Source organism: Rattus norvegicus, chromosome 3, assembly GCF_036323735.1.
Source record: "Rattus norvegicus strain BN/NHsdMcwi chromosome 3, GRCr8, whole genome shotgun sequence".
NCBI lineage: Eukaryota > Metazoa > Chordata > Mammalia > Rodentia > Muridae > Rattus > Rattus norvegicus.
In genome coordinates this window covers 139,598,701-139,669,723 of record NC_086021.1, presented here as the reverse complement: position 1 = coordinate 139,669,723, position 71,023 = coordinate 139,598,701, and the positions used below count along the sequence as shown (strand labels likewise).

Here is a 71,023-nt window from a genome sequence, read left to right as displayed (position 1 = left end):
AACTAGCAACCGGCAATCCTTGTGAAGAAGCATCTAGAAACCACAAACACATCCGCCCTGAAGCTGCTGTCTGGGAGGTGAGTGATGAATTTCCCTACAATCTGATTTCTGAGCCTTTGTCTAGTGTCACGTCTACTTTAGTTTGACTTCTGTTATATTGTAGTGTCGGGCAAGGTGTCGTGTCAAGGTGCTCAGGGCTTCCCACTTACTTCAGAGTGTGACTTCCACATTTCACTCCACATTCAGGACTGCACTTGGACCTGAGTCTTGAAGGGACCAGGAGGCAGCTCTACACAGCCTCTTGTGTAGCTCTAGGCTACCCAGAGCAGAAAACCTGAGGGAAGATAGACCAGGGGAACCCCAGCTCTGCTATTTTCTAACTGTCCTGGAGGGGGACTCCAGCAATGTGAGCCTCAGTTTCCTGGAGTTGGAAAATCAGGTGGAGTGCCCAGGACAATTCTTTCATACTTTGACTGGTTTATCACCTAGTGTAGCTGTAAAGGCAGGAACAAGCTAGGTCCCACAGGGGTGGGGCATGGGGGCACTGTAACACCTTATCAAACACAGGGAGCAGAGGGAGTACTCGGGAGGGACTTTGGAAGTTGCCGAGAATCGCTACACACTGTACTTTCAGGACACTCGGGGGCTAGAGAGTGAGAACTGGGCTACCTCTGTTCACCTTTGCCCACCAGCTCACCTCTGTGGCTGCCAGTTTCATTGCTGTTTACTTCACAATAAACCAAATGAAACCCAGCAGGCAGACCATCGCCTGTTGGTCCACGGTGATTCGCAGCGCGGCTCCCCTTTCCAGCCAGAAATCGCAGTGCTTGGTGGAACAGATCTCTTTGATCAGCCGCCACAGGACTCGCTGGTGGAGCTTGCTATCCTGCTTCTCCCGGGAGAACTCAGCCTGATTGGCCGCCTGGGTGGCGTTGACGCAGCGGGTCACCAGCACCTCCTTGGTCACGTTGGCTTCAGAGCAGCCTTCGTAGTAGATCCCATCAGGGAACTGCCAGTAGTTGGCCGCATAGTACTTGTTGCCCTCTGCTCCAAAGTCGATGTCCAGCTTTCGGCCTTGCTTGATGAAGGCTCCTGGGCGGTTCTCAGCCACCTGGGCTTCGGTAATCTGGCCGCTGCTGGGCAGGACCTTCCGGTTCCACTTGAACCTATGCTTTATGCCCCTGGCCTTAACCGTGGAGAGGTGGCTAGCAAGCAGCAGGCAGAGGATGGCCAGCCCCCATGTACCCACACGGTTCTTCATGGTGGGAGAATCTGTAAGGGAAAGGCTGAGCTGTCACTCTCTCTCCTCAGATGTCCTCCCGCCCTCCAACAGGTGACAGATTTTAAAGGAATCCTCATTACATAATGACGTCTCATGCACAGGCTGCCCAGGGTCAACCAGATGCCAGCTTTCTTTCTTTGTTTTGGCCAGGGTTACTCCTCTCGCTGTGATCTTGGCTGTTTGGGGCAGAGCTATTGACCAGGCATAGGAACACAGATATATAATGAAGACTGCTTTCTCTTGTGTTCCCCAGCCTTTCAAGTTAATGATCCCTGGGAGTTAAGAGTTGGAATCAAAGGACCTGACTTAGTCTTACTTTCCAGTGCCCCGAGTTGGCACCGTTCCAGACCTGTTCTGCTGTCTCCTCCCAGAAACTGGCTGCTGATTCTCAGAAGACCAGCGAGAGAAGTAGGCAAAGTTGGAGGAGAAAAGGAGAGTGGACACGTAGTCACCATCAAAATGTGCTGCCGGGAACTTTCCCAGTCTCACTCAGGGATGGTGTGTCCTCTGCTCATCCTAATAGCTTTTAATTACAAGCTTATTAAATGTCTGCCCTTATGCCAACTATGTCAAGTCCGTTTGTGGTATGATCTAATTCTCACAAGGAGAAAGTACTTTTCTCCAATCTTTATAAACTATTCTGGGATTCAGAGATGTCAAGTAATTTGCCCTAAGCTGCATGTACTAGGTGGCCAACTCGAGTTCAGCATTGATTCTGAGAGCACACACCCATAGCTGAGTCCCACTGCCTGTGAGGAATTCAGGGGCAGGTGCTGCTAATGGTTTGTGTTACTAGGGGTTACTAAGGGCGTGATGGCTCCTAGGCCAACAGAAATCAGGGCTGTTGAGGGATTTCGAGAGAAGCTAGAGCAGTGGTTCTCAACCTGTGGGTCATGGCCTCTTTGGGGGTCATGTATCAGAGGTACAATTCATGACAGTAGCAAAATTACAGCTATGACAGAACAAAGACATCATTTTATAGTTGGGTCATCACAGCATGGAAGGTCACCGTATCAGGAAGATGGAGAAGCATTGTGTGATTGCAAAGGGATATTAACAAGACTTGGGAGACTGCCAAGGCTACCTATCCCGGGGTCCAAAGAGCTGTTGATCTCAGGGAATCTGCCCTCCCTCCCCTTCACCGCCAGTTCTAGCAGTTGTGACATCTTGCTCCTGAAGCTACAGTGGCCACTGTGGAAATCCACCCTGAAGGCCAGCATCAGAGTTTTCCAGCACCAGGGTCTTTGTCTGTGTTGACCAGGGACATAGAGAGATTCCTACAGCATAATGTATCAGGGCTGTCACCTAGATGAAGATTTACCATGGACCGCTGGAGTGCCAGAGCAGGCATCTATCACTCACAGTAGGGTCCCCAGAAAGGCTCAATGATTCTGTTAGACCATTTGTCTCTGGGAGCAACACTTACAAAAACACAAAAGAAGACCCAAGCCTCTCCCAGCCTAAGAGCATACCCTGTCATCTACAGAGGATGCAAAGGGGCTTCACTGCACCATCCCTGTGGGCCCTGCCTGTCTCAGTCCTTCAGTGGGTAAAGCCTCTAACACCTCCCACTCCAAACACCCAGTGAACTCAAACCAACTTTTCCCCAACACAGAGTAAATATCCATTGGTCTTCCAATGAGGACTGTGATGTCGGACTCTACCTTGTGATAGTAGAAACCTTAAATAAAAGTAATAACATAAAAGACATTTAAGAGTGAGCCCTGCCCACCAAAACCAATTTTTTTTTTTATGAAAGCGCAGATTTCTTGAGATAAGACTTAGTTTTTACAGACAAGGGCTTAAAAGCAGCCACGAATTTCCCACCAGTCAGTCCTACAAGTACCTACCATTTCCCAGTAGCATCAGAGCACAGGAATGCAGAGGCAGCTAGGAATGAATGAGATGGCTTACAGCATCCCTCCCTGCCTGGGACAGGAGGGGGTGTTGGGTGGAAGGGAAGTCACAAGTCACCGCTGGGTCTGGGAAACCCCCGCCACATACCTTTGTTCTCTGCTACTCTGGCCTCTGAAGCTTGGAGCCCTCACTTCTCTGGAACAGTGTCTGTAAGCCACCACTCAGCTATATAGGCACTGCAGGGGGAGGGGGACCTCTCCACCGAGCTCCAGCCCTCCAAATAGGGCAGCCCTTCCCTTTACAACAGGGCCAATCAAGGGCTCCTGTGTCACTCCTCCTCCCTGGAAGGTTGGAGCTTCTTGTTACTCTTCACCGATAAAACCACGTGAAGATCCTGATGTTAAGAAAGGCCTGGGAAGAAGATTCAGGACTACAGCTTGAACAACTTCCAATGCCCATAGCCAAGAGGACTTAGAGAAATCTTTCGGGACACAGCTCTTGTCCTGCCCCTCAAGACCAACCTCCAGTGGCAAGGGGGCCTCTTTCAGGCAACCTCATGGGAAGGGACAATTAAGAAGGACTGCCATTTATCTGCACCCCCCTCCCATGCCATGTTGCTGGAGCTCACAAAAGTGGAAGAGTCATCACTTTCTCCTAGGTGGGTGGGAGAAGTGGGACTAATGAGCGAGTGGGGAGACGAACTTGAGAAGTTTCCAGGACTTTGGGCTGTTGGGGTCTCTATGGATACTTGAGGGTCAAGGTTAGCCCTTAGGCCAGTAGGTTACAGGTCTGTGAGAACTGGAGAAGTAGAGCTAGAAGGGCGGAAACCGGCTATACACAGATGATGGCAGTAAACGTTTATTCCTTCCTTACTGCTCAGGTGCGGTGAGGAGGAGATCCAGAATCACGACCCTGCCCCATGGCAGGAGGCTCACAGGTACCCGTGACTGTCCCAAGGCCTTAAACACACGGGATTTCTGGAGTGTCCCTGTTGTGATCACTACTGAAAGACAAAATTAAAAGTGAGTTCAGGAGGTAAGGATAGGTAAGATTGCCTGTAAACAGAATACAGCCTTTGTCTTCAACGGTGTCCCACTGCAAACTAAGTCAAGCTGCCTTTCCTATAATGGTCAGCAGATGGCGCCAGAAGACTCGACAAAGATTTTTCAGCCCGGAGGCAGACTCACTAGCTACCCACAACAGAATTAAGAACTTTTATAATTGGATTGAGGACGACTAGCTGTGCCCCAGCCTCACCTCCGCCTTTTTGCCTTTGTTTGTTTGTTTTACTTTAAAGGTTGTTTCATTTTCTTTCTTAAAAAGATGTTTGTATTTCTTTGTAGACTTACAGACTTTCTGTGCATGGGAACACACATCTCCCAAACACGGCCACTGTGATCTTTGTGTATATTATTTGCACAGGATTACTTGTGTAGACTATTTGTATTATTATATGCAGAGAAACAAAAACACCCCCCCCCCAAATTTCTAACATTTACTACCCGAAGACAATCATCTGGATTTTTGTTGGTTATATACATGCTTAAGGGCATAATTACGGTTTGCTGCATGCAGAACTGGAAAGGACTCAGAATCTTCTAGTTCAGCAACTCCGTACTAACCGCGTCACAGGCTCAGACAGGTTCAAGACCATTTAACCTGGAGGCAATGCGTTCTGGGCCCTCATCCCTCCATACTGCCTCTGTGAACCACCCCTGCTGCTGCCTGTCTCCCTCAGCTTTCTAGTCCTTTTCTGAGGAGGGCTTTGCCAGAGGGTGGTAGGAAGCAGGGCCAAAACTGAAGAGATTTCAGATTCCTCTTGAATGAACAAAGTGCCGTCCTCAAAGGCACCAGGCTGGAGGACAGAACACGCTGGAGAATAAGGAGGAATTCTAGAAGCTAAGTGGCCAGCAAGACAAACTAAAGTGTGAGTCAGATGCAGTTTGTACATCGGATCCTGCTCACACGTGGCCTTCCTGCCCCACCTCACACGGTGAGGAAGAGGGAGGCTTCTTTACAGGAGCAGAGAGACCAGATTCAAGGGCATTGTCTTCTCTCCCAGACAATGATTGGAAGGCCACCAGGATGGTTTGTATATGTGTGGCCCAGAAAGTGGCACTATTAGAAGGTGTGGCCTTGTTGGAGTGGGTGTGTCTCTGTGGGCATGGGCTTAAGACCCTCACCCTAGCTACCTGGAAGTCAGTCTTCCACTAGCAGCCTTCAGATGAAGATGTTGAGCTCTCAGCTCTGTTTGCACCATGCCTGCCTGGATGCTGCCATGTTCCTGCCTTGAAGATAAAGGACTGAACCTCTGAACCTGTAAGCAAGCCAGCCTCGATTAAGTGTTGTCCTTATAAGACTTGCTTTGGTCATCACAGCAGTAAAACACTAAGACAGCTACCTAGGTGTGATGAACTGGCCTTGGGATGTGACTGTTCCAGGACTCCAGGGGCTATGGCACATATCTTGTGATTGAACGAATATTAGAAATTCAAGTGTGTTGAAAAGAAGTTACAGGAAAAAGGGATAACTCCAATATGCACAAATGGGTCTATATTTGATAAAGTCTTCAATTTGATTAGATCTTGGGTTAGTTAAGAACTCAAAAATAAATACAGTGACCGTCAAGATCCAACCTCCGACATGAAATACTCTTTTTTGAAAGCCTCCTGTGGGAGATCACTCCCTGCATTTTGTGCCAGGAGGAGAAGAGAATGGCATAGCTCCTCCTCTCATCCCCTCTTGGGTTCAATTAATGAATCGTAGTTCCATGATGCTCTCAGTCATTCAGACCTCCAAGCTTCTCCGACATCATAAGGATCACATGCCACCATGGATCTCAGCAAAGACACTGAGGTCCAGGTCCCTGCTGAGTCCGCCCCTCTCCTCACTCTCCTGCGACTCTAGCCCTGTGTAGCTTGGTGAACAGAGCATCAACCACCAGCCTCCCGTACTCAAGCCCTCAATAATGCCTGTTCCTCCTGACCCCGTTGGGCCAAAGTTAAGTGTCCTGGTGGCTCAGAGGAGCCAGTCCACTGGATCCTGGCTTCCCATGTATTGCTTCAGGCCATGCCGCCTTTCTCTGGAGGACAGCTGGGCAGCCATGTTAGCCAGTGTCTCTGTTTCCACAGCACTCGACGCATCCCATCTGCCTCCTTGCCTCACAAACCAGACTGTGATGCTATTGGTGCTTCTTTAAAAGTCTTTCCAGCCCAGTGGCTTGGGTGCTGAGCAGCCTGATTGTGAGGTGTCCGGTACTGGGTGGTTATCACAGTCCCACCACAGGCTGGATGGTGGATTTTCCCCTTCCTTTATATGAAAGGTCAGTCCCCAAGGGCATCCATTATCTTCTTCACCTCACTCTTCTCCTCCTTGTTATCCAAATCTTCTCATAGGCTCCCCGGCTTTGGATCTGAGGAAGGACTCTCAGCATGCAGCTAATTTGCCTTTTTTTGCCAGTGCACTCAGCTAGGCGTAAGAAACAGCAAGCCAGGCCTCCATCTCCCCTTCTTCCTTTGCAAGTTAGAGGTGAACATGGAGGCTACCCTCACATGCATACCTTTCCCCCATTGTAAACCCTCGCCCCTTAGTACAGGCAAGTTCTCTCTGGGAAAACAGCTCAGACTAATTTACACATCTCCTTCCCCACAGCCCGAGCCATACAGCTGATACCACAGCTTGCTTTCAATATAGGTAGTTCACCAGAGGCTCGAGGGGCAGCCCATAATCACACAGGAGCTCATCAAGAGAGCACAGACTCCGTATCACATAGAAGAAGGTGACCACCCTAATGCTCCCCCCAAGGGCTCTGACATCTCAGACCTGGCTGCATGCCCCGTGCAACCAGCGTGTAGCCAGCACTGCCTCAAGGAGGGGGCCAAGAACAGCTTCACTGTTCTCTCAGAAGGTCAACAAAATAAATCCTCCCCCCTTATCGATGTCAGGTACATGGTCAGAGCGACAAAAAAGTCACTAATACATTCCCACCCACATCCTATGACAAACGAACCTGCGTTGTTTATAAGAAACCGTGTGAGGTGCAGCAAGGAGAACCAAAGGCGGCTCCTTACCTCGTGCACTTAACCGTTTGCCCCAGGTTTCTTTGGAACCTAACATGTGTTGTCCCTAAACCAGCAGGTAAAGGTCCAAAAGGACGTTCCTGAGGATGAAATCACTTGGAACAGACAAGCGGGGACAGGCAGTCACTGTCATAGTCCCGGGTGGTCTTTTCTCTCAGGGAAGTCCTTAGGTGCTGGGCATGAGCTCTGCCCCCAGACACTGGGGTTATCACACCAGAGGAGAGCAGAGAACCCTTTGCCTTAGACAGACAATGCTGTGTCTCCTGGGCATCTCTGGGGGAGGTGACAGTTGGTTCCCACATCCCTTCATAAGGTGCCATCGTCATAGCTGCTACAAGGAAGGGTTATCAGACGCTGCTGGCTACATACACTCGGGAGGACAGCGTTCCTTACACTCTTCCCCTGGAGCAGTAGAGAGCATTGTAAGTGTGCAGAGGCTGGTCTGGATGCACACGGGCACGCGCTGACATGTTAATTAGCGGCCTACCAGAAGCACTCACAAAGCCTTTAGGGCTGTAAAGGCAATGGACAAGGAATAGAGAGGTTGGTGCCAGAGACTGTGTCTGTGATAACCTTGGTCTCAAATCAAAGCTTTCTGTGCAGGGTAGCTTTGGTAGAGAAATCAATGGCCAAGCTGCAGAGGAGACAGGAGAACGCCAAGGTCACTTCTTGGAACTAGATCTGGCAAGAGTGGGAATTAGGGACTTGAGTGCTCTTACTGAAGTATAACATACAGAAAAAAAAAAGACACAATTTATTAACTAAAAAAAACCCAAACTTTGTGCCTCTATCCATGTATGTAATAGATTATTCCAGAGAGTAATGGTACCCGATGTCTTGGCTTCTAGTATCAGGCTGGACCCCCTTGTCTTTTGTATGGAACATAGATGAAATCACGCGATAGCTTCTCCTTTACGGCTGGCTTCTTTTGTTGAGCATTGTGTGTGTGAGATTCACCAACATGGTTTCTTCAGAGATAGGATCTTTGATTCTCGCTGCTGGTACGTAAAAACAGACCACAGTCTACTTCCATTCGTCTCTTGCGAATGAATCTACTGCTATGGAAATTCTTGCGTAGGTGTGTTGGTGAGCATGGTCTCTATTTCTGTTCAGCAAATACGTAGGACTGGGGTTTTGGTCATTGATGAGACGTCTGGAGTACCCTTACGGTGACATCCACTTCCAACATGGATATCCTCAATTTAAAGGATTGGCTAAGTCTTCATTTCACTTTAACTGACATATGGGAAGAAAAATCAGATTTTGCATCTGGATACGAACCAACAGTCAATGGAAGAGACAAGCAGTGTGAAGTGCATATAGGAGAGGAGGTCCAGGTACAAAAGGAAGTCACCACAGAAAAGACCAAAGAATCCCAGACAACGCAGACAGGGTGACCCATTCTTAAGGATTTAGCAAGGCCCAGAGAAGGAATGCAGCGTGGGCTCTGGGAAGCTGAGCCCCAGGCGAAGCCTCCTTTTGCAATACCTGGAATTCACATAGCCCAGGCTTGCCAAACATCTTAATCATGTGACGAGGGTGTGCCCTCCCTCACCTGCATAATTTCCTTGTGAGGTAGGGAAGGGACATCTGGACAGAATGAGAAGGTAGGAGGAAGAAGACCACCAGGTATGTGAAGCAACCTCCAAGGCAGACAACATTCACTCCTTTACGATCCAGAGCTTGTCCTCCAGAAAAATCTTAGCTTGATTCTGAGTTAACTTTCAGTCTGTGCACATTCAAGAAGTAGGAAGTACGACTTCATTATTCAAAGTTTAGTAAGCTGGAGTGTAGAGAAAGAGTTTTCAGGCAGGATTGTGAGAAAAGAATAGTGCTTGTGGTCCTCCCTGTCATTGAGTGTTATGATCCATAAGTCCACTAGGGAAGGCCAGGGATGGTGACACACAGCAGAGAGGGCCTGGAGGCTGCGGAATCTTCCACGTGTTTTTTTTTTTTTTCCTTCATTGCTGAAGTTGGGCCCTTGGAAAGCAAAACTTTATTATGAAGCTGAGTGGATGCCTCCCGCATGTAAGGACTCATCCCTTGTCTGAGTGGTGTTGGTAATGTGGTAGGCAAGCCCACAGGATGGGCTTCACATCATGAAGGCAGAGGACCTTGCCAGTTTTCCATAATCCCACTGAATCACAGCCAACGCTCACTGCCTCATGTTAACTCATAATTAGCCTAGCTTTATGCCAGGACTCTTTGCCACATTATCTGTGTGGGAGGGGACATTATCTGCTTTAGAGTTTTTGTATCTTCACAGACATCAGCCAAACTAAACAAAATTTGGTTGAACATGAAACTTTTCCCTTGGTGCCAGACGTCATGGTGCGGTGGCTGAGCTATATAGAGAGCAGGAACATCTCTGTCTGCGCTGCAGTGGGCACTGGCAGGTGGCATCCTTGGCAATCCTAAAGCAAGTGCTGGGTAGTGGCTTCCATCTGTGCAAGGGCACAGAGCATATCAGACAGCAGTAGCTTCAGGAGAGACTTGGGGGAGAACCCAGAAGGTCCACACAGTCCTGAGGACGTCTTCAGACTCGTGCAGAACAACAGGCACACTACTAGGATGCTTACAAAGAGACGGCGTCGAGAACTGAATGGTGCCCTCACACATGTATAGGGAGAGATTCTAACTCCTAGTACCTCAGAATGTGGCTGTATTTGGAGATCAGGGCTGTGAAGGAGAGATTAAGTGATTAGGATGAGGTCATATGTGTGAACCATAATCCAAACAAAGCCGACGTCCTTATATGGAGAGGTGACTATGACACAGACATGCGCAGAGGGAAGCCCATTGCAGGAAGAAGGTGACCTCTGTGCCAGATTCCTGAGTTCTACAGTAAACCAATGACAAAGCATTTCCATAGTATATTTCTGGGAGAACTAATGGTGTGCCTTTGGACACGTGACAGATGAGTCCATCATCTGTCAGGTTTTTAAACTGGAGACCTTTGTGAGGACCTAATAAGGCCAGATGTGACAAGGGCGTGGCACAGAGACAAGACTGAATCAGTGCTAAAGACAGGATCCCTGAAGGCAGTGGGCCAAGATAAGGTTTCCTCTTTGGGGATTAGAACAGTTGCTAATCTTCTCTCTACAGAAGTATTATTTGTTCATTGTGAAAGATAGATCTGAGAAACAGAGCCCAAAGTATCACAACTTATGGGAGTGTGTGTGTGTGTGTGTGTGTGTGTGTGTCTGTGTGTGTCTGTGTGTGTTTGTGTCTGTGTGTGTGTGTGTTCATGTGAGAGATCCATTATGAGAAACTGGCTCATATAATAAAGGAGCTATGACATTCCATGATCTGCTCTCTTCTAACTGAAGAGCCGGGAAAGCCAGGGTTTCTAGTCCAAAGGTCCAGGAACCAACAGCATTGGTGTAAACCCCCGCTGTAGGACTGAGGAAGTGGACACTCAGATGATGCAGGGAGGGAGGAAGCAAAGTGGGCAAATTCCTCCTCCTCCCCCTTTTGTTTTAGTCCAAGCCTCAAGGGCTTGAAAGCTGACCATACACAGTGGTGGGAACACTCTCACACAGCCATTGAGCTAAATGCTAATTTCACCTACAAACACTCCCATAGACACGCTCAGATTAATGTTTAATCTGGGAACCCCTTGACACATGAAAGCAGCCACCACAGTATATTGTTTAGAAATATGAAAAATTACAAAAAGAAATAAAGATCACACCATCTTGTGGTAACTACCACCGACAAATTTATTCCTGCTACTTTCCTGTGTTCTTAAAAATACATATCTATATATGTGTATTTATACATTTGTACTCTGAGTTTCATAATGTAATATACATAATCTAATTTAATTTTTATACTTTACATTATATTATGTATTATGTACAGTTCCTTGAGTAATGAGCATTTTTGAAGCACAATTTTTTCTTCCATTTTTATTAACTTGTGTATTTCTTATTTACATTTCAAATGTTGTTCCCTTTCCTGGTTTCCTGTCCATCAGCCCCCTAGCCCTTCCCCCTCCCCTTCCTTATGGGTGTTCCCCTCCCCATCCTCCCCCCATTGCCGCCCTCCCGCCAACAGTCTAGTTCACTGGGGGTTCAGTCTTGGCAGAACCCAGGGCTTCCCCTTCCACTGGTGCTCTTACTAGGATATTCATTGCTACCTTTGAGGTCAGAGTCCAGGGTCAGTCCATGTATAGTCTTTAGGTAGTGGCTTAGTCCCTGGAAGCTCTGGTTGCTTGGCATTGTTGTTCATATGGGTTCTCGAGCCCCTTCAGCTATTGAGGTACAATGTTTAGTTGCCGTGTAACGTTCTATTGCACGAGAATACTATATATTTTTTTTAACTTTAAAATATGCTTTAGTGCAACGTTAAAATCATATTGGCTCCGAGGTCAGAGTTCAGAGTCAGTGTCAGCAAGTTCCCCTTGGGAGTGCACGTGCTCTGGCTGGGGCCAGTGGCATCCTCACGGTCTAAGGTAGGTTGTCAGGGTTTAGACATGGAGTATTCCTCGAAAGGCTCCTGTGTCGAGGGGGCAGCTCCTGTCTTGTGGATATAATCACTGAGAGATGACCGAATCATGCCAACACCAACCTCGTCAATGGGTTAACATGTCACACAGAATGGGAGGCCTGTCAGGAGGAGAGGGTTGGTCCCCGGGGGTGAGTCTGGGGAGGGGCTTACTCCTGGCCTGCTCCTGCCTGCCTCTCTTTCTGCTTCCTGACCAGGAGGTGAGTGAGCGTCCTTCCCACGTGACCTTTGCACAACAATGGGTCCAAGTGGCCATGAACTGAAACTTCAGAAACTGAATCAAAGCAAACATTTCCTCCATTCAACTATCTTTCAGACATTGATGACAGCGATGGGAAGTATAACATGTAGTCTGTAAGAAATTTCTGTAGCACTGGCCACCATCTAGAAGGTCACCAAGAATGTCCCTGGGAAGGTAAGGAGTGACTGTCGAGGGTGGTTGGATTGGCTCGAAGGTACCAGTGTGAAAACCCACTTATGTCTAGGTTTGAGAGGTACGCTGGGTTCGCAACACAACCAGTTCATCCTAAAGGAGAACATAAAATAATTTTCATGATTTGGGGCCTTTGTAAGAAGTAATAATTTTATTGTCAAAACCTGTGTTATTTGCAGGACTGAGAGAGAATTTTTAAGGAAGGCCCCTAGTCTGTGCCCATCCCTCCTCTCCCTATCTTATTGCATCCTGTAGAAGGGTCTTGAGCTCACAGATGTGAACACTTTAAGCTCACACACCTAAGCTTTCTCCGAGTCTCTTTGTCCCTCACAACCAAACTTTGGCCATCTGTAGGACACAGAGTCAAATCTTCATGAGGTGAAGTCCACCAGGAAAGAACAGACAGATAAGAGGTGTAAGAGGTCTTTGGGCAGAGATTTCCAGCATCCTTGATACCTGGAGAAAAGACGAGATCAGAGAAGCCTGCAGGGGACCTTTCAAGCACTCAGTGTATGCCAAGGCTCAGAGTTGGATCCTAGAATATTTTGGAGAAGCCAGTATCTCAGAAAAAGTGTGATCTGTGGCCCTGTGGGATAGCCTCCAAGGCCCAATTCCCAAGTACCATGAAGTGTTGGACTCAGAAGCAGCAGCTGCAGAATCAGTCCTGGCTTCATGGGATAAGAGTCAGGGCCCCCTCCACTGGATGTTGACTTTGAGGCAGCTACCCCTGGAAGTCCTTAGAAGCTATAATGCTGAACAGGAAATTACTCTCTGTCACACATATATCTCTTGAATCCACGAGGCCCATATCCATCTTAGAGAAACCACATGGCCCCGGATGTCACCGTCCTTGTTCCCTTGCAGGACCTGTGGGCAACTTACACAGAGAAAGTGAGTCTCCTGAGGGTCCAAGAGACCGAATGTACAAGAGAGTCTGGGTCTTCCTTTGAGAGCTCATCAGTGAAGTTGGTTGATGAAGTCAGTTCTGAAATCCATGCCAGGAGGACACTAATTCTGTTGACTGTGAGAAACTCCTTAGAAGTAATAGAGGGTAGGTGGGCCTGAGAGGTAGGAGGATTTCCATGAGTCAGTCAGGGCTACGTAAGATCCTATCTGCCTTAGTTAGGGTTTTATTGCTGTGAACAGACACCATGACCAATGTAAGTTTTATAAAGGACAACATTTAATTAGGGCTGGCTTACAGGTTCAGAGGTTCAGTCCTTTATCATCAAGGCAAGAACATGGCAGCATCCAGGCAGGCACGGTGCAGGAGGAGCTGAGAGTTCTACATCTTCATCTGAAGGAAGCCAGGAACTGACTGAGTATCCTCAGGCAGCTAGGAGGAGGGTCTCCAAGCCCACCCCCACAGTGACACACTTCCTCCAACAAGGCCACACCTCCTAATAGTGCCACTCCCTGGGTCAAGCATATGCAAACCGTCACACTATCATAAACCACGCCCACAAACAAAAGAAACAAGAGAGCCTAAGACATGTTTGCCAGGTTCTGCACCCTCCCTCATTGACTTCACCAATGCTTGTCCAAGGCTTGAGGAGTATCGGTGACTCCAACCTTGGTTTTCAGCTTCTGGTCTTCAGATCAGCAGTCATTTATCACCTGGGAACTTGCAGACCTCACAGACTCTGGGAAGTATAGAGCTCATCTCAGGTCTGCAGTCTCCTTGCGTATAACTAGCCTTGGTGAGAGTTCGAGAAGCCTGCATTGGTGGGATGGTTCCCACCCTGATTAACTAAAATTTCTCACTAATGGCGAACCTCAGGACTAGGGCTGAGCTTCATGGCCTTCACACTGTAGAACTTACCCTCTCTCCTGCTTGGTGGAGTTGCCCCCTGTGAGCTCTCTTACACGGCCCATGACTATCAGGACTGCTTTAATTCTCCTAGTGGGATTTTCCCCAGCAGGGCTGGGTGACCTTCACAGGCCTGCAGGTGGCGCTATCACAGCTGGAGCATCTGTGGGATGGAACATTGTGGTTTCCATCACCACTTCAGGTTTTATGCATTTGTACATGGCAGCTGCTCAGGAAAATTCCTACCCGGTGAGCAATCACATGGCTGCACTGGTGCCTCCCCACAACGGACACCTGAACAGTGAGCCAGGGCCTTTCCTTGCAATAGACACAGGTATTCAGAGTGAATTGCAAGTGTGGCCTTTTGGGCCAAAAGGTTAAACCTGAAATTGCAAAGCCTGAGTTATGAGGGCTTAAACCAGACACTTCGGAGCTTAAGTTTTTATTTTAATCGAGAAAATCTATTTCTAAGATGTGCACACCTGTAATCCCAGCACTCAGGAAGCAGAGGCAGGCAGATCTCTGTGAGTTCGAGGCCAGCCTGTTTGACATAGTGAGTTCCGGGACAGCCAGGGCTCTGTAGAGATAGATATTCCTGTCTCAAAAGAAAAAGTACATTTATGTCTAAGCCGGGCATGGGAGTTCACCTTTATAACCCCAACACAAGGGAGACTGGGGCAGGAGAACTGCTTTGAGTTCAAGTCCAGAGAAAAACTAACGTGATTTCAAAATTACAGATTGAGGTGTAGCTCAGTATGTCTGAGGGCCTGGGCTCAATCACCACACCATGGACCAAACAAATGGGGAGGGAGGGAGGGAGGGAGGAGGAAGGGAGGGAAGGAGGAGAAAGGGAGGGAGGGAGGAGAGAGAAAATGAATCTGAATTCAGAATAAACAAACTCCCTGGAGCTGAAGCAGTAGCTCAGTGGTTAAGGCCAGTGGCTGTTCTTTCAGAGTACCTGGTTCAAGTCCCAAACCCCACAGTGGCTCACAACCATTCATAACTTCAGTTCCAGGGGATCTTTTGAACAGTCATATATGTAGGCAAAACCACTGATTCACAGTGAAAAAAACAAAAAACAGAAAAACCTCTTCTGGAGTGGGGGAGCCCTACTCCCCAGTCTTCCCTCCCTCCCCAGGGAGTACTACTGTGTTTCTGCAGGACTCAGTACAACTTAAGGGAAAATGCAAAGTCAGTGGAAATGAGAAGACTCCTTATCAGAGGCCCATCAGGGACAGGGTGTGAAATGAGCCACTCCCAGGCTCAGATGAGCCCAAGCCACCCTTGTGACAAACACAGGGCCAGGAGCATTGAAGGAGAAAAACCCCACACGTGCTCATCATAGCTTCTATTTAATGTCAGTCAGATAGCAAACATTTATAAACTTTTTATATGACAAAACAAATACATGCGAAGTTACAAATATAGAAAACGTGAAGTACATGCAGATTCGAAGACCAGCTAGGGCTCTACTTTGGAATCATACGGAACCGAGTGCACATTGAAAGCCCAAGGGTCACACTTAGTACTGCACAGAACGGCCAGTGCGTTCCACACTTCAGATGCTTTAAAATAGAAGGCCTAAGCTTGAAGTTATATTTATATATTCTACACAGAACACCCGCGGTGCAGGCTGAACCGATCACAGGGTTGTGATGTCTGCTGGGGGAAATACAAAGCGATTTAAGGAAAAGTTAGCCTTACTTAGACAATGCTAGCAGAATTTCTCTTTCCACTTTGGAATGGAGCCTATTTCTCTCCTCTGCAGCCCAAGAGAATTTGTAGATTGTCTCTTTGTTGTCCAGTTCAAATACGAGTACAGAAACTTAGGGCACGACCTAATTCTAGCTCTTGATAATTATGAGACAGAAATGAAGAAACGCAGGGGTCTTGCCTTTGTCCCTTCACCATCTCTCCCATCACAGGAGACCATGCTTTTGTACTGCTGGTTCTCCTCAGAGTCAAAATCTCCTGGTTTAATCCAAGGCTAAAAATCATTCCAGCGCCTAGGGAATGAACACAGTTTGCTTTCAATGTCAGTAGGATAATTTGATTCTTTTTCTTGTTGCCTTCAATCAGCTATGGTTTATGTTAGAAAAGAAAGAATTCCACATGTGGATGCTCTAGATATCCCAGGCGGGAGGCTGTTTTCCAGGGTGCCATGCCCACACAGTGGCTTCTTTGGCTATAGAACCCTTTGCCTATACTAAGTTATGTGTGTCTCTGTCACCATGTCCTCTGGGTACAATTCAGGGGTTACACAGTATTTACTCAGTAGACCAAAACAAAGCCCTGACTAGCCAGCAGTTATTTGGTGTTATATTCTTACTGGCCTGGTGTTAACCCTGGCCCATGATGGACTCAATCAAAGGACGCTGAAGCGAATAGCATCTGGTCTACTGTACATTTCCCCAGACCCATCACTGCCAAGGGTATTAGCCTATGGGGGACAAAGAGAAGCAAGAATGAGACACCACCTCAATTGAAAGAGCTACAGGTGGGTAACCCCTCCCCCAGCCTAGACCACGAGAATGAGAAGGAACAAGCAGGAAGGCCTCCTCATCCCACGATCAGGAAGATGAGGAAGGAGATGAGGAGGATCACAGGAGGGGAGGAGAAAAGCACGGCGCTAGATCTTCTCCCGTCGTAATAGGCCTGGGACTCCTTCTGATACTGGGTGACGCACATCTGCTCCACCACACGCTCCATCATCTTCACGTCGGTCTCCGTGAAGTTCTCCCCCTTGGTGGTGGTGGTGACTGTATGCTGCTTGATGGTGATATTGACACAGTCGTGCACGAAGTTGTTCTGGTTGCTGTACTGATCCACCGGCCTGTAGTACACTTGGTTAGGGTAACGGTACATGTTTTCTCGGTAGTAGCGGTCCTCCCAGTCGTTGCCAAAATGGAGCATGGGCCTGCTCATGGCACTCCCCAACATGTAGCCACCAAGGCCCCCCACTACTGCCCCAGCTGCGGCAGCCCCTGCCACATGCTTGAGGTTGGTTTTTGGCTTGCTGGGCTTGTTCCACTGATTATGGGTACCCCCTCCTTGACTCCAGCCCCCGCCATGGGGCTGACCCCAGCCACCACCATGAGGTTGTCCCCAGCCACCACCATGAGGTTGTCCCCAGCCACCACCATGGGGCTGCCCCCAGGTACCACCACTCTGAGGTGGGTAACGGTTGCCTCCAGGGCTTCCCTGCCCAGGGTACCGGCTTCCACCAGTGTTCCACCCTCCAGGCTTTGGCCGCTTTTTGCAGAGGCCAACATCAGTACATGTAGTCACAAAGAGGGCCAGCAGCCAGTAGCCAAGGTTCGCCATGATGGCTGATCTGTGAAATGAAGAACAAGGCATCAGTGTCCGGCACTCAGGCTGAAGCTCCTAGACATCTTCAGAACAAATGTGTGAAGTCAGACCCCTGTGGCTTCTCCTTTAGGAGAAAAGTAAGTCAGACGTACACAGCTCATTCCCATCCTCTTAGGACAGATTTGACAATGTTTCACTCTGTTCCCTGAAAACAAGAATTACCCCAATTGGTAAACTACATCTGGTCTGGGAAATACCACATTGGAGTTAATGCCATGGCTTTGAGCTTCGACAATGCGGTGGCATTTGGAACTGGACATGGTCTTGTGGGGTCTTGAGCCATACTCAGAAGGCTGCTCTAATGGAGCCAGGGTCCTGTGGGGCCTGAGCCATACATGGAGGAGAACCTTTATCCACAGATGTAGACCTCATTCACCAGAATTCAAAAAGTCACCTGCGGGGCAGCTGTGTGGATCTGTGAACACACCCGTCCTGAGTAACACACCACACCACACCACACCACACCACACCACACCACACCACACCACAAGGGCCTGAGTCAGGGTCTAGTCAGGAAGACTCCTGAGTGGCTGCATCAGGAGCAAAGACTTGAAGATAGCTGACTCAGTAAGCCCTGGAGCGAGGACTAACTCTCTCGAAAGCCAGGCACAAGGAAGTGACTTTGGTGCCCTCAGCACTTGGGAGGTAGAGGCTGAAGGAGGAGGTGTGAGTTCTACAAAGTCTGGGTTTTAGAGCTCATGTCTCAAAATCCAAACCAAAGCAAGAATCTCTGTTTCGTTCCATTTTATGGACAAGGTTAGTGCCTGGCACAGAGGAGTACGCAATGGATAGCTGTCAAGTGAAGGAGTTAACGTCCCCTGAGTGTACTAAAGTCAAGGATCTCCTTGAAGGAATTTCCAGCCTAGGTTTATCAGAGACAGGAAATACCGAGGGTTTGGAAGGCTCACTTGAGAATTCCTTACCCTCTCCATAGACAAGAGAGACAGACACACTGGGTTGCCAAGATAAATCTAGTTGCATTCTCAAGAAGTGTGGTGGTCTCACGTGTGTAAGTCTGAGTTTAGCATGAATGCCTTTTTTCGGGGGGGGGGAATGGGGGTAGGGCTTCGCTCTGAAGCTTGGGTTTGCTTTGAACTCATGGCAATCCTCCTGCCTCAGCCTCTTCAGTACTCAGATCACAGACATGTACCATTGTTTTCTTCTGATTTTTGGTACAGAATGGGCAGTACAGTTTAGAAAACAACAAACACACTGAACAGCCTCACCTACAAGTTACAAGTGTGCCTTCATCAAATATAGCCTTCTTTCAGCTTAGTGATCTCATTCACCCTGGGTACTGAGCCAGGATCCAAGGGCAGAGGCTAAAGAAAACAGAGACTACTGAGCAACATTACCATACCCCAGGTCAATACATACATCCCCAAAATGCCAGTTAGCCATAAAACCTAAAAGGCGACACAGTCACACTCTGGTGAGTCCTGCTTCCAGCACTGACATGTCTTCACATTGAAAAAGATTAGAAAATTACTTTTCTTTTTAAGATTTACTTATTATATATAAATAACTGAGTAAACTGTCGCTGTCTTCAGACACACCAGAAGAGGGCATCGGATCCAATTACAGATGGTTGTGAGTCACCATGTGGTTGCTGGGATTTGAACTCAGGACCTCTGGAAGAGCAGTGCTCTTAACCACTGAGCCATCTCTCCAGCCCCTGAAAATTACTTTTCAGTTAAATTGTATGATGTACATGAGAAAAACTAGTAAAGAAATCACTAACGGTCTGTTCCTATTTCTGCTTAAATCACTGAAAAGCAAGAGCTGTAGGAAGTGAATCAAAACTGATTTAGAAAACACAAGCCAGAATAAAGGACTGAGACCAGACCAGACCAGACAAGCTGGGAATCTGGAAGTTTCTTCTAGTGAAGGTCAGGGGTCAGACTGGAGGCCAGGGGGCATATACGCTCCCACAGTTCCAGCCTGGAGCCTTTCAGTTCTGTTCCCTGGTCCCCATTTTCTCATAGCCCAGCTCTTGGCCTCCATGTGACTGTCCCCTCACTTTCGGTCTCAGTCTATCCTGGACTTCATGGTAAACCCATTTAATCCCAGTACATGGTAGGCTGAGACAGGAGGATTGAAAGTTCAGTATAAGTGTTGGGGAAGGAATCAGTGATAGAGCACCTGCTTAGCTTATGTGAGGCCCTGGGTTCAATCCCCAGAACCCCAATCAATCAATCAATCAATCAATCAATCAACCTCTCAGTCTAAAGGATGTTTATGTAAACCACTTTTCCATTCATGCTACTGAGCCAAACCTAGCTGTAAGTTCTAGAGTTTCTCTTTGTCTCAGCATACATGAAACTATTAGCAAACCCTTTCAGTTCTATCTGTACAGCGAATCTTAAGCCCGTTGGGTTTTCACAGTCTCAACACTACTATCTTGGTTGGTGCTTCCACTACTGCTCATGTGAATCCTCCCACAGCTGTCCATCTGTCCTCCCTGACTGTCCCCAACTCTGCCCAGCTCCTCTTATCTTGCGTTTTCCTGTTACCACGGTCACACTGTACTGCTTCCCCAAGGGGCAATCTACACTCAGGTTAAAATACAAAGTCCCAGCCACACTGCCTGTTTGTCACAGGATTTGGCTTCACTCCCTCTCCCCAGCCTGCTTAAACCTGTTAGAAACAAAGAATCCCCTCGGCATTACACAAAGAAACAGATGAACACAGACGCAGTGAGAGCAGTTTGGCAGGGTGGTTTCTTTTTGAAAAAAAAAAAAAAGGGCGCCCCAGAACTGAAGCAGAGCTGCAGAAAACACACGGAGCCAGAAGTTCCCTTGTGCTTTATCCTAACGCAGGTGGTGACTGTGTCTCTGCCTCATTGGCTGGGATCCTACCTCGCCATCTTTTCAGATGTGCTAGTTTTGAAAGAAATCAGCACAAAGGAAATGAAGGGGAAGGGGAAAGGGTTGGCTGCCATAGGCCATCAGGTTCTAGGAAGGAAGGAAATCGTTTGTAGGGAGCTGGGGCTTTGTGTAAAGTAAGGTTTTAACAGGTAGGGGAGATGAAAAGATCGGGGTAGAAGTGTTACAAGGTCAGGAGGTTACGGAATCTAAGCTCGGAATCTAAGCTCGCTAGGAAACAAGCATCCCTCATAAACCCCACAAGTGGGTCCCGCCTCTGGGTCTTGGCTCGTATAGCATCCCTCTCCCATCTTCTTTCCCTGCTTCTTTCCAGAGCAAGAAATATGCTTGATGCAGGAATTACTGCAGACTTACTGTCCCATTTTCTCCACCATGGGCAGGCTCCTCCAGGGCAGTCTTGGGTCTGTTTACAGCAGTGCCCCCATAGTGCCTGACCAGCAGAGGGATGACAAGCAGAGGGAAGCGCTTTTACAGAAACGTAGCCAATGAGCAACTAGGAATCGGTATTTGCAATGGATGGCGAAGGAAAAAGTATTTAAAAATCTACAAAACATTCTTTTTTACAACGGTCAGCTAATTTTACCGTTTTGCTGCATTAAGCAAACACTTATTTCATATGCGAGGCACCGTGGTTGGCTAGGGCTGGCTGAAGACGGAGTATTATCTGAAATGGGCGAGAAGGCTGCTGGGAAGCATACTGCATTGGGCTTTGCATATGCTTCTTTAAGGCAGCACAGATCCCAGCCAAGGGTGTGGCTCAGGGGAAGAGCATTTGCCTGGACTTGTCCTGGTATCTGTTTATTGCAGTACAAAGGGAAAAAAAGTTACAGTTGTGTGATCTGGAGAATCAGGAGTGGGAAACGACACCACACAGGAATAAGGACATAGAAGGTGATGGGGACAGACAGCAGCTAGAGTGGAGGTGGGCGGGGCTAGAGGGACGCTGGCAGATCTGAGGACACATGAACCGGAGCTGTTAGGTGTACAGCGGAAAGGCAAGGCAAGGCAAGGAGAGGTCAGGTAACAGGGCCATCCGTGCACGGCAAGCAGACCTCAGGGCAGACTTCACCTGCCATTCTTGGTCTAACAGTACAGCATCCCTTTTAGTCCCAAAGAAAGAAAACAGGCAGCTGTGTCAGTGCTACCCACCACTCCCATCAGGATGCTGGTTCTACGGCTGGCCTTAAGAGAGACCGTGAAGGCTCTGACTGGGTCTGACTGAAGAGTTTGGGTTGTTTTTCAGAAGGAACATTCGTCATGAAGCAGGGACTTTGTGTACTTGTGTTCAAGCCTAGGCGTGACTGTGTAAAGAGAACAGAGCCTGAGTCTTAGGCTGCTGCAGTGGGAGCTAATGGGAGCAGAACCATGTGATTCAGTGGGTAGCCTCTGGGGGAACACAGTGTCTGATGTGTAAATGGTGAGAAACTGAAAGACTGGGAGCCCAACTTCTGGACTGGGCAGTAACATGCACAGAACATGGAAAGTATCCAGTCTGGAGGGAGGTGGACCAGGGATCTAGTTTTGGCTACGCTGATGTTTGTCAAGCAACATGAGGGTCGAGAGCTTCAAGCATCTGGGATAAGGAACAGGCAACAACTGGATGTCAGCTGGGGAGCTGTCCTGGGAGCCGTGTTTGCCAGTACTGAGAGTGATGGATAATGTTGGAAAATTATAAAACATATCAAGACAGGATCATTTCAAAGTCAGATGAGAACAAGAAAAAAATCATTTAATCATGAAATTCCTATACAAAGTCATTTCTAAAGAAGGACACAGACCTTACACAAGGCCTAAGGGGGCCTAAGTACTAAATTCAAAGCCCTTGTTCTAAAAATAGGACCATCCCGGTGACTAGTTCCTGGGCTGTGGATGTAGCTCATGGCAGTGTATCTGCCTGGGGTCCAGCCTCAGCACTGCAAACAGTCGTTGGTTCATTAGGTTGCTGGGAAGAAAGATTAGCTTTCTGAGTTCATGGCTGTGTTGTGATGTCATCTAAGATATTTTAGTAAGGACTTAATAAAGGTTATTAACTATATTTCTCACTAAGAACACTCCTGATCAGTAGGCAGTATGAAATTTCCTTAGCTTGATAAATATCATAATAAAACCACAGCACGTAGCGAATGGTCCTTGAATACATTCCTTTTAAGAGCAGAGGCAGATTAGAAACAAGAACTTCCACTGCTCACAGGACTCAAGGTGCCAATGCCGTGTTTAAAGATGAAGAAATTGCAGGTGCAGGAACTAGAAGGAAAGAGGGCACGCTGGCGTCATTCCAGTGAACACTGTCACAACAGGAGATGAGGGTAGATGGCACACACCTTTAAGCCCAGCACTTTCGAGGCAGAGGCAGTGGATCTCTAGACTGAGGCCAGCCTGTTCTACAAATCAAGTTCCCGGACAGTCAAGGCTATACAGAGAAACCCTGTCACAAAAAAAATCCTGCAGACAAGGTAAAAGGAACAACGATAGCGGAATTCCGCAAGGTTGCAGGGGTCAGGGTAGGTGTCTTATTTTCCTATTGCTGTGACAATACGCCATGCAGAAGGGTAGGAGCCCATCACCATCACGGGGGACAGGGAGCTTGGCAGCAGGCACGCAGGCGTGGCGCTACTGCAGTCGCTAGAGCTCACATCTTGATCCCAAAGCAGAAGGCAGACAGCGAACTGGAAATGGCAAAGTCTTCGGAAACCTCCCAGCCCTTCCTCCAGGGCCACACTTTCTCCAGCAAGGTCGTACCTCCTAATCTTTCCCAACAGCCACCAGCTTGGGACCAAAATACTCACATGCCTAAGATTTATGGGAACACCTCACTCAAACCACCACAGCAAACAAACAGAAAGCAGTGTCATTTCTATACCAGCCACAGTTAACTAGAAAAGAATAGATATCCACGTAGCAAGCAAACTGTAAAATATCTAGATGTGACAAAACTAAATAAAGAGTGATTTTATATGGCAGAAATTCAAAACTCTAACTCTAGGTTGATTTTTTTGAATAACCTAATAAACACGCTTGGAAAAAGACATATTTATTACATGGGAAAAAAAGACCTTAATTAAAAAAAAATCAACCTTAAAGGACAAAAAAGGAGTGCAGAATGTAGCACACCAGACTTAAATCATATTATAAAACCATTAAAAAAAAGTACCATAAAGCCACTAAAATTCAGAAATAGATCGACGGAATAAAGCTAAATACAGAAGCATGTACACATTTTACGAAAGTACTTGATATATCAGTGGGTACCATGAACCAATAAGAAAGAAAGGTTTGATGGTCCTGGGAAACTGGAGAAATAACCAAATGAATCCCTAACCCCAAATGCAAAAGTAGAAGACTCTAGACAGACCACAGACCTAACTGTTAGGGAGGTCGCGCACCACCTTAATCCAGCTCTGGATGACACAGCGAGACCCATCTCTAAACATAAAACAATAAATTGGCCGTTGAAAAGAATAGTTCTCCAAAGTACAAATGGTCAATAAACATATGAACAGTGTTCAGTTACCACTGGCTGTCACAGAAGCGCAAATCCAAATTACAGGGAGTCCATCTCATCCAGGCTAGAATGTCTACCCTTAAGACAAATAGCAAATGCCAGCAAAGATGAGAAGAGAAGGGAATCCTTACACACTACTGTGTAAGGACTGTAAATTAGACCTCACCACAGAAATATATATATAGGTTCTGCAGAAAACTGAAACTAAGGGGTTGGGGATTTGGCTCAGTGGTACAGTGCTTGCCTAGCAAGCGCAAGGCCCTGGGTTCGGTCCCCACCTCCGAAAAAAAAAAAAAAAAAAAAAAAAGAAAGGGAAAGAAAACTGAAACTAGTTCTACCCCATGACCTAGCTACACCTAGGTATTTATCCAAAGGATTCCAAGTTAGCACGTCAGAGACACTTGCATGCTGGTGTTTGAAAACTAAGTCATGGAACCGACCTTGGTGTCTATCAGCAGAGAAGGGGATAAAGACAATGGGGCTTCAGCCATAAAGAACAGCAAAACCATGCCATTTGGAGGGAAGGATGCAACCGGAGAGTATCATTTCAGATGAACGAAGTTGGGCAAATGTTGCATGTGCTCTCTCACATATGGTTCTCAGGTTTTACATAGGTACACAAAATACTGTCCGTCTGGCTGGCTTGAAAGGACAGTGAACCTGTCTAGGGAAGGCTGGGAGGCAGGGGCATGGCTGAAGCACATTCTATAACGTAGGAAATGTCCTTACATAACTCAGTACTATGTACATTAACTATATGTTAAAAAAAAAGGTGTGTCCTCCTGCTGCCCCCTATTGTGTGTGTCTATGGTACATGTATGTGTGCATGTAAGTGAGCATGTCTGTGTGTGCATGTGTATGATATAAAAATACAGATGAGTGCCTTTGTGAGTCAGAAGGTGAAGGACGGTTTTCCAGACTAGGAGACACAAGGCATGGGCAAAACCAGAGGGGTGGATTTAATGACTAAATAACCAAGAAAGCTTGCTCCATGCTACGAAGAACCACCACGAGCAAAGCTGACAGAACACGTATGATATGCTAATGGGCACAGCACCGATGGTGTCTGTAACACTGCAGCTGGACAAAGAGCTTCACGAGAAGACAGACATCAATTCTCTGAGGAAATGATTAACACATAAACCATTAACTCACCGTAGTGGGAGAGCCAATGGGTGCATAAGCATATTAAAAGTCCTTAGGAACCAACAAATAAAAAGAGAGAGAACAAAAACAAAAGGGGGGTTGGATGTTGTCAAGATGGTGGAATCACGGGGGGGGGGGGATCCAGGAGCCCACACAGCCAGCAGGAGAACACGAGTGGTATAAATGGATACTGAGAATGAAAACATTAGTGACTACACAACCACAGAGGAAGAATATGAAGAGAGAATTTCAAAACGAACTATTGTCTTTGTAAGAAATAGTTTACTAAATAAATCTAGAATGTGTGGACTTTGGAAATAAAATTAAAAGTCATTTGATAATAAAGACGCACAGGTCTTTATTGAACAAACGACACAGTAGAGCAACAAACACAGCCACAAAGTAGAGTTGTAGCTCAGTGGGCAGAGCACTTGGCTGGGATGTGTGAGGCCCTGGGTTCGAGTGCCAGCATTTAAAAATAAATAAATAAATAAATAAATAAATAAATAACCACCCTGACGTGGCAGCTGTAGGTTGGACGTGAGAAAGCTTTAGAGGGACAGTAACTATACATTATATTTGTTTTATGAACTCAAAATCTTTGGGAAATGGGCATGTTCCCATTAACATACAAATTATAAGTGACTTTAGAATGAATCCATTCGATACATCTTTATTGAATGACTAACATATGCACTTTAAAAAGCAGAGAGCTAGGAATGGGGGCATACACCTGTAATCCTAGTACAAGAGAGAGTTTTCATTAATGTGAGGACAGCATCAAGCCTATTGCCATTTTTAGATTGTTCTAGGAGCTTACAGAGCTGTGATTTTTTTACATGAAAATGATGGAAAATCACCTAGAAAAGCCTCTGGGTGGCAGGGAAAAGTGAGCTCACTAGAATGGCAGTCTTTGAAATGGGCTGCATCTAAAGACAGTGGGGTAACGTTCCATTCACAGTGACATTAAGAAATATCTAGGCAAAATATCTAGGGTTCAGCCTCAATATAAACAGCAGACTTACTGAGAAAAGCTACACAATTTTGCTGAGATATTAAAAATACGAGGAGGCTGGAGAGATGGCTCAGCGTCAGAGGTCCTGAGTTCAAGTCCCGGCAACCACATGGTGGCTCACAACCATCTGTAATGGGATCTCATGCCTTCCTCTGCTGTGTCTGAAGGCAGCTACAGTATACTCATATATGTAAAGTAAATAAATGAATATTTTTTAAAAATACTAGAAAAAGCAAAAGACATGTATTAATGGATTTTAGAAACTGATATAAGAAGAGATTGCAACTCTTCAAATAATCCAGTGTCAACAGTATTTTATCCAAATTCAGAGGAGTTTAAGAAACATGGTGCAGTGACACTTGCAGGGCGTGGTGTCCATGAATGCAGTCCCAGCGACTGAAAGGTGGAGGCAGTAGGATAAGGAGCTCAGGACCAGTCTTGGCTACAAATAGTTGGAAGCCAGACTGGGCTGAGACCCAGTCAGCCTTCCCTGCCTGTGTGCCTAAAAGGGACTGGATCGAGGATTTAGCTCAATGCTAGATCATTTGTCTGGTACCTGTGAGACTCTGAAGCTGCTTCCTGGCACCAAACCAAACCAAACAAACAACAAAAACCCCAAACAAAACCCCTAAGACCCGAAGAGATGTTTGTATGAGAACAGAATCCAGCGCATACCTGGTCCAACACTGCAAACCTGCACACATACCACAGGGTTCTGCTCTCAGGAGCAACACGTGCAGCTACAGAACCAGAGAGAGGGTACAAAAGGTCTGCGAGCCACACAGTTATTCTAGTCCTGCAACACACAGGCATCAAGGGGTAGAGCGGCTAAGAACCTGTCCTGAAGTTGTAGCAGCATAAGATGCTGCCGCTGAGATCCATATATACTGACTAGTTTCTGCAGTCCTGTAAGGCAGTGATCTGAGATTCAGAATACATACAACTTGAAAGTTTAACCTGTTAAATTACGAAGCACAGAGAATAACACACACATACACACAGGCACACACACACCCAGAGACATATGCATACACTAATACATACAGACATAATATGCACACACTCAAATACACAAAGACAGACACACACATATACACAGACAGACAGACACATACACACCCTCTACTCTCCATCCTTGGGGGGAAATTTCCTGTCTGTGCTAAGTATAATTAATTCATTTCTTATCATTTGATGTCACAGACCCTTAAGGAAATGGATCAAGCTATGAAAGACAATGGGAAACATTTCAGGACCTCAGTATCTTCAGGCCCATCTCTGGATTAAATGGAGTAAAGGGTCCCTAAGCTGACTCACAATCAGAGCTACTTTAAGAACTTTCGAAAAAACATCAGATATCCTCCCGGGATCCTGTCAGTATTTAAAGATGGAATGGGAGAGGTTGGAAAAGCCTCCCACGGAGCCTGCTGCCCTCCCACCCGCCGGCCCGCCCGCCTACCCGTCCACGGAGCCTGCTGCCCTCCCACGGAGCCTGCTGCCCTCCGCCCGCCTGCCCGCCCGCCCGCCGGCCCAAGGAGCCTGCTGCCCTCCCACCCGCCGGCCGCCCGCCCGCCCGCCCGCCTTCCCTCCCTGGAAAAGCTAGGTCATCCGGAACTCAACATTTTGCACTTCCTGTTAAGAGGATGCAGCTCCTTTGAGGTAAGTGCACAACACTGCAGGAGCAACGGGCAGAGGGCTATTTAACACACGGGAACAGCAGTTCTCCACGTTTAAGAGCTAATGCCTGCCATGCACTGCTTTATGACGCTGTAGCCATCCCTGCTTTAGATACGGATGTATATTTTTAAGTATTTATCATGCAGGAGCTCACAGATGCCTTTCAAGAATGGAATGGGAAAGTTAAAACCAACATTCAGAAAAACTAGCTGGGTGTAGTGACTTGGCTCAGAACTCACAGGACTACAAGGCTGCACACAGGGAGTTCCAGGTCAGCCTGTGCATATGAAACCCTGCCTGAAAACCAACACTGAAGCAAAACCAAAAACCTCAACCCTCAAACCAAGAACAAAAGAAAAAGCCATAATTAAAAAACAAAACAAAAACTAAACAAACAAAAACCCCTTTACTCTGCCTTTCTTATTTGGTTGAGATTTGGCATAAAACTGCTTTTCTATTATTATTATTTTTTTAAAAAAATGCTTACAGTTCCTTGGCCCAGCAGTCCTCGAGAAAGCAGTGACCCTTGTCCCATAGAATCAAGCTGACTTTAAATGACAGCAGGGTACAGTGAGGAGCAGGTCCCACATTACCAGGTGGAGTCTGGAGCAGGCCTGTTCCTTAGTTTTCTGGCCCCCATTTCCCCAGACAGTTGGTGATTTTCAATCCCCGACCCACAGACCATCATGATTCACAGGGCACTTACAGTCGGCTTGGCTCTCCTAAACCGGACTGGTACCGCTAAGAAGGCAGAATACTTCAGTTGGGTTGAAATGGTTCAGTTTTGAAATATATTCAGGAGTCCTTTAAAACAACAAAAAGAAAAACTAGAATTGATAAATAAGTCTGAGAACTGAAAGATGATCTAATCTCATATGCAAATTATCAAGCCAAAACTAAATAGTCATATAAAATGGAGCAGTATTTGAGAATGGAAATAAGGGCAGATTCAAACATACTCCAAAAAGGCAAACAGGGCATGGTCATGTTAATTTAGACACTAAAAAACTATCCCTGGGTTCAATCCCCAGTATTTTAAGGAAAGAAGCCTGTGAACTTTTTTTTTTTTTTTTAGTTGTTTGTTAGTGGAAACAATACAGCAACAAACATAAAGAAAGCCAAGATCAGACATCTTCTGAGCTCTTTCATTATAGCTCTTCTGGGCTTTTCAGAGGACAGCATGGGTCCAGAGGAGTCCCGGTCTCCTAACCTGTACTTTGACTCTGTTTTTCCCAGGGATACATGGAGTCTAAAATGAAGAGTGTTCTTCGGGATTGCTACAGCTCCCTCACCAGCCTGTCAGTTTCTTAGCTGCTCGCCTGTTAAACATTTAGGTTGCTTTTCCCTTGGATCTAATTTTCTGTAACTGTTGGCCATATGGCTCCCCTAGCCCTTTGTTGGTTCCACCACGGCAGGTGAATTGCCAGAAGTGGGGTTTCTGGGTCACAGCATGCAACTAATAATACCTCACCAGATTGTTTTACGGCTGGGCACAGTGGCTTATGCCTGTACCAGGGCATTCTGGGGAATCACAGGGAGGATTGCCACAAATTTGAGGCCTGCCTGGTCTACATAGCGAATTCCAGCTACATATCCATATTGAAAGCCTGTTATTGAGCTCTCAAACAAGCACACTCCAGACTAACCCAGGAACCAACCAACCAAACAAACAAACAAAAGCCCTTACTGACTTACACTGTCAACTAAGTGTGAATGGGAAACAGAATAGTATACTTTCAACATCGAGTTTTGCACAGTTAATCTCTGAAATAAATGCCAGACATGGGTAGCAGTTTTCTCCTTTCTAAATGTGAATGAGAGGGGATGGGGGGGGGGTGTTCGGTAGTTAAGAGCTCTGGCTGCTCTTCCAGACAGCCTGGATTGGGGTTCTGAGCTCCCCTGTGGCAGGGGCTCACAGAATCATCCCTAGCTCTAGTTCCAGGGCTTCCAACACCCTGTCTCTTCTGACCTCCGCAGAACCAGGCTTGTATACATGCTTCTGTGGAGCGAAACACTCATGCTCATAAAATAGATAGTAGTCTTTTAAAGAAAGGAATAAATAAAAGGAACCCCAGGCAATGCCAAGTCATAACGTTGGTTGTAAAGCAATCAATCGAGCTCTTAAGGAGGGCCACCTGCTCCCCAAACTTGAACACGGTGGTTTCAGACAACCTCTAGGTTAGGGTTGCTGCTGTCATCATCTCTGTCTGTTTAATCGATGTAAAGACAACAAACTTGCTTTAATTTGCATCTTATTCAGAAAATGACTCATCCTTCAGTCCCTGCTATAAATAATATGGAAAGCTCGTGTCAGATTCAAATACAACCCAAATCATCCCTTAGCTTTCTATTTCCTTGGACTCTTTGAAGCACTCGGATGTGTGTGTAGGTAAAGTAGTTCCTTTTTTTTTTTTTATTGAATAGTTAAATTTTTCAAGATGTCTGGCATTTTAATGCAAAATTTTGATTCCTGTTTGTGGTATAATTAAATTTGCAACGTCTTTAATTCCATCCTCCCAGGAGTTTCTCTTAAGGAAATGAGGAATTTAGCACACCGGCAACTGCTATTAAACCACGATATTCAAAGTAAAAGAATATAAGACAACCATGAAAACGCCTAGGCAGGGCAGTGAAGGCGAACGGCTGCGCTGAGTATGAAACTGAGCAAGGGGAGCAATGAGTGTGGTGCTGAGGACGGATGAGACCGTGGTGGAATCACGGGGTGAAATTATGTTCGCTGTAGCTATTACAACGAGAGAAGAAAACAGCACAGGGCAGTTAAAAGATGCCACCCCCCCAACCCCCCATCCCCCACAGCGATGTTGAGCTGTGAATCAGGCTCGGCTCCCGGCCTCGCTGCCCTGGGATTCGGTCCCTCCAGGAGTCGCGCAGCAGCGGGTGCACAGCCACCTCCTAGCCAAGCTCAACCCCAGTCCCAGCCCCGCGGCCTCAAGTCCCGGAGAGGCACAGTAAGCCGAGCTTGTCGACGGGAGGAAGGCTGAATGCTCGCTGACGCCTGGCTTCAGCAGCCCGCTTACCTGCCACCGACGCGACGCTCAGACTCCGTCTGCTGCTCTGACAACGCGGGGGAGCGGGGCGTGGTGAGGGACCCGACAGGCCGGGGGCTGGGCGGGGCGAGGGGCGGAGCGTGATGCTCACCAATGGCTTCTCGCGGTGGGATGAGTCACCGCTCCGTACTGGCTTAAATGCTTGTTATCTGTTTAACCCCCTCCCCCCGTACTCCCCTCCCCACCCCAGTGTCAGCACTCTGTGACGACGCTCACAGACTATAAAAGTCATCTTTAATGGAAGACTGATCCAGAACCCAGCGCTCCCGTTACATAATGGGTAGTCGAGAAAATGAAAGGTTACCTAACGGAAAGAAAAAGCCATCGTGGAACTTTGGTAACAAGAAATTGGTAAAGAGGAAGATTTTTGACATTTCCCCATAAACTATAAAAGAATTAGAGGCTTAGAAAGTATATTGGCCATTGAATGTTGGTTTATCATTCTCGGTTGATTCCCTTCTTTCCTTTCTTTTTCAACTATAAAGAAGTGTTAAATACTCTTTATTTGATATCATACATAAACCACCGTAAATGCCTTTCAGTGGTGAAAGGCAGCATCACTGATGTAGGGAATTCTTTTTTTTTTTTTTGGTTCTTTTTTTTCGGAGCTGGGGACCGAACCCAGGGCCTTGCACTTTCTAGGTAAGCGCTCTACCACTGAGCTAAATCCCCAGCCCCAGGGAATTCTAATTAAAACAGCAATGTCAAGAATAGTTCCTTCCTGGTGTTTAGCATTGCCTGTCAGAGGCCAGTGAACACACACTGAAGCACGGGTGAGTCTTCTTGTTTCTGAGACAGCGATAGAATTTTCCCAGTGTTTAAACATATTCATAGACCCAGTTATACAGATCTAAGTATAAAAACACTCAATAGGTTTGAGGTGACAGCCACATATTTATGGAAAGTAAAACATTACTAATTAAGTCCAGTCTTATCTTGAGAAAGGGAGAGCAGTGATAGCATGTATTCAATTGGAAGTGTTACTTTAAAAGAGATCATGTCCACCTATGACAGGTCAGTTTTACTTAAATCAAGGCTGTCCAACAAAAACATTGTTAGCCATTCATGATCTGAATTTGGTGTATGAATTAAATTATGGTATACATTAAAAGCCATACGACATTTGTTTTGTAATAAATAAGACAGTAGAATTACTCATTAGCAGCCTTTTAAAGATAAGCTATTAGGTCTGCCCTTTCTCCCTTCTTAATTCCAGTGAAGATCATTTTTGTTCCAGAGATGTACTTTTTGGGATTCTCCAAATACTCCATCAAGGTATCCTCTCCTCAGGTGATGCCTTTGTTCTTGTTGGTGTCTGTGTAAGAGAATTCAGCAGCCTGGCCTGTCTTCCACCCAAACAGACCACGGAGGTTTGGTCCAGTCTCATGTTTGCCTCTCTTCTCCACAGTGTGACACTGGGCACACTTCTGAACAAAAATCTCCTTGCCTTTTTCAACATTACCCATTTTAAATTCAGTCTGGCTGGTCAACACCACCAACATTCAGGCTCTTAGATGTCCTACTCTCTCCCTTCTTTCCTTTCCTTTCTTTTTCTCTCCCTCCCTTTTTTCTTTATGTTTGGAGACAGAGTCTCTTAGCCCAAGTTGGCCTGTTCTACCCTCTAAGTAGTTCAAGCTGACCTCACACTCAAAGCAACGCTTCTGCCTCAGCTTCCTGAGTTCTCAGATTATTGACATGTACCACCGTGTCCAGCTCGTTTAATCTTGTTTTGCTTTTACTGTGTCCAAAGGAAAAGTACACTACATTTAAGAGCCCCCATGAACACCGCCTGAAGCAGCTTAAGGGAAATGATGCTCTTGTTCAAGATGCCTGCTGACTTGGACAGGTGAAAACCTGCAATCAGAGAAGTCGAGGCAGGAGACTCAAGTTCAAGGCTGACCCAGGCAACATAATGAGACCTTGTTTGAAAGAGAAGGGGGTTAGGAATCAGGGCGCTGGGTTGGTTCCCAAGCATGAGGACCTGAGTTTGGAATCCAGGGACCACTGGACAGTGATTGGGGAAGACGTGACATTGACCTCTGGCCTCCACACATAGGATGACATGTGCCCTCATATATATGTGCACACAGCCCCATACACATATAACATATTCCCATGCCATGTATATAAATTGCTACCAGTACTGGGACAGAAGGGGTCATAAACCACAAGGAAATGTAATCTCCTGTCCCTGTGAGGAGAGGGAGACACTGAAGATTATTGACAAACACAAAATTGGATTTGGATTAAATATTTGTGTCCAGTATTAGGATCCAGGAGGAGAGGGTGGTAAGAGAGTATTGGAGCCAGGAGGATTAAAGTTGTTATGAAGTAGTCATGGAGCCAGAGGATTATAGTTATGATAAAATAGGTGTGTGTGTGTGTGCGTGTGTACATATGTGGGTACGCTCTTGACAGCTGTTTGGGAAGAGGACATGCATGAGAGGGCTGGAGCAGAGCCTTTGGCTGAGATGACCCAGATTTCAGCCTGTTAGAAATGAGTGGTGCTGGTGGCTGCTTAACATTTACTCTGTGTTCTTAAGGAATACACTGACCGTCTTTCAGATCCTTGCCTTCCTGCCTCAGAGAGTACTCATTGTGATCAGGGTGACCGCATCTTTGAATTTCTCAGAGGCCCTCCACTTGCTGTCAGAGATGGCAGGGGACGCAGGAGAGGAGTGGGTAGATTCACTTAGGGAAGGGACCAGCCTTCCCCTCACCTCCATCTGGCCTCTCCCACAGGGGGACTCTGAAAGGCTTGGTTAAAAGATATCAGCTTTTTCCTCTAAGAATCAAATACCTACTGGCTGACTGCTCTCTTCCCACCAGGAAGTGGCTTTAAAAGCTTTTTGGATGGGAGTTGGGAGGTCTCTAGAAAGGAAAGGGGACTGGCTGCTTGGCAGCTACTGGGTTATAATAATAACCTACCTGGTTATTATTGACATGCAAGGCTGGGCATGGTGGTATAAGTGTGCCAACCTAGCATTTGGGAAGTCATTGTTGGGAGAAAGGACATAATTTAAATAAGCATGTGGCTGGTGGGTTTGTGGAAAGGCCGAGAGGAGTCAAACCTCTTTCTGCTGTTTAGTGGCTGTTCTGAGTTACACACAGGGAGTGTGGCAGGTTTGCTGTTTTGAGCGGCAGAATGAGACTGTGAACACGGCAATGGTTGGAGCTATTACCAAAGCTAATTTGCAACACCGCATTATTTTTCTTTCATTAAATAAAGAAAATGAGGCGAACTAGACTTGACAAACGTGCTCTGAGGAGACCATCACAAAATTCCCTCTGAAGACTGGCGACCCCAGGGGCATGCTTTATGCTTCTGATTTTTTTCTGCTAAGGAAAGGCACCTTGAAATGGGAAGCTAAAGAGTGAGAACATGGTGGAGGGACATGAGGACTCAAGCCAAGGCAGAGCCTACATCTGTGTTAGACGCATTCCAGACCCTGGGCCTATTGGGGTCTAATCTTGGGGGAGGAGCAAGTTGCCTGAAAGTAGGTGGTGTAGGCTATTACACCTGTGGCTCAAAGCCCAGGTTTGAAAACTTCTGTCTTCTTAGAAATGACGAGATGGCACAATTTAACCCTAGTAGGCAAAAGACAGTGTTACGGCTTGAATGTGTCCCCTTCAAATGTCACCAGTGGGGTGTTGTTATGAAGTGGGGCCTCCTTCCCGTCATAAATGGGATTCAGGCCCTTGTAGAGGAAGTTTCAAACATGGCTTTATGGTTTGGATATAAAGTGCCCCATAGGCTTTTGTGTGTGGATGCTTGTTTCCAGGGAGTGGTGCTGTTCTGGGGTTTATAGAACCTTTGGTGTATGAGCCCTATACCAAATTTGAAGTTAGAGTGTTACATAATATGGTCAGCAAGTTTCAGAACCCCTTCTGCCTGGTGCAAACAAAACTTACTTTGGTTGTGGACCTATCCTTTAAAGGCTGAGCCATCCCTTTACTGAGGTGGACCTTGAAGACTTCTCTGGTGCTGGTCTAAGTTCCCCCCTCCTGACCCACATGCTTGCTGTCAACGCAGCCATGCCTTCCTTGTAAGGACTCCCTGTTACCCGAGTTTTCTCCCTTAAGTCCTTTTTGTCAGGAACTGAATCAGAACAATAACTCACACACCCGGCTTTTCCTAATGCCCTCCATGTTCTGCCTTGTTATGGGATCCAGCGGTCTCACCATCCCCAGAGGACACAGCAGTAAAACAGGCCTCTCCTAAAACCAACACCAAGCCTGTTGGCACCCTGGTTCTTAATGAGCCTGTGACATTCTGTCATAGTGTCAGAAGTGGACTAAGGCAAATGGTTTCTGTGGCTCCTGGTGGTATTCGGTGTTATTTCCACAAAGTCTGAAAGCTTTGAATGGTAGAGGTAGAGAAGCACTACAACATGTGGTTTAGTTCTTTGGTTAGCATGTCCAGATGGTTTGAATTTGAAGTTAGACTGTTACGTAACATTGACAGCAAGCTCCAGAGCCCCCTTCAGCCTGGTGCAAAGAAAATGCAACTTATTTTGGTTGTGAGCCTTAGCCTTTAAAGGCTGAGACATCCCTTCAGCACCAAATGAAACTTATTATGACGCAGTACATGACAGCTGGCACCGGGACACCCAGGCCAGGGGCAGCCAAGCCCCAGGCAGCATTTAAACAGCTGCTCCTCTCGCTTCATTTCTTCAATTATTTGTTATGTATGACAGAAGTTGTATATCTCCAGTAAGTACATTGGAAAATACAGACAAAAATAAAGAAAAACATTCATGGGGGGACTTGAGCAGTTAGCTCAGTAGTTAAGAACACTGGCTGCTCTTCCAGATGTTCTGGGTTCGGTTCCCAGCACCCATGTAGTAGCTTACAAATTTCTGAAACTCCAGCTCTAGGGGATCTGATGCTCTCTTCTGGCCTCTGCAGGAGCCAGCCATGCATGTGGTACACAGACAGACTTTCAGACAAAACATCTATGAACATGAAATCAATAAAAATATTTTAAAATATTCCTGGTTTTAGTCCTCTCGTCTTTTCTGCACCTAACCAGGTATAGTTCTGAGCTTTGAACTAGTCTCTCCCTGGGTTGCAATATCTTCTGTGATGCTGTTTCAGTTGTTTCAGTGCCTTCCAGTGGTTGCCCCATGCACACATCCCTGCAGCCAGATGCCATGCTGGGATCCATCCATGGCATGGAAAGGCTTGGCAGGTGTCTTGGCTTTGGAATCAAGAAGCCAACATGCTTGGATGAGTATATTTCTCCAAAAGGTTCCCTGAGTCTTCTGATGTAGAACTACAGTTGTTTTCTAATCATTGCCAACTTGATACATGAAAATGGTGTTTGTTCAATACTTAAAGGTCTTTTGATTGATTTAAGACTGTCTTAGTTAGTGTTTTATTGCCATGAACAGACAACATGACCAAGGCAACTATTATGAAAGAAAACATTTAGTTGGGGCTGGCTTACGGTTTCAGAGGTTCAGTCCATTATCATCATGGTGGGACACATCCAGGCAGACATGGTGCTGGAGGAGCTGAGGGTTCTACATCTTGCTTCAAAGGCAGCAGCAGGAGACTATCTTCTGCAGGCAGCCAGGAATGGGGGCTCTCATGCACTGGGAGGAGCTTGAGCACCAGGAGTCCGCAAAGCCTGCCTACACAGTGGCAGCCTTTCTCCAACAAGACCACACCTATTCCAACAAGAACACACTTCATGGGCCACTTACCATGGGGCAAGCATATTCAAACCACCACAAAGACTAATTGTGAAATTTTGGCTTCTAAAGAATTTCAAGAGGCAAATGAGGAAGCATTCTGACATCAAGGGGGCAAGGCGTGGAGATTACCTAACAATCTTCAGGTCACTGCTCTCAGTTTCCTTGTCTCTTTCCTCTTTCTTTGTTAGACACTGATTTAAGTTACTCTCAGAGTTCAGTTTATACCCCATGTTTTACAAGCACTCTGTATCTACTGAAAACAAGCTGGGAGAGAGGGGTCTCTTTCTTTCTGGGGTGTGTGTATTTGTGCATGCATGTGTGTGTGCGTGTGTGTGTGTGTGTGTGTGTGTGTGTGTGTGTGTGTGTGTGTGTGTGTGTGATGCATGCATGCACATTGGGGTCTTCCTCAATCTCTTCTCACCCTGTTTCTGGAGACAGGGTCTCTCACTGAACCTGAGTTCCTCATTGCAGCTTTCAGAGAATTCCAGGCTAGTCTGGGCTAGACTAAGAAAACCAAAAGCCAATTCAAACCAGACCAAAAACTTGGGAGTCCTCTCTGAAACATAAACACCAGGGAGAGATGGCTCCTCACCCCCACGGGAGACAGAGCCTGGCTTTGATGGGCACCATTCTCTAAGCAGCAGGATTACGTCCTGCCGTGAACATGTGCAGCTTGTCTTTACTTCAGATAAAGCTAATCAGGAAGTACGCCACAGCCTCACTTGCCAGGTTAAACCATGTGATAAATGGTGTTGTCAAGCTGAAGACCAATTACTAAAGTTTACATGCACAATGTCCGGCATCTACTGGCTTATAGAAAGGGCAACATTCTTCCTGTCTGCACACTCCCTTAGCAGATTGCCAGCGGTGCACATCACATTCGGGTTGAATGCTTGTTCAATAATAAAGCTCTTTTCTTTTTATACTATCTTTGTGAGATCTTTTTTTTTCCCTAAAACCATTTATTTCAACCTATCTTCTTTCCATTTTGCTCAAATATCTGCTGAAGAATACGTTGGGATCACCCAACAGTTGTTCTGACACATTCGGTGGCCTGAGAAGTGGGAGTGGCAAACCATTCCTCCATGGCTGGGTAGGCATTTCTGTCTTCAGTAGGAAACTTCTGGATGGGCACAGAGGGTATCCGCACACCTTCAGACCAGGCGCAGACAGCCACACCACTTCAGGCTGAGCACCAGTAAGTTCAGGAGCTGGTGTGGTCCGTTCGCCTGACACTCCTCTTTGGTTACAGCCTTTTATCTGTGCTTTCTCTCCCCTCTCCACCTCTTCAGGATCTCTAGAGGAGTTGACTGGGCATACATGGGCCATCTCATGGGCAATGGTACCATAGATGCCCAGAACTTCCTAGCCAGTATTCACCACATCAGACACACTGAGTGAGCTCCCTTTCTGTTGCTTGGGATGACAATGTCCACACAGCCCAGTGGAGAATCTGTACAGTAGATAGGTTACATAAGATGCCTCTGTGAGGACCTAGTTGTCTGCCCTTGGGATCAGTCACCACCAGCAGACATGCTTCCTGCAGGCTGTTTGGATCTGCTTAGTGAAGGTCCCAGAGTATGATGTGGCTAGCACATGGATTGACTATCAGCAGCAAGTGTCAACATGCCTCACTGGCTGGTTGGTATTCATGGAGGAGAGGATGCTGGCATCAGCAGGGTTCTCTCAATGGCAGCGGTGGCTGGAATTAGCTGCAGAGCTGCCCAGGTCCTTTACAGATCGATCATGTAGATACCATGGTTTTCTTTCTGTAGAGATCCCATTCTGTTTAGAAATCAAAGCTGGTGCCACCAAAGTTGGGCCCTCCTCCAAGGAATTTGAAAACATACTTCTTCATTTGCAGGATATGGAGGGCTCTGGACTTTGTGTGTGAGCTTCCCTTTAAGTTATGATGGGAGTCAACGACAATGCTGTATGACCCCTTTCTGGTAGCACAGAAAGGTTGAAAGATCTAGGTTGGGATAAGGTTGTAGTTATAATCAAGTTCCCCAGCAACTATGGTAGTTTGAATGAAAATAGCCCCCATAGGCCCATAGATAGTGGCACTATTTAGGAGGTATGGCCTTGTAGGAAGAAGTGTGTAATTGGGGGTGGGCTTTGAGGTTTCAAATGCTCAAGCCAGACCCAGAATTACCCTCCCTTTCTGCTGCCTTTGAATCCAGATGTAGGGCTCTCAGCTCCCTCCCTAGTACCACGTCTGCCTGCATTCCACCATGTTTCCTACCATAACGATAATGGACTGAAAACCTCTGAACTGTAAGCCAATTCCAATTAATTGTTTTTCTTTATAAGAGTTGCTGTGGTCATGGTGTCTCTTCACAGCAATAAAAAACCCAATGAAGACAAACATCCACTTGGGGCTTCCTGGGATTTTTTTTTTAATTACATTTTGAGCATCATTTTGTGGGGGGGAAGAGGGCAGCACAGAATCTAAGATCCATAGATTGCTAGGAAAGCACTCCAACATTAAGCCATATTCTTAGACCCCTCCCTCCTCAGTTAGATAGACTATATAACCCAGACTGGCCTTGAGCTCACAACAATCCCCCTGACTTTGCCCAAGTGTGTGTCACCATGCCCTGGTGAACAGAACCTTAGATGTAATAAAAGTGTTAGTCTAGCATGTAGTTGGGGCTGAGGCACCCGGGACAAAGACTTTGTGAAGGGAACACACTTACCTTTTTTGTGTAGCAGCATCTATTCCTCTCTGTAGGGGAAGTACTTTCCCTTTTAATGTACAGGGCTTTTCTGCCTCAGTACCCGTGAAACACTAGGGAAGTGGCTTAAATGCCACGTATTTTCCTCTGACCTGTAAGTTCTCCTAAAAGTACTGGCAAAAGAAAGGTTTTGAAACAGTCTTCTTCTCCATCCTCCATGCAGTGATGACTCAGTTTGCAGTCAAAACACACTAACCTGCCAGGGAAACACACACCAGGCCTCACCCTGAGCACTGTCAGCAGCCTGAGTGCAGGGGAATCTCGTGCTCCTGGCTTCCATTCCTCTGACTCAACCTCCGATGGTGACAAAGTATCCAGAAATAGCAACTGCCTTCTTGAGTCTTGTATCCTCCTGAATTCTGCTAACTTCACACCCCCTTCCTCCTCTTCTGTTTCCCTCTCTGCCATAAATCTGGAGGATATGAGGGGTTTGTCTCTTCATTATATGGTCTCCTGGGTCCTCTTCCTCTTCTCCTAGGCCCCTTGACAAAAATCTCTCACTTACAGGATTTATTCCTGATCCCTAAGCATCCTGGGAAGGAAGCCATCTGCCATGAAGAAAGCAAGAGAGAACTTGTTTACATTCCTGACATTCACAGCCGCTAGGCTGACATAAAGTCTTAGAATTGTTTGAACATTTGTCAAGGAATCCCACAGGATCCAGATTTATTGAAAACAACCAAAGGATGAGGGAGACGATGGGAGGAGAAGAAAGGGGAAGTGGGGAGAGAACATGGCTTGGGAACATAGGGTAACCTTTCAGTAATGTTCTTTGAATAGTGTCATGACTGGGAAGTCCCTAGACGAAAAGAAGAGCTGTGAATGCAGAGAAATGTGAATTGCAGCCTGAGACATTTGCCACCAAAACATTGAGTTTCTATGGTTTGGACTTAGAAGTGAGAGGAGAGCCATTCCTAACTTACCGGAGACAACTTGGTTAAAAACAGTGCTTGGGTGTAAGGGTATGAAAGGTCAATCCAAGGGTATGGCAAAGCCATAGGGCCTCTCTGATCAAGAGAACAATACAAGTTTGGCGGAGAAGCCATGACTGCAGATAGCCAGACCAAAGGCAGCATTTATTACAAGCAATATAGTGCCATTATAAGCAAACACCAAGAGGTTGGGTTCCTTTACAAAGGAACTATTTCGGTTCACAGTTCTGAAGGGTAAAAGACACTGCACTGGATTCTACTTATCCCTGAGGAAAAGGTCTTGGTGGCAAGCATGTGTGCAAAGGAAGACATCACACAGTAAAACAAGAAGCTAGGAAAAGTGCTTCCGGGAGTTGGCCTCACTCCTCTGATTTGTTCCTACGGGAACCTGGAGACTCAACAGTTCTTGGATAGCGACCTTTAGTGGACAGAGCTCTAATGGCCTAGGGGTGTTAGCGAAGCTGCACTGAGCACCCCTGTGTTTGCATGAGAAACTCCTCAGCTTCTGTCCCCAAATCAAAAGTTTGTGCTTCTAAGGAATAGTCTTCCTTGTTCATATATATATATGTTTCCCTCTTGTGTAAATAGTTGTTGCAGACTGATTGCTACAAGTGAGTACATAAAACCTTGATGCTGTGAAGTTTCCTAGCAAAAAGCACACCCGTTTGCATTTCTGCTAACAGTGTTGAGAACACACGTTTTCACGGCTTTGCTGTTACTTCTTAGTTTCTAAAGTTTTGGCATTTGGATGCACACAAAATTATATTTAGTAATTCAAATTTCCATGATCTGGGTATTGTTCTGGGTGTGGGGGTTTATGCCTTTAATTCTAGTACTTAGAAGGCTGAGGAATGAAGATGGATGTGAATTTGAGGCCAGTGTGAGTTATGTAGTAATTTTCTACTATCCAAAAACCTGACCATGTTTCAAAAATAAAGATTACAAAAAAGGACGTTGAGTCTTTCATGTTTAGAGCCATTTGTTACTTTTCTTATAATTAATCACACACTTTACTTTTTCCGCAGGATAGTTGTTTTAGTTAAGGTTTTTATTGCTGTGATAAAACACATGGCCAAAAGCAACTTGGAAGGAAAAGATTTATTTCAATCTCCAGCTTATAGTCAGCCCATCATCTAGGGAAGTCATCCGGGCAGGAACCTGGAGGCAGGATGTTACTTCCTGACTTGCTACCCATGACTTGCTCAGCTTGTGTCTTATACCATCCAGTACCACTTGCCCAGGTCTGACACTGCCCATAGTCAATCACTAATCAGGAAAATGCACCACAGGATTACCCATTGGCATTTCTCAAGTAAAATTCTTCCCAGATAATCTTGTGTCAAGTTGACATAAAAACTAGCCAGCATGGTCCAGCCTGGGTAGTGGGGGTGGGGCTGGGGGCTGGGGTTTCTGGTGAGCCTGTTCCAGGCTGTGAGAACGGGAGAGCCAGGTGACCAGCTCTGATACTTTTTAGGACCAGATCTAGGACTTTGAACTGGTCTACTCCAACATCTCCCTATCAGTGAATGCATGAAGGGCTGGTCCTACAGATTCAAAACTCAGGATCTCCATGACATGGGCCAACAACAGGATATCTGAGAGGAGCCCAGTGAGGATCCAGTATTGACAGAGTAGAAGAAGCCAGAAGCCTAATTCCAGACCAATGAGTCATTGCAATGGATATTGGCAAGCAAAGAAGTGTGGACAAAAGGGTCCACTGTGACACATTAGAGCTTTTACAACAAGTTTTTCCCCTCTCTGTTGATGGAGAGACCACAAGGGTAGGGAGTGAGTAGGAGGGGAGGAGTGAGTGGGGTTGGTGTGTATGATACGAAATTAACAAAGAACCAATACAAAGTTAAAAAACAAAACAAAACTAGCCAGCACAATGACCTCTTGTCAACTTGACACATAAACACACTGCTTATTAAGCCATAACCTTTCCCTTTTTTTTGTCCCCAAGATTTCATGTTAGCATTAATATGATGATTTAAAACATTTCAACTTTTAAAAGTCCCACAGTCTTTAAAAACTCAAACACTTTAAAAATTCAGTCTCTTTAAAACACCCAGTCTGGAAAGTATCAGAAATCACTCTAAAACCCCAAAGGCTCTTCAAAATTCTAAATCTCCAAAATTTCAGTCTCTTGACGGGGGTGGGGGTCCTATAAAATATAAGTTATGTACTTTCTTATTCTGAGAGGGAAAGACTAGGCCACAGTCAGAGCCAAAGTGTAATGGTGTCAGACTTTGGGGACCCATGACCTTCTTCTGGGTTCCAAGGGGCTTGGCAGGATGTTTCCACCTCTGCTCTCTGCAGCACACACAGCTTGACTTCTAGACTCAAGCAGGCTCCCCTCCATGGCTGCTTTTGCTCTTTATGGTCTTTCCATGGTCCTGGCATCTCCAACATGCTGGAGTCTTCATTGCAACTGGGCCACACCTTTACCAGTAGCCTCTCCAGAGCTTTTTCAGAGACTGTAAGCAGGCCACACAGTACCAAGGCTCACTTTCTCTCCGTAACCCCTTCATTTTGGGCTTCTCACTGCTGCCGAGTCTCTACCTTCACCAATGGCCTCTTCTAGCCTCTCACAGTGCCAGACCTCAGCTACTCTCCATGACCCCTTTAAGCCTTCAAAACCAGTACCACTTGGGAAACTCTTACACATTACCAAGTTTGACTGCCAACATGAGGTATCACCTCAGCCGCCTCTGGACACCTTCTGTGTGCTGACACTGAAGAAATGCTCTGGGATTTATGGTCTTCAGTGATGCTGGTCTCTTCTTAATCACTGCTATTTCCTCAGCTCTAGCTAACCAGCATCAATTGTCCCAGTAAAACAAAGGTTTCACTTTAATGGCTCTGATCGTTTGTGAATCACAACCAATTCTTCAGCCCTAATTGACCAATATCAGATTCTTAAAACTCAAAATAGAGGGTGGCCCTATAGTCCAAAGAGATTCCCAAACTTCTCAATGAATCTTCACAAGCCAGGCCTCCTCCACTGTCCGCATTGCTCTCAACATTCCTACCTCTCAAAGTCCCACAGAAAAGCTGGCTGAGCTCCTACAGTCCAGTGACTTTTTTAGCCCAAAGTTCTCAAATATCACCACAACCCTCTCCCAAATACATTGTCAGGGCTGTCACAGCAATATCCTATCCCTTAGTATCAATTTCTGTCTTAGTTTCTACTGCTGTGATGAAATTCCGTGGCCAAAAATAAATTAGGAAGAAAGGGGTTTATTTTATCATCCAGTGTGTAGTCTGTCACCTAGGGAAGTCAGAACAGGAAGTAGAAACCTGGGAGGCAGAACTGATGCAGAGGCCATGGAGGGTGCTGCTTATTGGCTTGCTCCCCATGGCTTGCTCAGCCTTTCTTATATCATCCAAGACCACCTGCAGGGTGGCACTACCCAATGGGATGGGCCCACTCATGTCAATCATAAATCAAAAATGTACCACGGTAGTGTCTACAGGCTAATCTGGTGGGGGCGTTTTCTGGGTTAAAATTCCTTCTTCCTTGATAATCCTAAATTGTATCAAGTTGACATCAAAACTAGTCAATGCAAACATTATTTTTGTTTTTTTAATAGTAGGAAGCCAATTTTGGTCTCCTTCATGTAGCATAGATATTTTACTTTGATTTCTTTTAAGACACAAACTTCTACACTTACTAACCATACCTGTACTGCGTAGGAAATGGAAAGTGTAAGGTTGTGCCTTGGTCAATGTGCTAGACAATATCTGGGAGTTTGTAATTTATGAATGATGGGGATTTATTTCTTACAGTTTTGGGGGCTGAAAGTCCAAAGACAAGAGGTCTGCACCGGTGTCTTCCCAACATCGAAGAAAGGACACAAGTGAGCACAGGTTGGGGAAGGGCAGACTCGTCCTTCCCCTGGGAGCCTGTATCCTAGCAACTTACCTCCTCCTGTGATCATGACATCAACATACTTATCAGAAGGAAGCCTGGTGTCCTGGTCACCTCTAACAGTCCACAGCTTGGCACCATTACACAGGAACTGTGAGAGACATTTGAGTCACACTGATCTACCAGACATCTTGCAGCTTCCAGCTTTCATACGATCCCCCATTTATCTTAAAAAAAAATTCACCATGAGAATAGTGCTTTTAATTTTCATTAAAAACTTAAGTCTTTGTTCCATGAAGGATAAATTCGATCAAAGGAAGCCACACGACTTGTTTTCCGCAAGTGGCTGGCAGATCATCCTCACGGATGGCCTCACAGGACACAGATTTCTCTCCACGGCTTTGAAATGTCACCTGTAAGATAATGTATGGAATCTTCGTGTGCACTTGAGTTTATTGTATATTTTAATTTTCTTGTCTCCTACTTTTCATGTTTTCTTTTAAATAGTTATTATTGTAGTCTCACCATTTGTTTTAATGTCTCTTAGTCTTAGCTTACCTGCACTATTTTCTTCCAGATATTTCTTTGGCTCTTTGCAGTTGTTTTTATTTTAGGAATAAAAATGGCAGCAGTAACACTCATGCCCGCTCTGTGTGCCAGGTGCTGTCAGAAACACTTTCATGTGTTAATTAATTCAGACTTTCATTACAAGAGCTTTTATTAATTCCATTGCGTATCTGAGGAAGTTGGCAGTGATGGTTGCAAGGTTGGCGACAAAGACAGACAGGCTGAGGAGATGGCTCAGCGGTTAAGAGGACCTGGATTTGGTTCTCATGGCCATCCGCAACTCCAATTCCAAAGACTCTATTTCTTCTGGTCTCTGGGGACACAAAACACACAGATATATCTGCAGACAAAAAAACACATGTACATAAAGTAGAATTAAAAACAAAATTTTAAAAATCCAGACAGACAAAGGGATTAGCAATTTGGAGATGGCACAGCTTTATTGTGGGCAAGGCTTGCAGAGGGCACCAGAGTGCCCACCCTCTACTCATAAGTAGACAGAGAGATGAAAGGGGTCTAAAGAGCAGCCTCTTTTGTCCAGCCAGGAAAGTAAGATGAGTAGTCAATTATAAAATGTCACATACTCGGGGCTGGGGATTTAGCTCAGTGGTAGAGCGCTTACCTAGGAAGCACAAGGCCCTGGGTTCGGTCCCCAGCTCCGAAAAAAAGAACCAAAAAAAAATGTCACATACTCATAAACATTGATTACTGGGAGGGAAGATTCTATAAAAACAAGTTACTTCAGCTGTGGGAACCAAATTACTTTAGTTTGAAGAACTGACATTGTTTAAGCAAAATGGAGGAAATTTACAACAAGTGCAACCATGACTACCAAGAACAAAGCAAGTTTGCCCAGCAGAACTCAGACGTACTTTGTCTCTTGTTTTGTTTTTCTTCCTCGGCAGTACTAGAGATCAAATCTGGGACCTCATGCCTGTGGAGTGAGGCCTGTACACTAAGCCATGGCCTTACCCCTCGCTTTCATTTTGAGTAAGACTGTATTGTGTGGGTGATGGGACTCGAACCTGGGCCCTCCCTCTGCAAGAGCAGCATCTGCTCTTAACCACCAAGCCATCTCTCTATCCTCCAGCCAGATCTTTATATTTCCCATAGTTCTCTTCCAATTTGTTTTGCATTATTGTCAGAGACGTCGCCATTGTCCTCCAGGCTTTTAAACAGATCATGTACACTTCTTATCGAGAGTATTCCTGTTCTAGTGACATTAGTTTTCATTGCTACTATGAATGGAATATTTTCTTTGTGTGACACACACACACACACACACACACACACACACACACACACACACATCATAGGTTCCATTTGATTAGAGAAAAATACTTTTATGCTAATTTCACAGTCCTGTCACAGTCTCAAATTGTTTCTGAAGGCATTCCTAGTCTGTCCCTTCGGGTTCCAGGAGCATGCTCACAGCAGCCACGGATTGTGATGACAGGGCCTCCTTTGTGCTGGGTTTGTCACTCTTTCCTCTTCTTTGCTTGGACTGGGGAAGGCTTTTAGAACTGTAGTGGATCCAGTAATGGCTGCCCTTGCTTGTAAAGGCAGCACCGTTCAGCACAGGACTGTGGATGGCAGTGAGGGGATATCTATGATTACCATCACACTAAACATTAAGTAAACCCTGGAATGGGTCTTGTTAAATATCACTTCCTTGTCTACACCTTCAAACACATGAACTATGGTACATATGAATTACAATGTATTTCATAATATTGAACCACTTAGTTATGATTTTAATGACTGTTAGGCCTATTCTAATAGTTGACTTAGAGATGTGCTTTGATACTCTTGAGAATGGCTGAGTTGCAGAATGTTTGTCCCTCTGCCCTGTTAGCCATTTCAGAAGAGAGATTTTTGCCAAGAGACTCATTAGTATGAGAAAATGAGCGGTTCGCTCCTACAGCAGACAGAGCCAGTCTTTGACAGTGTCTAGAACTGCTTCAGAGCTCTGGCACAGCAAAGGGATCAACAGGGTGGAAAGTGGCCTACAAGATGGGAGAAAGTATTCAAAATGTATACATCCAGCAAGGGGCTAATACCTAGGATTCTCAAGAAATTCAACTCAGTGGAGAAAACAAACCAAAACCAACCTGCTTTTAAAGTGGACTAGAAATTTTGGTCAGTTGCTTTTCCTGTAGCTCCGAGCGAATCTTTGATACAAACAAGTTTAAGAAGGAAAAGTTTAGTGAGACCCTGTTTTCAGGCACAGCCAGGCAGCTCAGTGCGTTTCATGCTGGCCCAGGGATCAGAACAAGGGGGATGCTGGTCCTCAGTTAGCCCATCCCCTTTTCCCTCTTGCTCTGCCTGCACTCTGGGCCAATGGGGCTGTGACACTCTTCTGTCCTCTCCCACCCCTCCTGGAAACACACCTAGAGTGTGTGCCTCATCAGTCTCCTAGGTGATTTGAAATCTAGTCAACTTGGCAATAAAGACTTAACGGTTACAAAGGCCTAAAAAACATGTCCCAGAGGAAGACACACAGTGGCCAATAGGCATATGAAACAGAGATCACTATCCGTGACTATTCACCAGGAAACGGAAATCAAAACCACAGTGAAGTAGAATGGGTATTCTTCAAACATCCCCAAAGACAAATATTGATGAGGATATCAAGAAAAAGAAACTAGAAAATGTTGTTAAGAAAATAAATTAGTCGCTATCATGGAAAAGTGTGAAGCTTCCACAAAAAAGATAAAGGTTAGACTAACCCTCTGATGGGCAACCCGGGAACAGTGTATATATCCTAAGGCAGTTGAAAGAGGCCCCTGAATTCTCCTGGACTACAGTGGCCAAGCCACAGTGTCCACTTCCGTGTCTATCAGTGAACAGGGGAGAAAGCAAATGTGGCATGCAGCTACAACGGAATACTACTCAGCCCGAGAACGAACCCCTGCCGTTTGTTGTGAGAAAGGTGAACCCGGAAGAAACTATACCAACTGAAATAAGCCAGACAGAGAAATAAATAAAAAAAATAATGCATGTGCTCAGTCACAGAGTCTCAATAAAACGTGAACTCTGGAAGCAACGCAGGAAATGCAGGTTACTGGACGGTGAGATAGGGAGGAGGTGGGCAAAGGAGGAGGAAATGTTGGCTGAAGACACACATAGGTAGGAGGAACGTGATAGGTTATTTCTTAACAGGTGAAAAGAGCAACTCAAGCCAGGTAGAATACATTGAAGGCAGGTTTATTGGGAGAGTTCACTGACCTCAAGTACTGAGGCCAGGGTAGTCGCGTTGGTGGAGGAGAGGGAAGAGAAAGAAAGGGCACAGGAAGAGAGAGAAAAAAGAAGAGAGGGAGGGAGGGAGGGCAAAATGTCTGGATGATGTAGGGAGGAGCCTCTGGGGGAGGGCAGCCCAGCTCTTGCAATGGAAAGTTTAGGGTCAGGGGCAGGTTATGCCAGGTGGGGACTGAGGGATGCTGGGAGGAGCTGGAGACCAGGTTTATTTCAATATGTAACATGTGCACCTCAGTGCCTTGTCCTGAGGGGTGGAAACCAAACAGAACAAACTTTAAGGATGAACTGTACTGCAGGGTGACCATAGTAAATGATATCATGCTATAGTCTTGAAAAATGTAAAGACAACAGATGCTACTTGCTTTACAAGTGAGAGGCGGGGGCTTGGGGGGAGGGAGAGAAGTGTACAGTGCAATGTAGTTGCTAATTAGCGACACTACCATCCCATAACAGACTTCAGAATACCATGTTTTGTATGATAAAATCATTTGGTTAATCATATATTCAAACATTTTCAAATGAAAAAAACCCTAGAAGTGTTAGTATATGACCTTTAAAATATAGCATTTAAACTTTCATTGCTGAGCTGGGTGTGGTCCCAGTACTTGAGAGGCAAAGGCAGGAGAATCTCTGAGCTGAAGGCCAGCCTGGTCTACACAGTGAATTCCAGGACAGCCAGAACTAAATAAAGATTCTGAGAATGAAGTTTTTTTATTTTATTTTTTTATTTTTAGTTTTTAATTGCAGCATTACATAATTAAGACTCACCAATACAATCCATACATAAATGATTCATTTGTGCGGTGTGATGACCTTTGGTAATTTTTATCTATGGAAATGGCCTCATATAACACAGAGGACAGACCCTAAGAGGGTTCTTTTCAGATTTGACTGTTTACTAAGCTCCGAACCACCACTGTCGGCAGTCCATCACTATTCTTTCTAGACTTTAAAATAAATGACGTGTACAGTTCGTAACACTTTTTGACTGTTCAGACTTGTCTCTGAGATTTATCCATATTATGTTAGCATTTCATACCTTTGCTAAATTGCACAGGAAACTGTAGGGCATTTAGCAGTCCAGCAAGGTTTGAGAGTATAAATAGAGACCTAATAGATCCTTAGCTCCCAACTCTGCAGAAAGCCTTGTTTTTAATCTGTGACTCTGGGCTCTGCAGAGAGGGCTTGCTTTTCTGGGTTCTAAGAAAACAATGGGCCTTGCTTGGGAGTGGGTGTGGGGCGGGAGCAGCTGCGTCCTAGCTTCTTTCTCGGTTTCTGCATCCTCTCTGAAGTCTGAGGTTTCTTTGCTTCACTGTCTGCCCTCCTCCAGCGAGTCTGGTTTACAGAAGTCGGGATTTTGCACACTGATAGGGCCTTATATGCTTTTAAAATACTATTCTAAGGCCCCTTCAGTTTCTCAGGCTTAGAGATAAAAGTGTATGGTGACATCTGAATGACAGATCACGACACAAGCGGTTGCCCCATCCCCTCACAAGCTGCTGTTGCTCTTCTTGCTTCTACCTTAAGGCTTTAGCTGATGTTTGTCAATAAACCATTTCTCTGCATAGGATGGAGAGTGCTGTACAACAGCCATACCTTCAATTCTAGATGGGCGAGTTTGTGGGCATTTGGAAAAGAATAAATAACAAGCAACAAGTAGACAGTAAACTAACGCGGGTGCTCAAAACATCCAGCAGAAATCCACTGGGGAAAGATAAGGCAGACATGGAATTCCCTCCCTCCCTTTCTCCTTCCCTACCTTTCTCCCTCCCTCCCTATCTCCCTCCCTCCCTCCCTCCTCTCCTCTTCTTTCCCCCTCCCTCCCCACCCACCCCTTTGGTTTTGAGACAGCCTCACTATGTTGCCCAGGCTGACCTCTTAGCCCTCTGGGTGCTGACATGAGCCATCATGCCCACTTCGAGAGAGTTTTTGGTTTTGCTGAATAAAGAAGCAAGCGGGGGTAGCTGCAGGGACCACCAGCCACTAGGGAGTGAACTCCTGAGGGCAGTTGAAAGACCCTCAGACAGAAGAGACTCTCGCTCCAGTCCTGAGGACACTCACCACCCCACGAACACACGGACTCAGTCTTGATGTAAAAACAAGAGGTTTACTCGTGATACCAATGCATTGGGGCTCGACACGGTCCTCACGCAGGAGGGATGTGAAGAGACTCGAACAACAGAAATGTACAGCTTAAATAGCCATTTAAGGTTACACAGTTTCATTAGCTCAGCTATTTCGTGCCAAGGATAACTAGGCAGATGTTTCTCGTCCTGGAATTCCTGGGATAAGGCCTTAACCACATCAATGTAGCTATTTCAGTACCAAGGACGTCTAACTTGATATATGTTTTCTTATCCTGGGGTTCCCAGGACAAGGACCAAGATATCTGTCTTGGCAGGTGTTTCTCTCCTGGAGTTCCTAGGACAAGGCTATAGCTATGTCAGCACAGCTGCATTCAGTACCAAGGACATCTCACTTCTATAGTGGTCAGTTAGGTTCCCAGAGATGTTTCCTGTCTTGTAATTGCCCTGCAGTAAATATGTTCTATACCCTCTGTTCTTATGGTCCGGCAGCTTCCTAGAGAGTGGGTGGGAATGTGCTTTCTGTACTTTCTGGTCTATTGTCTAACACATAGGGGCTAAGCAAGGGCCAGCTTAAAAGATTCTCATTCTTAAGAAATGTCTGCACTAATATCAAATGGGGATCTTTCACAGTGAGCAGCTCTCAAAGGAAAAGACCAGAAACAAGGTCACATTTTCTGGCAAACGTACCCTTCCTGACCAGGTTCCCTGACACTGGGGACCCCAGAGAGGTGGCCTGGACTGCAGACGCTCTTTCTTCACTCTGCACAGGCATGCTGAGTGGCCTCAGAGGTGGCTGTCACTGCTCCTCCTGAGGAGTTTCCTTAACTACTTTTTCCCTGTTAGTGTCTTGGGTTTCAAAGAGGGTGATTGTATATATATTCTTGGTGTTTTGACTATTTTTTTGGGAGCTTTCTCACATGTTTGTATATACATTATATTGCTATTTTAAAATTAAAATATAATTACTTCATTTCCCCTTCCTCTCCTCCCTTCAACTCTTCCCATCCCTCCTCCCACTCCGTCTCAAGTTCATGGTTTCTTTTTATTATTGTTACACACACACACACACACACACACACACACACACACTATTGTTACACACACACACACACACACACACACACACACACACACACACAAATGCAATTAAAAGGCAAATGTTATCCCTGTCCTGATAGCCAGAAATTTGTTTATATTTCCTGATTGAGCACAGGGAGCAGTAAATTCACTAAAAGCCAACCAGTCCATTGAAGGGTCAGTTTATCATGTAACAAGTTAACCCTTTTAAATGTGGAGTTCAGACCGAAGCTTTTGTTCCCTTCAGCTCCAGAGATGGGGAGATTTGAGAAGTAATTCGGTTTAGGTGAGGCCGGAAGGTGGGATAGTGGCCTTGTAAAAAGAAGAAAGGCATGCAGAGGCATATAAAGACAGCCTTCTGTAAGCCAAAACCCAACTGCACTGGCCCCTGACCTGGGTCTGGGGCCCAGGAATTGTGAGAGAATGCATAAAGAGGCTGGCTGCTCAAGCCACTTGGGTCACAGTATTTAGTCACAGCAGTGCAAGCTGACTGCGGATGTCTCTCTTCCCTAAGTTCCCCGATTTTAGGGGTCATTGCTTTTGAGAACATACTTAGTGATTAGGAATGTGTATTCCTTCTGCATTTGTTAGTGTTGAGTTGGTGTATGAGTTAATGTTATTAGTGGAGTTGCTGTTTCTGCTCTAGGCTGTAACAGGAAGCAAGCAGACCTGCCCTTAAGGTAGATTATGCATCCTCTGTGGGAGAAGTGGGAAGCTGAGGGTCGTGGGCTCTCTGGCAAGGTGGGAGGACGTGCACAGGAGATGACAGTATGACTCTCCCGTGGGATGTCCTAGATGAGGAGGGCAGAGGAGCAGGGTCGTGACTTGCCTAGGGAATCCTAGAGAGGTTCCCATTGCTATGATAAACACCATGACCCAAAGCAACATGGGAAGAAAACGGCTTATTTTCTATATTACAGTCCATCGTTGAGGGAAATCCACACAGGAACTCAAATAGGCGAGCTGGAACCTGAAAGTAGGAATGGAGACAGAGGCACTGGAGGAAAGCTGCCTACTGGTTTCCTCTCCTGCCTTCCACAGTTTGCTTCTTATCCAACCCAGGGCCATCTGCCCTACGGTGGTCCTGCCTCCAGTGGGCTGGTCCCTCCTATAGCAAACATCTGTCAGGGAAATAACTCCCTAAATTGCTGACAGGCCCATCTCACTGAGGGCCTGTCCTAATTACCATCCGTTCTTCTCAGGTTTGTCTAGGTTTGTGTCAAGTTGACATAAACCAACCTGCACAGGAGGGGTTCTTTGAATAGTCTGTCTGTCCAGCAGTGGGAGTAGGAAGTGATGGAGGAGACAGATGTTGCCCAGAGATGGGATACAGTGTGCTGATGGTGAAGATGGTCATTGCTGGCATCGTGAACAATTGACCCCACCAGGAGAGGATGTGGTGCTCGGGCCTGGGTGACAGCAGGCTGGCAGGAGGGGGTCAAACGTTCAGGGCACTTCTCCCACCCGCGTGTCTTCTTGCTAAAGACAGGAGCTTCAGCTAAAGGGCAGGGAGAGTGTTCGAGTGGATGCCCAGCCCCCAAATCAGCCCTGGGTGGGTCTTCCAGTTCACAGTGTTTTCATTGTTACTGGGTCTTTATCGTCTACTGTGTATGCCAAGCTTTCAGTGAGATATTCTCCGTGCTCTTGGTGGGCTGGTTAATTTCTTCATTTCCGTCCTTGCAATACTGATGACGTTTAAGCCTCTACATTTCCCGTAGAGCATGACCTTACCCTGACTCTGCCCCTTCTTAAAGACGCTGCAGTACAATGGCCTGTGTTTTGCCTGGACTAGTCTAAGTGCAATGGTGATGTGAACCCAGTTGCAGTCATGGGGCTTGGCCCCCAGCTGCCGCTGGTTTACTTTCTCTGCTTGCTTGGAACCAGAAAATGTTTGCCACTGAAGCTCCGACACCTCACAGAACTTAAAGGCTGTGAAGTCCCATTCCATTGTAGCTAACACACTTGGCTCTGCCTTTTAAACCTTGGGGACTGAGCTGCTGTATTGTTCTCAGGACATCTGTGTCTTTGAACCTTATCCAGAAGGACTGAAGTTTTTTTTTTTAAGTTTTTAATTGCTAACATTCTTAAAACACCCTTTGGCAAGCCTTACATTTTGTCATACATTTTTTCCCTCTCATCTACCATCTGGATCTCTGAACTATTCCATTGTTTGTAGGTAATTTTTTTTTTTTAGAGAATAGAAAAAAAAAGGAATTAGTTTGCAGAGTATAACTAGGTAAAATGGTACAGGTAAAAAAAGCTGTAAGAACTTGCACCCTTCAACTGCTGTTAATTCTGAGTATGTGGATTTTAGGTAACCTTTCTTAATTCATATGTATGTCCATGTGTTTGTGTCTGAGCAGGTGTGTGTGTGTGTGTGTGTGTGTGTGTGTGTGTGTGTGTGTATGTATGTGTGTTTGTGTGTGTGTGGGGGGTATATATGTGTTTGTGTGTGTGCCTCTGTGTGTTCATGTATGTGTGCTTATGTGCATGTGTACGCATGCGTATATGTGTGTGTATATATGTGGGTGTGTTTGTATCTTTGTGTTTGTGTGTCTGTGTGCCTCTGTGTGTATATGTATTTGTATATGTCTGTCTGTATGTCTGTGTGTGTGTGTGCCTGTGTGCCTCCCTCTGTGTGTTTCTCTGTGAGTGTGTGTCTGCATGCCTCTGTGTGTATATGTATTTGTATATGTGTATCTGTCTGTCTGTATGTCTGTGTGTGTGTGTGCCTACGTGCCTCCCTCTGTGTTTCTGTGTGTGTATGTGTGTGTTTGTGTGTGTGTGTCTGCATGCCTCTCTCTGTGTGTATGTGTATTTGTATATGTGTGTGCGTGTCTGTCTGTCTCTCTGTCTCTCTCTGTCTCTCTGTCTCTCTCTGTCTCTCTCTGTCTGTGTGTGTGTGTGTATGTGTGTGTGTGTGTGTGTGTGTGCGCACGTGTGTAGGCTGGAGGGCAAGCCCAGGCATCATCCTCAGGAAGACTACCCATCCTTTCAGACAGAGTCTCTCATTGGCATGAAGTTCACCAGTTAGGCTGGGCTTACTGTCCAGTGAGCCTTAGCGACTCCTTTGCAGCTGCCAGCAGGCTTGCCCTGCAGTGCCTGCAATTTTTCTATAGATTCTAGGGATTGAATTTGGTCCTTAAGTTTGTAAGGCAAACACTTTACCAAGTGAGTCATCCCCCAGCCCACAGGGAATGTTTTTCTTCACATTTTCCATCCAATTTTCTACGACTAAGACGTATTAACTCTATAATTTTACAAAAGCATTTTGAACAAAAATTTTAAATTTGGGTATGCATTATAAACCACGGTTTAAATATTTTTTCAAATACCTTGCTAGGTCTGAAAGGTCAGGGCTGTGAGACTGGTGAGGACACACCTAGTCCCAGCCCCAGGACGTTGACCAAGTTGACAATGGATGGATGGGTCTTTTCCTTTTGCTGCTCTGTTGCCACTAACTGCACAGCTTTGGGATGGCCTGACGGGGGTCACAGGGAATGAACAAACACGGGCACTGTCCTGAGAAGCTGGGCAAGTTGAGTGGACAGGGTATTCTGACTGAGATGTACCAGCATCCGAGAAACTCAGCCTGTTAAGGCTCATCAGTGAACCTTGTTAGGTGGTCTGTGCAGTTCAGTGGCAGGCAGCCTTCCATGGAAGGAAGCTGTGGTTGATACTTTCTGTATACATTGTTGACATCCGGACTTGGGCCAGGGGAAAGCCTTAAACTATTCCCTGGGTCTTAGGCACTGAGGCCCTTGATGTGAAAATGCTGGTGTCAACAATACACATTCACTCAGGACTCCAGTGGCTCCCCAGGGTCTGTTTAGTCTTTATTCTTTGCATAACAGACAAATAACTTCTGGAGCTGTGGGGATTGAGCCTTGAGCATGGCAGGCGAGCATGACTATAGCTCAGTCTTTATTTGACCTTTCATTTTGAAATGGGGTGGCCTTGACCTTATTCTGAAGTCCACACAGGGCTTGGATTTGAGATTCTCTGCCTCACTCTCCCAAATGTACCCCCAGCTGGTGTGTGTGTGTGTGTGTGTGTGTGTGTGTGTGTGTGTGTGTGTGTGTGTGTGTGTGTGTTTATGTATGTGTGTACACATTCACATGCCATGTTTGTCACGGTCAAAGAATGACTTTCAGAAGGAAGTTGCTTTCCACAGTGTCAAGGGATGGTCTCTCTTACTATGTATGCTGCTGTACTGTGTACCTCAGGCGAGCTGGCCCTCAGCTTCTGAGCGTCTTGTCCTTGCCATGGATGTTGCTGGCATCACAGATGTGTGCCACAGCATCCAGCTGTAGGTGGGTCCCAGTGATCAGAGTCAGGTTACCGGCTTTGTGAAGCCAGAACTTCTCCCTGCTACATAGGTCTCCAGCACTCAGTTTTCTTCTGAAGAAAGTAGAATTCTTGTAGAATCCCAGGCATGGAACCCCACTTTTCTCACTGATGTTTCAAGAGTGGGACATAGAGTTTTTTTTTTTTTTTATTGTGAGACAGGGTCTTTCTGCTCACCAGAAGGCCCCGATCTCTCTCTCTCTCTCTCTCTCTCTCTCTTTCTCCCTTTCTCCCTCTCCCTCTCTCTCTGTTTTTGCAAAGAAAAATGTTTATTTTCGTCCTTTGTCTATTACTAATTTGGATTTCTTGGTTTTGTTTCTCCCAACTGCCTTGTTGTTGGAATGCCAGGGTTACAGGTGTGCATCACCACGCTCAGCTGAAACTTTTAAAAAAGATAACATTGAAATGTCCAATTATTTTCATATTTTGGCACAGATTTGCTCTGGTGTGCCTTTGACCAAAGGTTCTTGTTCATCTTTCTCTCTTGGGAGAGCCTTGCTCTCCAGCGTTGCTCTCAGGTCTCTGTAATTTTTATCTCTTGCATTTCCTCTCTCCTCTTGAAATCTCTATTGCTTTCTCTGCATTTGAGGAGCAAGGGGTGAATGCTGCCCAGTGTTGGGCTCTGAAGTAAGTGTCAACCTTAACGACATTCCTGATCCTGGTAGGTGTCTGGGACAATGGCCTGAGCTGGAACCACAAGTCTGACCTATCAGGGTGACATAAGGGACAGGTCTAAAGTGGTGCCCTTATGCAAGGCCCCAGGGTTTCCTGGAGGAGTCCACCTATCCCCTTTGACTCCACAGGAAGGAAGCCTCGGAGGTCAGGTTTGCTGGACCAGTAAGAACACATACTGAGTGTTTCACCCCAGCCTCTAGTCCCTCTGCTTCCTGCACTGCCTTCTCTGGAGCAGCATCGCCTGCCCCTCTGTTCTTGTTGCCCCACTCTCCTGGCTGCTGGAAGTCTTCCTGTCCTTTTGTCATATCCCCTTCAGAAGAGAGTCCCATCAGAGCCAAGATGACACTTGTTGGATTTGCTCAGCCAGCTTTTTGTGGAGCCCGTGAGGCTAGCCTTAGGAGCTGTCACTGTCAGACTCTTCCCCAGGGTGCGCTGCCCCGTGGGGCTGGAGTTGTTTTGAGGATCACACTAACAACAGACACAGCACTCTAATACCTCTCTGCTTAGTCTCTTCCTACCTTGCCCAGCAGCCAGCAGCCTTGGTTGAGCTGTCACTAAGACCCCTGTGGGTCCTCCCCATCTCTTACTTCCTCCCCCTCAGTACAGACACAACTCCAAGCTTAGGTCCTAAGGGGATTTCTGCACTTCCCCCAGGTGGTTTACCACACGCCTCAGTATCGCCATGGGAACATCTCCTTTGTGGGTGGCTTTACTCTTCAAAGGGGATTGTTCACCTGAAGGTTATTATACATTATAAAGTTTGATTAATTGGCTTTACTACTCCCCAAAAGATTCTGGCAATCCATATTCCTAACAAGAATGTATGGATAGTGCTTTTGGCATTATTTCTTAAGAAAACAACAACAACAACAATGACAATGAAGCAAAAAAATCATAATCAGACCCAAGGTGTCATAGATTATTTTTGTTGTTATTGTTTGTTTTCCTCAAAAAAGATTAATTTTTTTTTAGATTTTTAATTTTATGTGCATATGTACACGTATGCACATCTTTTTTTCATGTGGGTTCCCTTGGAGTCCAGAAGAAGGTGCCACATACCCTAGGGCTAGAGTTATAGGCAGTTGTCATCCACTAGATGTAGATGCTGGGAGTTGAACTCAGGTCCCCTGTAGAAGCAGCAAGTGCTCTTAACCACTGCCACCCTTCTAGCCCTTCTCTAAAAGTGAGAAGTTTTGGTTTTATATTTAGGTCTATAACTCATTTTGAGTTGACTGTTATGTATCTTGGGACATCTGTGCCACATTCTTTTCTTATGAGAGAATAGCCTTTCTCCTGACTGCCTTTCCCCTTTTGTCAAAGGTCAGTAGACTGTCTCTGTGGTCTGTCTTCTCTGTTCTGTTTCTCAGAAAGACTATTCTTCCTCTGACACTAGCCGTATGTGCCAGGCTCCCTGGTCTCCTATGTGACCCTCTGACTGCAGGATGGGGCGCTGGGGTTATTTATTCATGGCCTACCTTATCTGGCTTCCCATGGGCTCTGGGAATGCAAACTTAGGTCCTCACGGCTGCCTGGCAAGTACTTTACCTCCAATTTCTGAATTTTCATCATAAGGAGTTGAAAATGTTGAACGCTCTCTGCTTTTTTGGGAACGATCACATGGTTTTCCCTATCCAGTCAGTAGTACAATGAATAATGTTGATTTGCAAATATTGAACCAGTCTTGTGTTACCAGAAAGAAATCCTTTGACTATATCTTACTTCTTTAGTCCCTGCTTACACCCGTGTCTCTATCTATACTTGTGTGTATTTAAAAAAAAAAAATGAGCCTGGCCGTGTAGTGAGACTGCCTAGAGCAGCAGTTCTCAACCTGTGGGTCGTGACCCCTTACTAGGTCACATGTCAGATATCCTGCACATCAGATATTTACACTATGATCCACAACAATAGCAAAATTACAGTTATGAAGTAGCAACCAAATTACTGTTATGGTCGGGGGTGGGGTCACTACAACATGAGGTGCTGTATCAAAGGGGCACAGCACCAGGAAGGTTGAGGACCACTGGCCTAGAGAATACTATGTGGCTCAGGCTGGCTTTGGTCCTCTTGTCTCTTTTTCTCATACTTGATCACATCCTGCTCATTTTTAATTTTATAAATGTTCAGTCTTTGGTGTGAGAGCGGAGCCAGCGAACAACTCATAGGAGTTGGTGGTGTCTGTGGTGTGAAGCCACACAAGCTTGCCTCATTCCTTCACAGCCGTGGCCTTGCTGGGCAAGGTGAGGACTGGTCCCTCCCACCCCAGTTTGCTTTCAGCCTCCTGCAGTTCACCAAGACAACAATTCGTGTGTTCTTGCCCACTGATCGATGCTTTGTGTTCTGTATAAGTAAATCCTCGAGAGAGAGCTGCATCTCTAAGGAGGCGTCTTCAAAATAGACCAAGAATCGGCTTACTCTATGATGGCAGGTCTCTGGCAAAGTCAATTGTCTTCCATGGTGCAGGGTTTCCCTTTAAGTGCAATCTTCGGAGCTTCTGGTCTGTGAAGTTCTTGTAAGATTGCAAGAATGGATGAAGAGCCGTTCACCATCGGAGCAGAGAACTTGGCGAACATTTCTTGGTTGAATCCCAGCCAGGGCGAGTGAGTTAGCACCGGAGCTCTAACTTGTTTCTTTAGCTACTCGTCAACGGGCTCCATGTTCTACCTCCTTTCCCAAATCACGGACATGTTAACAACAGGCAAGTATTGGATTAAGCAAACTTTAGGGTTTTGCCGGGTGAATAAGGGAAGAGTCCACGGTGTGTGGAAGTAATTATGAAGGTGAAAAAGACAGAACAAAACGAAACAACAAGACACCTGAGCTCAGTACACTAGGGAGTGAGGGAGGGTAAATAGGTTACAGGAAAGCCGATGTGGCATGGCCTGTAATCTCACAGTGATTGCTGTGAGCTGAGTTTGGGGCTAGCCTGGGCTAAACAGTGTCAAGCCAGGGTGCCACAGAAAGACTCTGTCCTGACCCCTTTGCCCAGATAGCAAAATGGTAAAAAAGATAAGCTTGTGATTCTAGCTACTGAGGAGGCAGAGGTAGATGGGTCCTGAGTTCAAGGCCTGCCTGGGTTACATGCTAAATTGGAGGAAAGCAAGGGAAACTTAGTAAGACCACGTCTCAAAATAAAAAAAAAAAAGTAAAGGGGGTTTGGAAATACAATTCAGCTGTAGAGTGCTTGCCTGGCATGTACAAATTCTCTGGTTCCACAATAAAGTCGTTCTGATGACCATAGTACAGTGCACGTGCACTCTCCTCTCTCTCACACACACCCATGAGCACGCATTAACTCGTACTGTACTGAATGTTAAGACCTTTTTCCTTGCCATTATTTCTTAAAAGACTATAACAACTATTCTCATTGTGCTAGATATTATAAATAAATAACCTAGAGGTGCTGAACTGTACAGGAAGTTGTACACTACTCTACACAAACACTATGGCATTCATATAAGGGACTTGTGCATATGTGGTCTTGCCCTCTGTGTGGGATACTAGGAATGAGTGTACTGTCCTGGAAATGCCCTGACTTTTGACATAATCCCTTACTCTTCAGCTCACATCCCAAAGACTCCACGATGAGACTGAGTTTCTGGTTTGTTTGGTTTTTGAGGGAGGGTTTCTCTGTGTAGTTCTGGGGTCCTAGAACTCACTCTGAATGTCCCTGGTTTTGTTTTTACCTCTCCTACTCCCCTGCCCAAACCCAGTGTGACTCCATCATCATCCTATAGACTAACTGCCCCTTGGCACCTTGTGTGTCTGGTGACCCTGGCATGCTTAGCTTACCTGGGTGGCCTCCTCTAACTGAACCAACTAACCACGCTGAGGGCTGAGCTCGTGTGAGGGATACTCTGTTGAGCATTAAAGGTGAGGAATCCAAGTCCCTCTCTGGTATCTTTAACAGAAAGTTACCCCTCTCCCCTCAGCACCACACAGAGCATCTACCACCTAGAAATCATGGTGTCACCCCTTCCAGCTGACAGCATTATCTGTCTGCCCGTCTGCTGCAGTATGCCTGCCTCTTACACACGGCAATCAGCAAAATCCATGAGCGTCAAGACTGGAAGTAGTTAGAGTCAGCCACTGCCTTGGATCTTCTGGTTGTCATGGACACGAAATTTTCTATTGTTAGTAACTCTGGTCTCTATGGTGAGCTAACACTTGGAGAACCTAAGAAAGGCAAGACAGACAATTGGATATTGAATGGAGTGGGGTAGAGCAGATTTGGGAGGGACAGACAGACGGAGAAAAGACGAAAGTAACACATTCCAATCTCCCCTCCCCCAATAAACAATATATTTCAGATTAGGCTGAAACTTGCTCTAGATCATCCCACCTGTTCCTGCAGAGGCTGTAAAATCATTCCCTCCCTCATCTAATTCGCTGATCACTGCCCCACAGTCCATCCGGTCTTTACAAATGACCAGGTGAGTGTTAAAGGTGAGAAGAGAAGTCTCAGTGTGAAGTCCATAGAATCCTGTGCTGGAATTGCAAGGGATGTGCTGTGTATACACTCTGCCCCTGTGAAGGGATCCAGGACAAACTGGGTGGGTGAGACCCAGATAGGACCCTCTAATTCAAGTAATGACAGATGAGTTGGGTGTTGGTGGCACGTGGGGAACTTGGTCTGCCCTTTGTCTGGCATCCCCAGGGCTGTCCTTCGCCAACACAAGGCTTAGGAAAGGAGTGGCATGTGTTGAACTTGGACTAGCCGACTCCCTGAGCACAGCTGACTGCGACATTTGAGGGCTCGGTGTCCATATAAAACCACATCTAGTGACAGTTTTAAGTTTAGGGAGTCATGCAAAAACCCCTAAGTTTGCATAAGCCATTAAAGACCTCAGAGGATACACTGAAAGCTATTTGGAATCACTGAAAGGAGGTAGCATGGCAGAGTTCCAATGTGAAGTTCTGCTGTTCTTATCCAGGGAGCCCAGGATCAGGGTATGTCATACCTAACATATGACTGAAATACCTATATCTATTTCTCTCTATATCGATAAAGATATAGATGATATAGATTATGTAGATATATAGATATAGATATAGATATAGATATAGATATAGATATATAGTATAGATAGATAGTACTGCCGACCAGAGATATTAACCAGCTTCTCAGGGATTAGACAGTCTTCAGTAGAATTTTATTATGTTAACTTGACTGACTGATTTCTTAGAAGCTTGAAGTCAGTCTCCAAATCAGCTGACAGTGCCACCAACATCCTTGCCCTCTCCCAACACCTTGTGGGTGGCCCTTCTGCCATGCACACTGTTAAGACTTAATCTAGTGTGATCAGCCAGAGCTTAGATAAAAACAAATTGCCACCAAATTTGGCATAGATGGCCTCTCAGAGGCCAACACAAAAGCCAGACCTTTCGTGCAGGGCCAAGCTCACTACACATTCGCACAGCCAGCTAGAAACAGAAAGTTAATTCATCCAGGGAAGAACAAAGGTCCCTTGTCAGGAGAACACATGACGCTGATTTCTTTCTCTCTCTTGCCTGGTGGGTCAGTCAAGTTTTGTGTCAACTGGTCCTCAAGCCTAGGAACTAAGGCAGAGATACTCAAACTAAGTCTCACTAAGGAAAAATGTTCCCTACCCACAATCCAAAAGTCAAGATTGGCTGGACTTTGTAAAAATTAATAAAGAAGAAAAAGAAGGCAGGCATGGTGGGTAATAGCTAATACCAATCTTATAAGGTTGACGCAGAGGGATTGCTGAGTTTGAGATCAGTTTCAGTAACACAATGAGTTTTAGACCACCCTAGGCTACAGCCTGAGACTCTGCTCTTAATTTTTTTTTATAATACATTGAGTCTGGCAGCTAAGAAAGTATTTAATATCAAAGAGGTAACCCTTTGTTGATCCACCTTCAAATCGGTTCCAAGGGCCTGATGGAATTCACATTGCAATGGAGATGAGGGGTGTCTGTATGACCAAGAGAATTTAGCATAATCAACAATCTATCACTTCCGAGTGTATGAAGACATAGTGGCTTATTTTGTTTGCACTCTCTTTTGTTGGAGAACTCAAGCTTCCATGTGGCACATGAACTGAGGAGGAGCCCACATGAGGAGGAACAGGATGTCCTCTGACCAACAGCTGGATGAGAATCCTTCTGAGTCAGCCAGTAAGATTCCCAGAGTGGCACCCTAGTCAATATCATGAGATACCCTGAATCAGATCTATCCAGCTAAGCCACCCCTAGATTCCTAGAGTGGTAATAAGTGCTTGTACTGTTTCAATCTGCTAAATTAGGAGATAATTTGTTATAGAGCCATAGATAGCAAACACAGTGATGGAGTGGAGGGAAAACAGAAGAACCGGAGAAAACTGGAGACTTTTAGGAGACTAGACCATGTGTCAGCACCCAAGGGAGAATTCAATGGACAAAAAGAAAGACTGCAGACACGTGTAGGAGTGTGAAGGTCCTGGGAATGAGGGTGGGGGAGGTCTGGAAGCCAGGTGTGGGGTCTGGCTCTAGCAGGAGTAAGGGGACTTTGCAAAGGCCTCAAATTCCCATTTGTCTTCTAGTGCATTGGCATTTCAGATCCTGCTGTAGAAGCTATCCTGGATAGCTTAGCAAGAGAAATAAGTGAAGCAAACACCAAGGGGAACACTGTAGAGACCAAGGATGAGCCCGAAAGCAGTAGAAGAATTAATATGGCTAGTAAAAAGCCATTGTAGGAATATGAGACAAAATTACAAGCTAAAACACTGGAAAAGGCAGTTAGGGTGATAGCTGACACCTCAGAGGCCGGCTCATCGACACTACGCAATATACTCCAGGCTAGTCTGGGCTACATGAGACTTCTACTTAAACAAGCAAAACTGAAACTTCAAATAATAGCTTCTTTCTAAGATCAGTTTTTTCTCTAATGATCAATTGCTAGAACTACTTTATAGATAGAGAACTGAGAACAATAGAGGAAGTGGGCCCCTGGGTTGGGTGTGTGTGCTTCATGGATTATTCTGTTCAAACTCCATTCAAACCAACAAAAGTGGCGTGGTCCAGTATGGTAAGAAGCAAGAGAATGATCAAGTGTGGCTATTTAAACCCAAGTTGACTAAAATGGGTAAGACTAAAAGTTCAGAGCTTTAACTGATGTCAAAGTTCCCAGAAGTTGTGTTTGACAAGTAGCTGCCACATTGGACAGCACGGGATGGAATCTTGAATACTACAGAATCTCCCCATGGACCAGAGACCTGAGAAAAGGCATTCTTATCCTAAATCACGTGCTTCCCAGAGCACAACAAAGGCAGGTGGTTTATCAGTTTATTCTATTAAACTATGATCACTTTGGCGCCAGAACACAGGGTTATGGTTGGTTTTAATATTAACTTGCCACAAGCCTCATGAGTAGGGAGCTTCATCTGAAGAAGTCTCTCGATTGCTTTGGTGGTGGGAATGCCCACCCTGATTTGGGGGACATGGTTGAGGCATTCAGCCTCAAGGATCAAGGAACCTCTGGTTCTCAGTTTCTCAGGTGTGAATTAGCTGTTCTTAGTTTAAAGCCATCTACTAAATTCTTAATCTCTCATTAGCTCCAGTCCTCCGGAGAACGACGACTAATACACACACCCACAGTGACATCATCACAGTAGTTCTAAGTCAGATTCACTCCCGAGTAGAAGCCGACATTCTGAAGTAACTTCCTGTACTGCAAATTCAAATGCCCATTCAGGAACAGCCCAACACCGGTGGCCTCGAAGTGTCAGGGCACTTTAACAACAGGATGCCACCTAGTAAAATGTGTATCGGTAGAGATAAGTAGCAAAACATGGCTGTCTTCAGCTATGCAGATTAAGTTTTCGATAAACTTAGAGGCAAAAGCAGATCATGTGGCATGCTAAAGATGATCAGCCAAATGTGGTGGTGTAAGTCTTGAATCCCAGTACTTGGTAGATCTTTATGAGTTTGGGCCAGCCTGGTCTACAAAGCAAGTACTGGGACAGACAGAATCATACAGAGATACCCTGTCTTGAAAAACAAGGTGAAGCAAAACAAATAAGAAAAAAGAAAAAAGAAAAAATAGTCTTATCAGCATGAGACTCTCAAATAGTTGACTCACAGTTTGACTCACAGTTTTGAACACTACACACCTCCCAACTGAAGTGAAGAACAAGACAAGCCTGAAGCCTGCAATCATGCGTGTAATTTAAAACTTCTCTAGAAGTCCAGTATCAGTAATCGCTGAGAAGTAGAAAGGAACAGAGCCAGCATGTTAAGACTTTGGACATAGAGGTGGAGCAATGGTGGCACATGCTCAGAACCTAAGCTCTCAGGAGTCAGAAGCAGGTGAATCCCTTCAAGTCTGAGGCGAGCCTTGGCAGCAAGTTCCCTTTCCCAATGCGACTACATCTGTATGCCCCACTTTTCTGTTTGTTGCTATTACTTGTGTCTTTGGTTGGCATGTTGAGGATCCACTGCTGGATGTCATTAGATTGGGGTACCAGAATCCAGGCTTCGATGGTAACACCCTGGTAATAGTAGGCAGCAGTGTTGAAAGAATCCAGTTCCTTCCAGATTTATCTAGCTCCCAGTTCACAGCTGCCCTCAAACCTATACGGACTGAGACCCGACTCGGGAAAACCATTCTTTGTCAAGTCACATAGTTTCTGCTTCCAGAACAGCAAGGCCTTACATAGTGTGCTGGCTTCTTGAAGCCCAGCCCTGACTGTGGCTATTGAAAACCTTTATCTTTGCCTTGTGAGTCAAGTTCCCAGAAGAGGGCCACACCTTCAAATGGAACCTTCTGCAAGACTAATTGGCTAATTAGATCTTCGGTGATTTTGGAGAACTTGGAATGTCCCTAGTACAGAACCAAATGGCCTCAGCCATCTTTAGCCGCACCCATAGCCTTTGTCCTTCTTTGTTTATGATCCAAGACCCCTTGTGACATTGTGTAGATGACTTGGAATGTAGAGACATGGCACTAGTTTTCCTTTGGAATGTACCGGTTTGGCACATCGCTAACTTCCACCAACCTAAAGCTGAGTGCCATCCAAAAGCAACTGGGACCTATGACAGCGGCTCTGAAAGCCATTTTCTTCTTCCTTTTTATTTTCCAGATACCGTTTCTCTGTGTAACCCTTGCTGTCCTGAAGCCCATTCTGTTGACCAGGCTGGCCTCAAACTCAGAGATCCACCTGCCTCTGCCTCTGGAGTGCTGGGATTAAAGTGTGTACCACCACCACCTGGCTAACATCCACTTTTCTTCAGAGGAGTCACCTGGATGGTAGACAGATACCCACATAGACCCATTGTGCCCAAGCCACATAGTGTTATTCCCTCGAGTAGATTTTGGTGAATTTTTTTTTCTGGAGCTCTCTTTAACCTCTCTGGCCTTGGTCAATGGTTCATTGGTTTATTTTGAACTGAGGTTTTTAGGGTCTTATTTGTTCTAACAATGTAATGTTAGACTCCATGTTCACAAAGGCTTTGTGGTGGTTTGAACGAGAGGTCCCCTCGTAGTCTAGGATACTCAAATTCTTGGTCTCCAAGTTGGCGGTTCTGCTTAGGAGGGTTAGGAGGTATGGCCTTGTTGGAGGAAATATATCATAGGAGATGAGAGCTTAAAGATTCAAGCCATTTTGAGTTTGCTCTCCACGCTTGTGTTTCAGATGAGAGTTCCTAGCCTCCTGCTCCTACTCCATGCCTTCTACTTGCTGCCAAGCTTCTGTTTAGCCATCACTGGACTCTTTTCTCTAGAACCATGAACTCAAACTTCTATAAGTTGCCTTTGTTATGGTGTTTCATCACAGCATAGAAAAGTAACTGATATACCTCCTTTCAAGACACTGACAGGTGCCCTAATGAGACACCGCCTGTGAACCCTGTGGAGCAGGCTGGGAGTGCCACACCCTGCTCCCACCTTCTTCCTTGACTTCTTCTTTGGGACTCAGTAAAGCTGCCTGCCTGCCTGTGAGCTCTTGCTATGGAACTCCTATCCTTAAGAGGTATGAAAAGTCTACTTCCTGTGCCATGTGGCCTCTCACTCTCAGAGACTCCATTCTCCGTGACGTCTGTCTCTGGTGCTGGAACTGGAATCCTTGGAGTCTGGGGCATGCTGTTGCAAAATAAACCAATGAACCATTGACCAAGGCCAGGGAGGTTAAAGAGAGTTCCAGAAAAAAAAATCACCAAAATCCACTCGAGGAAATAACACCATGTGGCTTGGGCACAATGGGTCTATGTGGGTATCATGTGTATTCATGGTATAAATAACTCTTCTAATAAACTTATTCCCAAGTAATACATGGCAGTGTCCTCTCTATACCCCCCCACACACAGAAGAAACAAACAAGCAACCCTAATGTTTGTCTGGACCCTTTGTTTCTTTGCAAGCTTGCTTCCCCAGTGTTTGCTTTAAAGTATCTTCTGCTTTGTTTGCTTTAGAAACATTTTGGTTTCTGATTAATTTATTTTCAGCTTTGTTTGCTTTTAAGACCTTTGGAGACATTTTGGTTTTTGTTCTGTCCTTGTAAGGAGATCTGTCCTGAAGCATGGCTGATGAATTTCCCTGTCTGAAGGCAGATCTACCCTGCTAGTTTGCTTTATGAAAGGTTAAAAAAACAGCATATATATCTTTGTTTTACACTTTGTATTGGACATAGCATTTCTGATCCAAAGGCCCCTCTGGGGATGCCCAGAGGGGAAAGTAGCCAGCTGAGTTTTGGTAATGACCAAATTCTGGGTAAACAGCTGTATGAGGCAGGCCAGCATTGCCAAATCCAGGGAGGAAATTGTATCCCAGGATGGCAATGGGCCAGCACAGGATACCTGATCTAACAATCTCTACTTCATTATTTCTTTCCTCTCCTTGTAGGCACACAACCAAGTATATGCAATAAAAGTTAGCTTCAATAAATTAAAAGACTAAAAGCTTTGGTCTAAAATAATATTAAAAGACATTTTCATGGGCAAAGACACCTTCTTTCTGCTAATTATTTTGTTTCCTCTTCTTCTTCCCTCCTCCTCCTCCCCCCCCCTCCTCCTCCTCCTCCTCCTCCTCCTCTTCCTCCTCCTCTTCCTCCTCTTCCATTTCTGAAACAGGGTTTCTCTGTGTAGTCTTGGCTGTCCTGGAACATGCTCTGAAAACCAAGTTGGTCTTGAACTTAGATCCACCTGCTTCCGGGATTAAAGTCATGCATCACCACACCTTCTGGTAATTATTTCTTAATAATAGAAAGAAATACTTCCTTAAGTCTGTATGACAAACCCCATTTTTCCGTTGTGCTAAGCCTTTCTCTTAGCAAATTCATCTTAAAGAGGTAGGATTATAAAAGCACAGAATTCACTCGGTTGCGTCAAGTCTCTATGATAATTGTTTTTGTAGGTTGTTTGCACCATTAACCTGTGCAGCTACTTTGGGATTTTTCAATCATTTTTATTGTGTGCTAAAATTATTCTTTCTGATTTTTTTAGATACCCATTTAGGATATGCATGTGCATATTTATAAGTGTGAGTATTTTGGTGCTGTACTAAGGCCTGACAAATGCATACTGCCTTAAGAACTTAAGTACTTAAAACTTTCTAAAACCTAGGAAAGTGTTATCTTGGTTTCTTAAAACCTTAAAATGATAATATATAACATTCAGAATCATAAGTTAAAGGTTTCGTTTAAGTGATAACTTAGCGATTTGTTTTAAAGATTGATTTATTTATTATATATAAGTACACTGTAGTTGTCTTCAGACACACCAGAAGAGGGCATCAGATCTCATTACGGATGGTTGTGAGCCACCATGTGGTTGCTGGGATTTGAACTCAGGACCTCTGGAAGAGCAGTCAGTGCTCTTAACCACTGAGCCATCTCTCCAACCCAACTTAGTGTTATATTAATAGATTTTGAAAAGAATTTCCTCCTAGAACAGGCTCTAAATAAAAATCCTAAGGTTTCTTTTTTAAAAATATTCTTAATGTAAAAGTACTACCCATAAGGTTTTTTTTAAGGCTGGTGAAGTGGAAACTTAAGGTTCTTTGGAAAGTCAGTTGTGTTGAATGGTGTTTTGTTGGAGCAGACATGTGAAGGAGCATTTTCCTGAAGCAGACACAGGTGAAAGGATGTCTGCTAACGCAAGCACGTGAAAGGACGGTAATGAGGATTCTTCTCTAAAAACACGCCATGTATTGGTTTACCTTACCGTGCACTGTTGAGCTCCATTTGTTGGGACTCCATGGGGAAAAACACAGCAAAAAACTTCTGGTGGTGTGCTGGGGGCTTCTTGCCACTTCTGTGGACTTGAACCGACTGGCAGAGCGATGTCAGCTGATAAAGACCTGGAGAGGACATGTGATGTTTGGAGGGAGTATAGAAAGCACTGAAGGCACTGTGAGAGGGGCCTGCCTGTAGATCTGGCTCTGCAATGCTTCCTGGTCTTGCATCTTTGCTGATCTTTACTTCACTGAGAGAAGCACAGTCGAGAACCTCTCTGGGCATCTTTGTTGGCGCTGCGTCCTCCTGCTGACCCGTGCTGATTCAGCTGAGGCCTGACTGTCCCTGCTAGGTCATGCCACTGCTGCTGCTCTCCCGACACGATTGAACGGGACTGCTGGTCTACCTGCGAAGGGTTTGAGAGTGGACTACTGACAACACAGGTGGGATTTGCTTCATTTCTAAACAGGTCCACTCCCCCCGTATCCTAATAGCCTTTCTTTCCCTCTACCTCTGGTGGGTGGTGGGCTAGAGGGGAGAATAAAGCACTTAAGAATTTTTCATTAAAAGTAGGATTGAGGAAAAAATTAAAGCCTACAGGCTGGACTGCATGTTAAATAATGGACACGTATGTTTGCTGAAGATCTTCATGTCTCTCTTCACAGCGAGGTGTATAGGAGATGTTTCCCTAATAAACTGTAGCATTCAAAAATCTCGACTCTTAAAAATCTATTTCTGTGTGCACACTGTCAATGAGGGCTGCGCTTGAAGTGTCATCTACTTGATACGAAATTGACTTGTAAATAAGTACTTGTGTAAGACACACCTTCCTTCTGGTTCAGAGAAAACTAAACTTTTAAGGGAAAAGGTCTCAGGTCCAGGGGCCCCACCATGCTGAGCTTGGCCTCAAGACCCAGCCCAGTTAAAGAGTCAGAAAAAAAAATGGCAAAGGGGAACTGCTGATGGTTTTAATTTAAGGAATTTTTTAAAAAGGCAATGCACACATAATCGCATAGTTCTGATCAAGATGTTATCTCCTTGATCCTCTTCTCCATTCTGGGTCTGCAGCTTGGTCCCTGCAGCTCGAGGGCACCATCTTAATTGTAAGAGATGATCGCTCCTGCTCCAGGTGCAGTAATTCCCATTGGATAATTGCTCCCCCCTCCCCCACATGCTCAGCTCTCCATCCCAAGGATTAAGAGATCTCGTGTCTCATGCTTTTATATTTATGAGTGTGTAATTATAAGCAATTTAAGGATTTTTTCCCTCCACTGCTGCCTCTATTGTCAGTCTCCCCTTCCTCATCCTGAGGTCTTTGAACTTAGGCCATCAGGTTTGGTGTCAGTATCCTTACACATTGACTCATGTCAATGGTCCCAAGTATTGATATTTATTGATTAAGTTAATATTTAGGGTGTTCCACAGAACAAGTATCAGTGATTAAACAACTAATTAAACACTATTTGCATTTTTTGCTAATAAGAAGGGAATGGACAACACTACAGACTCTTAGAATCCATATTTTATTTATAACCATAAATTAAGAAGAAAGATTTGGTTGTGCCTATAGCCCTATAAAATTCTGATTTCTAACAAGTCTAACCTTGTTTTTAACACTATTATCAATAGTTGGTGTATAGCAGACAATCTTACTGAAAGAACATTTAAAGGAATACTATATATTGTTATCTATTCTTTCTCTACTCTAGTTTTATTTACCTTTCTGTGAGGAGGAAGCCCTGCATGAGTGAAACACCAGGTGCGTAAGTTCTTTGATTTGAGAGTTACCTGTTGGGCCTCCAATACCAATCAGTCCATGGTAACTTGGAAAAGCCAGGGTCAAGAGGAACAGCAGCGCTTTCCTTGAGACTCTTAGTGTATATGAAGGATTGATCAGGGAGTGCAAAGACTAGCAACTGTGGCTTCCTCCTCCCATGTGTTTACAGCTTAAGACTGTTCATCTACAGACACCTGCAACCAAGATTAACCAAGCTCTTCCCCCGTGCTGTACATAATAAACATTAGGTCAGGATTGTGGCAGTTGGAGGACTCCATCTCATGCCAGCTTCATTGTGCCTGCCCTTTCTTCATCCCCTTGCCACCTTGGCAAGTGTTCTAGAGCCCATGTCTTGAGAATTGTGTCTCCTTTCCAAACTAAAATCTGGTTTAATATCTACGTAATGCAATCGACTATAAATACAGAGGTAACTGAATAGTCAATCTAAGTTTTTTTTTAAATGGGTAAATTCTATTTATTTAAAATGTCTGTTTCCTGTGTATGTTACTGCCACTTTATAAGGTCAGACAATGTTCTTGGTTATTTTAATTTTAATGTTACTCTTGATACATGTCACAAATTAAGCTCAAGAGAGGATTAAAAACATCAGATTTGGATCATAGTGACTGGTAGAGTTTAATGGTCTGACCAAGGATTGTTTGCCTTAATGGCTTTATTGATTTTCTCCTGAAGACTGGTGTGCCCACAAATCTGTCTTATCTACTTGACATCCTAGGAATGAGGCTTCCTGGTACAATCGACGTTATACTAATGTGTGGCTCCTGCATGCACAGGATGTGACCCTTGGCCAATGGCAGCTACTGTGAGCACAGCTGTTAGAAAGAAGCCAAGTGTTCTGGAAGCCTGATTGGCTGCTTAGGGTTTCTGATATTGAGACACTGGACTGCTGCAGGTCCAGACCCAACTAGACTTTATCTCGGGCTAGAGTTCGAGGAATATGGCTGCTTTACCTTTGCAAGAATCTGTTGACTCCAGTGTCTTCTAACTGACCTAATTTAAGGAATTAATTAATCTATGTGTTTATTTTTGGTAGAACATGGATAATGAAACACAGGAAGCAAAAGATGAAGCTCCTATCCCACTCTACTCCTAGGTCACCACTTAGTCGAGAGTAAGGCCCCTCCGTGGAGGGACCCCAGCAGCAGGGAGGAGGAGGAGACCTGAAAGTATGAAATAAAA

At 45.5% G+C, this 71,023-nt stretch overlaps 2 protein-coding genes, 2 long non-coding RNA genes and 1 pseudogene across 8 annotated transcripts in view; 2 read left to right on the top strand and 3 right to left on the bottom strand.

The window, feature by feature from the left end:
- The window catches only part of LOC134486157 (uncharacterized), a 1,863-nt gene extending 17 nt beyond the window's left edge, over positions 1 to 1,846 (top strand). Inside the window, exons 1-2 of the long non-coding RNA XR_010064903.1 lie at positions 1 to 77; positions 1,536 to 1,846. The exon at positions 1 to 77 is cut by the window's left edge and continues 17 nt beyond it. This is a non-coding gene — a long non-coding RNA (uncharacterized LOC134486157). The remainder of the gene's footprint in view (positions 78 to 1,535) is intronic.
- Positions 1 to 3,341, bottom strand: part of Prnd (prion like protein doppel) — a 5,265-nt gene extending 1,924 nt beyond the window's left edge. The window contains 2 exon segments of one of the 3 annotated variants that reach the window (NM_001415154.1): positions 1 to 1,272; positions 3,287 to 3,341. The exon segment at positions 1 to 1,272 is cut by the window's left edge and continues 1,921 nt beyond it. In NM_001415154.1, the coding sequence (NP_001402083.1) occupies positions 725 to 1,261 (537 nt within the window). In that variant the 5' untranslated portion in view covers positions 1,262 to 1,272; positions 3,287 to 3,341 and the 3' untranslated portion in view covers positions 1 to 724. 3 annotated transcript variants of the gene reach the window in all.
- An 11,962-nt stretch (positions 3,342 to 15,303) lies between these two features.
- Prnp (prion protein) lies at positions 15,304 to 30,648 on the bottom strand. Of its 3 annotated transcripts, NM_001395658.1 has the most exons (4): positions 30,600 to 30,648; positions 28,268 to 28,365; positions 18,566 to 18,661; positions 15,304 to 17,304 (listed from the first exon to the last, which is right to left on the bottom strand). In NM_001395658.1, the coding sequence occupies exon 4, from the start codon at positions 17,292 to 17,294 to the stop codon at positions 16,530 to 16,532; it is 765 nt and encodes a 254-aa protein (NP_001382587.1). In that variant the 5' UTR covers positions 17,295 to 17,304; positions 18,566 to 18,661; positions 28,268 to 28,365; positions 30,600 to 30,648; the 3' UTR covers positions 15,304 to 16,529. The 3 variants fall into 3 exon arrangements, with proteins under 3 accessions (NP_001382587.1, XP_063139172.1, NP_036763.1); XM_063283102.1 differs by lacking the exons at positions 28,268 to 28,365; positions 30,600 to 30,648 and adding an exon at positions 26,563 to 26,678; NM_012631.3 differs by lacking the exon at positions 18,566 to 18,661 and having other exon boundaries at positions 15,308 to 17,304; positions 30,600 to 30,646.
- Positions 30,649 to 31,037: 389 nt separating this feature from the next.
- On the bottom strand, positions 31,038 to 32,482 carry Cycs-ps4 (cytochrome c, somatic, pseudogene 4; annotated as a pseudogene).
- A 26,206-nt stretch (positions 32,483 to 58,688) lies between these two features.
- On the top strand, positions 58,689 to 66,131 carry LOC120101666 (uncharacterized). Its single transcript, XR_005502471.2, has 3 exons — positions 58,689 to 60,310; positions 61,914 to 62,017; positions 65,686 to 66,131. It is a non-coding gene; the product is annotated as an uncharacterized LOC120101666 (long non-coding RNA).
- Positions 66,132 to 71,023: the final 4,892 nt, after the last annotated feature.

Excerpts from the sequence above, each read along its gene's own strand:
- Prnp (NM_001395658.1), bottom strand. The coding sequence starts at position 17,294 with ATGGCGAACCTTGGCTACTGGCTGCTGGCCCTCTTTGTGACTACATGT.